The sequence below is a fragment of the Ochotona princeps genome, unplaced genomic scaffold (genome assembly GCF_030435755.1).
Source record: "Ochotona princeps isolate mOchPri1 unplaced genomic scaffold, mOchPri1.hap1 HAP1_SCAFFOLD_971, whole genome shotgun sequence".
NCBI classification, from domain to species: Eukaryota; Metazoa; Chordata; class Mammalia; order Lagomorpha; family Ochotonidae; genus Ochotona; species Ochotona princeps.
This window is the reverse complement of record NW_026700765.1, coordinates 8,927-72,410: the sequence shown is the minus strand read 5'-3', so window position 1 is coordinate 72,410 and position 63,484 is coordinate 8,927. Positions and strand designations below refer to the sequence as shown.

Genomic DNA, 63,484 nt, shown 5'->3' with positions numbered 1-63,484 from the left:
GTAGAGGATGACCCAAGTCCAGTCCTTGGGTCCCTGCACCCATGTGGAAGACCAGGAAGAAGTTCCTGGCTTCAGATCAGCTCGTTTCTGGCATTGCAACCACTTAGGGAGTAAACCAGCGGATGGAAGATCTGCCTGCTTTGTGAATCTGCCCTCCCAATAAAAACGAATTTATCTTAAGCACACACATACACAGAGCTCATTGAAGTACATACATTAATTTTGAAGCATTTGTTTGAAAGGCAGAAAGAGATCTTCACTTGGCTTACTGCCCAAGTGCCCATAACAGCTGGGCTGGCTCAGTCCACAGTTCTCCCACAGCAGTGCCACTACCCAGCTACTGTACTGGGCACTCACATGAAGCAGGTTGGCGCCAAGTAGCCCTCGTGGATGTGATGGGCTGGCGGCTCAGCCTTCCCTAGGAAGTATACTTTTCGCTTGAGAATTACCACATGGCCGTGCATGCGTGTGGCCACACTGTAGGACACTCCTACATGACACAGGGTATCCTTACCACACCACATCCTACCAGCCCTCTGTTGCCATCAAAATGTCACCATGTGTAGTGTGGCGTTACTGGGTGCAGTGTGTGGAGTCACTGCAGTGTGTGGAGTCACTGTGTGTGGTGTGTGGGGTCACTGTGTGTGGAGTCACTGTGCAGTGTGTGGAGTCACTGTGCAGTGTGTGGGGTCACTGTGTGTGGTGTGTGGGGTCACTGTGTGTGGTGTGTGGAGTCACTGTGTGTGGTGTGTGGGGTCACTGTGTGTGGTGTGTGGAGTCACTGTGTGGAGTCACTGCAGTGTGTGGAGTCACTGTGTGGAGTCACTGCAGTGTGTGGGGTCACTGTGTGGAGTCACTGCAGTGTGTGGGGTCACTGTGTGGAGTCACTGCAGTGTGTGGAGTCACTGTGCAGTGTGTGGGGTCACTGTGTGTGGTGTGTGGAGTCACTGTGTGTGGTGTGTGGGGTCACTGTGTGTGGTGTGTGGAGTCACTGTGTGGAGTCACTGCAGTGTGTGGGGTCACTGTGCAGTGTGTGGGGTCACTGTGCAGTGTGTGGAGTCACTGCAGTGTGTGGGGTCACTGTGTGTGGTGTGTGGAGTCACTGTGTGGAGTCACTGCAGTGTGTGGGGTCACTGTGCAGTGTGTGGGGTCACTGTGTGCAGTGTGTGGAGTCACTGTGCAGTGTGTGGGGTCACTGTGTGTGGTGTGTGGAGTCACTGTGTGTGGTGTGTGGGGTCACTGTGTGTGGTGTGTGGAGTCACTGTGTGTGGTGTGTGGAGTCACTGCAGTGTGTGGAGTCACTGTGTGTGGTGTGTGGGGTCACTGTGTGCGGTGTGTGGAGTCCCTGTGTGGAGTTGCTGGATGCAGTGTGTGGCGTCACTGTGCAGTGTGTGGGGTCACTGCAGTGTGTGGAGTCACTGTGCAGTGTGTGGGGTCACTGCAGTGTGTGGAGTCACTGTGCGGTGTGTGGCGTCACTGTGCAGTGTGTGGGGTCATTGCAGTGTGTGGAGTTGCTGGGTGCGGTGTGTGGAGTCACTGTGTGTGGTGTGTGGCGTCACTGTGCAGTGTGCAGTGTCACTGTGTGCGGTGTGTGGAGTCACTTGGGCAGGTGCAGGTGCTGCCCAGGTGCTCTTTCCTTGGACCTGCTGTTGTTCTACATCTCACATGGCACACCCGTTCCCTTCTCCGTTCTTGATGAGCTGCATGGCATCTTAGCCATTAGGAGTTCGTTCTGAGTTTGAAATGTAAAACTCCAAATGTATATGACCATTCTTTCCTTTCAGTATTTGGTTTGCATTTTCATTTTTTAAGTTTTATTTTTTGGGTCTGGTGCCATGGCCTAGCAGCCAAAGACCTCACCTTGTACGCGCCAGGATCCCATATGGGCGCTGGTTCTAATCCTGGCAGCACTGCTTCCCATCCAGCTCCCTGCTTGTGGCCTGGGAAAGCAGTCGAGGATGGCCCGAAGCCTTGGGACCCTGCACCCATGTGGGAGACCTGGAGGAAGTTCCTGGTTCCTGGCTTCGGATCGGTGCAGCACTGGCCATTGCACTCACTTGGGGAGTGAATCATTGGATGGAAGATCTTTCTTTCTGCCTCTCCTCCTCTCTGTGTATCTGACTTTCTAATAAAATAAATAAATATATTTTTTTACATTTTTATTGGAAAGTCACATACACAGAGAGGAGGAGAGACAGAGAAGATCTTCCGTCTGATGATTCACTCCCCACATGGTTCCAACAGCCTGAGATGAGCCAATCCAAAGCCAGGAGCCAGGAGCTTCTTGTGGGTTCTCCCACGTGGAGGCAGGGTCCCAAGGTTTGGGGGCCTCTAGGCTGGATTCTGTTACCTCCTTACCCTTGGGTCCCGGGTTCAAGTCCACGATGGAAGGGTCTTGTGCTCAGCCCCTGTTCTGGCCTTCACACACCATCCTGCCGGCTGCCTTTTCCCCATGTCCTCAGCTCTCCCGTCGGTGAAACCAACTTTGTAGGTCAGCCTGTGGGAATATCTGCTGATTCAGGAGGGCAACTGGCACCCACTCTGACCTGCATTGCTGGCGCCCACACAGCTCAGGTGGCCGCCTGAAGACTAAGTGAACAGGTGAACATGGGCCATCCCTAGCACGGGCTAGCAGTCGGCTTGTAAAAGGGATCAAATCCTGCCTGCATCGAGGACCTGTGCTGGGTGAAGCAAGGCCAACTCCTGGGGCAAATTCCATGTGGCTACATGTCCAGACACTCCAGCTGGGGAAGGCCCTGGGCGGCTCCTGGTACGATGGGAGAGGATGCAGCCTGGGCAGGTCGAGGAGGAGATGAGGGATGCCAGGTGGTGAGAGGGGCCCCGAGACCCGACCTGGGTGGAGGACAGGCGCCCACCGGCATCTGTGGCTCCCAGAGTCCAACATGACCTGCCGCCCGGAGACCTGCTTCTACTCGCTGGGTCACTCTGGGGACAGCGGGGCAGTGCCCCTTCCCACCCGCCGGTGGCAGGGACACACTGTGGTCCCCTCATGCCCTTTCAAGTCCCCCTTCCCACCGTCTCCAATGGTCGTGTTTTGGGCTTCTCCCCAAGGGGAGCCCCACACCCTGCCGCACTCCCCACCAGGTGGCTCCAGTCCTGCACTGTCTCCGGGGTACACCATGGGCAGGTGCCCTGGAGTGCAGCAGACACTGCTGGTGCTGCCCTGCTCTCTGCTGGCCAAGTCCCCACACAGGATGGCACACAGCCACAGTAGCTGCCTTTGGGGACATGGGACAGCAAGCATGGCCCGTGAGGAGTGAACACTGTCTCCACACAGAGCTCCCAGGTGGGGCTGTCCTCAGACTGGGGGCCCCTCTGCCTTTGGGGTCCCTTCTTTCTACCAGCAGGACCCCAACACTGCAGCAGCTGTGCGGTGCTGCCCGTGCTCTGGGACAGGTGAGTGGAGTCTTGAGGGGACTAAGGGACAGCTGGGCCCCACCACGTGGCTCTGCTTACATAGCCAAAGTTTGGCTCACCTTAAAGCGTTCGTGCAGGGCCTGGTGGCCTAGTGGCTAAAGTCCTCACCTTGTACGCGCCAAGATCCCATATGGGCGCTGGTTCTAATCCCGGCAGCTCCACTTTCCATCCAGCTCCCTGCTTGTGGCCTGGGAAAGCAGTCGAGGACGGCCCAAAGCCTTGGGACCCTGCACCCGCGTGGGAGACCTGGAGGAAGTTCCTGGTTCCTGGCTTCGGATCGGCACAGCACCTGCTGTTGCACTCCCTTGGGGAGTGAATCATTGGATGGAAGATCTTCCTCTCTGTCTCTCCTCCTCTCTGTGTATCTGACTTTGCAATAAAAATAAATAAATCTTTAAAAAAAAAAAAGCTTTAGGGCCCGGCGGCGTGGCCTAGCGGCTAAAGTCCTCGCCTTGAACGCGCCAGGATCCCATATGGGTGCTGGTTCTAATCCCAGCAGCCAGACTTCCCATCCAGCTCCCTGCTTGTGGCCTGGGAAAGCAGTCGAGGACGGCCCAAGGCTTTGGGACCCTGCACCCACGTGGGAGACCTGGAAGAGGTTCCTGGTTCCCAGCTTCGGATTGGCGTGCACCGGCCTATTGCAGCTCACTTGGGGAGTGAATCATCGGACGGAAGATCTTCCTCTCTGTCTCTCCTCCTCTCTGTATATCTGGCTTTCCAATAATAATAAAATCTTAAAAAAAAAAAAAAAAAGCTTTAGTGCAAAGGAGAAGGACCCAGCACTGACAGAGGGGCTACGGTGGCAGAGCCACAGTTACGGCTGCCGCCTGCCCTGGTTCGTCTTAGCTCGTGGGTTGTTGTGAAGTCGGTGAGTGTGGACTGAGGGCCGCAAGATGACCATCAAACTCTACAGGCACGAGGCCTCCTGAGGCTGCCCGTGGTAGCCAACAATACAAACAGTATGCGTGTGACACGTGTCATGGTGACCTGAAACCTGAGCCAGGACCCAGCACACTCTAGCCCAGAGGGCTTTGTGGCTCTGGGGGGTGGGAAGCCCACCACGGGGCCCTCCCCTGGTGATGGTATTCAAACCCAGTCCCCCCGGAAGGCCCACTCGTGCGCAGTCTCAGTGCCCTGTACTGGCAGCTCCATGTGTGACTTGACTGTCACATGGTCCAGATGCTGGGCTGGGAGGGGGTGCCAAGGACAACCTGGGGAGCCGGAGGACTGGAGAGTGAACCCACCTGCTGGGCCCCTTCCCACGTGTCCCTGACAATGGAGGCTGGCCAGGCAGAAGCTTGGCTCTCCCACACCAGGATGGGGAGCCAAGTCCAGGGGTCACCTCCCAGGGTGCATGGCAGTGGGAGCCAAAGTTAGGAGCCAGAGCTAGCTCCCAGGCACCCAGGGGTCCTGCAGGGTCCTGCTGGCAGGTCACCAGCGCTTGGATCTGACACCTCCGAGTGCTTGTTGCAGTGTGGTTACTATGAAACATGCTGGCCCCTCCCTGTAAAGCCTGGCCAGGGTGGCCTGCCTTCCAGGCACCTGCTTAGTGCACAAGGAAGATGGGAAAGATGAAACCAACCAACAAAGTCATCTCCCTGTTCATAGTGGGGCTTGGGAATTAACGGGGAGGGGAGTGGTAAACGGAGCTTCCACTGGTGACCGCGAGTGACAGAATGAGATGGCCCAGGAGGTCAGCATGGTCCTTGCCAGCAGCTGACAAGCAAGGATGGTGGCAGAGAGCTCCGTGGAGGAAGGGAGCGTGGCCTGGCAAGCATGCTGCCCCAGCCTGTGTCACCCCCAAGGGCCCCGTGTCCTGGCTGCCCTGCACTGGGCTGAGGTCTGGCTCCTCACTCCCAGGACCTCATGTACCCTTAGTATAGGCTGATCCTGATCTTCCTGGGGCCAGGGCACGCACAGCCCCCTCCCCGTGGCCCTGCTTCCACAGCTCCGCACTCATTGTTGGGTTCTCTCTAGGTTTATATGTAAATATATATATATAAATATAAAAATATATATTATAAATAAATATATAAATATATTTATATATATATATAAAACATTTGTTTGTGGTGATGCTTTTATAATTAAGGACGCATGCCCATGTGGACCACCAGTTAGGGTGAGGAGGGTCAGAAATGCCTCCAATCTCCTTTTTCTTTCTGTGTCTGGGGGAAATGGGGAGAGGGGAGAGGGCTGTGCCCAGCAGCCTAGCTGCCTCAGTACGTGGGGGTGGAGGACGGACACTTGATGTCATCCCAGGGTCCCTGATGTGGAGCATGTTCCGAGGGGACTGCTTAAGTAGCTTCAGTGGTTCTGACATGTTGATTTCGTTGCTCCAAGGTTGAGGAAATCCTCCCAACATCCATTGGTTGACAGTCCACCCTAGAGTCTCGCCCGTGTCCTTGCTGTCAGAGCTCGGCTGGGAGGGTTGTCGGATTCTCTCTGCCCCCCTTCCTCTGCCATGGTACTGGACGTCCTCTGCAGCCGTGTCCTGCAGGTGCAACTGGGCGTGTCGTCCACTGCCCAGGCTTCAGCACCCGAGGAGGCACTCCACGGTGAGACCACAGATCCTGTGATTTTCCCCCGTGGTTGTTCTTCTGAAACCAGTAGTCCAGTCAAGGGGTCCCCAAAGAACCTCATCAGAGGTGGCCCCAGAACTGACACCTGAGTGTGGCCACCAGTGCGGGGTCCGGCTCAGTCTGTCCCCCACATCAGCCTACACGCACACTGGTGGTTGCAGTTGCTGGGCCAGTTCCATCTGCAGCCCCATCTTTTATGCAAACTAATGGATGCTGCGGCCCAGCCCAGCTCTGCCCACCACACCCCAGGAACGGCAGCCCAGTCAGAATGACTCGAGTAACACCCACCAGGCCCGCCCCCATGCCTGGTTCCTGCGCATGCCGGTGTGTGTGGCAGACTGGTCCAGTCTGTGCCACTTCCCATTCGGCTTCCGAACACATCAGTGGGTGTTGGAACCTAGCTCAGCCTGACCAACCCCCACTGTCCAGCCCACACTCACGCCAGCACTCTCTGGGGTTTTAAAATTATTTACTTGAAGTGACAGGGATGGGATGGGGAGAGAATCTTCCATCTTGTGTTTCACCTTCCAAAGGCCCGAGACAGCCGTCTTCCGCGGTAGTGGCCGGAGTCCCTGGCCTTCACTTGCTCCCAGGCACCTGAGCAGGAGCCCAGGACCCTCCAATGTGGTAGGCCTGCCTCCCAGCGTCCAGTCAAGAGCAAGGACCCTGCATTCCTGCGTGGCCCCTGTTGGCTGCTGCACTCCATGGCCCGTGTGGCTCTCATCTCTGCCTCTGTGGTTGTACTGTCAAGCAGTTCGAGTCCTGGCCTCTCTGCTTTCCATCTGGCTCCCTGCTAACGCGCCAATGAGCCACGTGGGAGACCGGGAGGAAGTGTTTGGCCTCACCTTGGCTGTGCAGCCATCTGCTAAGCAAACCAGATGTCCTCTCTGCCTGCGGAACCGGTCAGTGCACAGCCCCAGCCACTTGTCAACCACAGCAACGCGGGGTCCCCACACAGTGTCCAGCCCAGGGGTCACTGCGGGGTTCACAGCTGCTGCGCTACCATGCCAGTGACCCTGCGCCCTGACTTTTCCTACATCCCGCTCTCTGCCTAACCCTGTCTGCAGGGCCACTTCATGGAGCAGCTGCTCTCACCAAACGTGGCACATATCAGACCCCGTGCTGTGGTCTGCGAGAGGCATCAATTCATCTGAAAGTCAGAGGCTGGCCTAGGCCTGCTCACTCCCCCACGGCCCCCTTCTGCCCCAGTGCCTCAGCTGACTGCTCACTGGCTGTGCGCGGAGGGTCATACCCACAACTCTACGCTCTCCTGACCCACCTAGCGAGGGCACGGCCCCAAGGAGGCCGGGTCAGGCGGCAGTGTGGGCGTGGGAGGCAGCACCCCACTTGGGCATGGCCTGTCCAGCACGGCCTGGTGAGCCCAAGGGCCACCTCAGGTGGCTGCAGGGACCCGAGGGGCTGGGGTCAGGAGGGAGGTGCCCTGTACCGTTCTCAAAACTTCTCCAAGTCAAAAAATAATACCGGAATTTAAAATGATCAGGGCTGCCCTGTGAAGCAGCACCCGCCATGAACCTCGGTTGGAGTCCTGCCGCTCCGCCCCCATTCCAGCACCGTGCCGGTACACCTGGGAGGGCAGCGGAGGATGGCCCAGTCACTGGGTCCCTGCGCCTACAGGGGAGACCCAGTGGTACTCCTGGCTACCAGCTTCAGTTGGCCCGGCCCTGTCCACACCCCGCCCCCTCTGCGCACCGGCGCCTGTGGAACCGACTCCACGCCAAGGCCCGGGTTGGGCGGAGCGACACAGCCGTAGGGAATGCTACACAGTGGCCAGACCCGTGCAGGAGCGCGTGGAGACCTTGGCTTTATTGAGGGCCGCAGCGTGCAGACCAGTTTCTGCCGGCTCCCTGCTTGCCGGGCCCTCTGGCACCTCAGCCTTCCCCAGAGGCGGGGGCTTCGGCCGTGCCTTCAGAGGCCAGGGTGTCCACTGAGTGTGCGCTGTGAAGCTCCGGCTCGCCGGACAGGCCTAGGGACAGCTTGAGACTGGACTTGACGGCAGGGAACACGTCCGGCAGGACTACCCGCAGTGAGGAGGAGCCAGAAGACAAGTTCAAGTCGTCCTGCGGCCGCATCAGGGACGGGGTCCGGGAGCTGATGTGCGACGGAGTCGTGGACGGGACCCGGGGCACCGCGAGCGACGGAGTCATGGACGGGGCTCTGGAGGCTGAGTGGGACAGTGTCCGTGGGTGCGACAACGTCAGGGACTGGTCCCGGGAGGCCGAGTGGGACAGGGTCCGTGGGCGCAATGGGGCCACAGATGGGTCTCGGGAGGCCTGGCGTGACGGCGCCGGGGACCGGGCCTGGGACACCGCGCGTGACTGAGTCCCAGCTTGGTCCTCAGGGTGCGATGCGACCACAGACGGGGCCCGGGAGGCCGCGCACGACGGGCCTTTGCGGGTCGTGAGGGCGCCAGGGCGCGAGACCTGGGGGGTTGGCTGCCAGAGTGGGGGCCCCTCGGGCCCCCTGCGCAGCCAGCCGTGCATGTCCACCAGGTTGCACGTGTCCTTGTGCTCGCGCCGCAGCTGTGCACGCTGCTCGAGCAGCTGGCGCCGCATGTCGTGCAGCAGCTGGGCCCGTTGCAGCAGCCGCAGCAGCTCCTGCCGCAGGCGCCCGTTGTCCGCCTTGAGCAACTGCGTGTGCCCCACGAGCGCGCGCGCCGCCTCCCGCTCGGCGCGCCGGGTCAGGGACTGCACGCGCTGCCGCGCCTCGCGCTCCAGCCCCGCCTTGTCCTCCAGGAAGCGCCGTTTGACCCGGTGCAGCACCTGCGTGTGCTCCACCCGCATGTGCAGCAGTTCGCGCTCCAGGGCCCGGATCCGCGCCAGCTGCTCTAGCTGCAGCTCCTGTCACGGGGCACAGGTCAGCGCCCCGCATGCCCGGCCTCTACCCTGCCCGCCCCGCCTGCGGGCGCGCCTTCACTGGCCTTGTAGGGCTGCAGCTCCTGCACCTGCTGCGCCATCTGCGCCGCGCGCTCCTGCATGTCCAGCAGCTGTGTGCGCACCCCGTCCTCGCGCCCCTGGTACAGCGATGCCAGCTCGGCGCGCTGCCAGTGCACCTGTGCCAGGTCGACGCGGTTCTGCTCCTCCAGGCGCACGATGGCATTGGCGCAGCGCTGCGCACGTGCACTGACATAACTGGCATACAGTCGATTTTCTTCGCGCAGGCGCAGCGCTTCACGGTCCAGGAGGGCGTTCTCCTGCAGCACGTGGTCCACGCGCTGTTCGCAGGCCTCCAGCTGCTCCGAGAGCAGCGAGTATTCACGTTGCAGATACTGCGCGCGCTCTGACAGCTGTGGCTCGCCGCCTTCGCCCACCGGGCCCAGCCGACGCCCCGTGCTCGGCCCGCGCTTCTTCTTGGGAGCCATGGGACCGGGGCAGGGGCCCTAGGCTGCGTGACAAGGCCACTCCTGCGCCTCCCCGGCCGGGATAGCTCAGGTCAAGGGACGCTGGATGCGATTCAGAATTATAGGGTCTCCGGGGTCAGGGGCCGTGTCGCCAACATTCACTCACAGGATCCCTTGGGGCCTTGTCCGCCCCACCTGTTTGTTCCTCTGCAAGTCTCCGTGGAGACGGAACTCGGCACCCTCGGCACCCCACCCCCACCCCGTCGTTCGGCAACTCCTTAGTGCCCCGAACACGCGGGACACCCACATGCCCGGCAGTGTCTCCCCGCAGCTTCTGCTCGCCCAGGATTCCTAGCTTTCCTGTAGACGGCTAGGTTCTTGTGAGTGGTGGGGCCAGGTCATCCAGGGGTCCCTGGCCCAGCCCTGACACTCATCCCAACATCCCGAGTGGCTGTACAGTGAGGGGCTGCTCGGGGGTCCGGCTACTGTCAGTTTACTGTAACCTTCAGGACCAGAAGCTGAGAGGGACAGGGGGGTGCACAGGTGGGGTGAGCCTGGAACCCCCAGTCTCTGCGACCCTCCTCGGTAGCTGTTCCCCCCGCAGGCTGTGCCTGGCTGCCAGAGCATGGGCAGATGGGAAGATTGGTCCTGGTGGGAAGGTTTGCGTTGGAAGCAGCCTGCTGGACAGCGCGGTTGAGGCATCCCTGCCCCGCTCGTTGCACAAGTTCAGCTTGTGAACAAAAATAAAAGGTCGCAAACTTTAGCCTTGAAAGGCCTTCCCCAAGCAGCCTCTGCCTGTCCGTGTCTACACGACGACTTCCGGGGGTGGGCGGCGGGCGCCCAGGCTGGGCTGCAGCTGGGGGGCACCTGGGAGGCAGCAGAGATGGCTCAAGGTGCTGGTCCCTGATGCCCACACGGGGGCCCCAGGGACGTGCAGCCTGGGCTGCTGTGGGCTGTGACCCCATTGCTGCGCTGCACACTCACTCCCTGTCTGGCTTTCAAATAAACTGACACCAAGTAACACGCTTGAGGAAAGGCAAACACAGATGTGCCGTGAGTGGAGGAGTGGCCCCCAGCTCCTTGCAGGCTCTGGGGAGCCACTGGGGAAAGGCCACTGTGTCTCTCCCTCAGCCCCTCCAAGGCCTACTGCCCATCCCTGCACACCAGGGCCAAGGTCACCACGTGGCCCGTGCCACAGCCCTTCCTCTGCCGAGGCAACTCCTGGACTGGGATGCCAGATTCACACACAGCTCCAGCCCCACGCTCTGTGCACCTTGGAGGGCCCGCCCCAGCCAGGACAAAGCCCAGCACCTGACAGCGGGCAGTGTCCAGGGTCACCCCTGCTCCCTGCGGCTGCCCCAGCGTGGGTCTAGCTGCAGTGTGTGGCTCTCCTGGTCTGCTCAGGCCCAGCCCTCCATACATGTCCAACACAGGTGCGCTCAGCCTGGCACCCTCACTGCCCGTCCCAGTGGGCGCCCATCCCCGTGTCGGGTGCGTGGGGAGGAGTGGCTGCCTGGGACCATAGTTACCGCTGTGTCAAGGGGACACTGCTGTCCTTGGTGCCAGCCACATGCCCGGGTCTCATTCGCTTTACTCAGAGCGCCAGCCGCCCCTTTGCTGGCCATTTGGCTCTTCACGTCTGCCTTCTTCTGACCTCTGCACTCCTTCCTGCCCTTCTGGGGCCTCCCCGTTTCCAGCTTCCAAGGTGGAGGCTGACAGCAAGCAGATGAAGGAGCAGGGCTCCCGCTGCCCACACTGCCGCCTCCTCGCCCCAGGCCGCCCCAGGGCCGGCTTACTTGAGGATTTTCCAAGTCCTTCTGCTCCGCCTTACCCTCAAAGACGTGGCTTTAGAGAGCCGGGTTTGTCCCAGGCCTCTTGCTCCAAGCAGCTGCAAGGGCTCTAAGGCCGCTCCCCGGGCTGGCCCGCCCTGAGCCGCCGGGCGCCTGCGTCTCCAGCCCCAGTCCCCTTCCCCGATCGGGCAGCCCCCGCGCGCAGCACCTCGGGGTGCCGCGCCCCGCTCCAAGGAGCGACCGCAGACACGGCCGGGAGGGGCTGGGCCACCGGGGCGCAGGCGCACCACAGGCTGTGCTCTCGGGTCGCCGGGCAACGCGATGCAACAGTCGAGCCGCCATGTGCGCCGCCGAGGTGGACTCTCTCGTAGCTCAGCGATTCCGCATCAAGCGACGACTAGGAAAAGGGGTGAGCGCCAGGGAGGGCCCAGCGGACCTGCTGCTGCGGACTGCGGGCGGCGCCGGACCCTGAGCCCCGCAGCCTGTGCCCTGAGCCCCATGGCCTGTGCCCTGAGCCCCGCGGACTGTGCCCTGAGCTCCGCGGCCTGTGTCCTGAGCCCCACAGCCTGTGCCCTGAGCCCCATGGCCTGTGCCCTGAGCCCCGCGGACTGTGCCCTGAGCCCCGCGGACTGTGCCCTGAGTCTCGGGGCCTGTGTCCTGAGCCCCGCAGCCTGTGTCCCGAATCCTGCGGCCTGGGCCCTGAGCCCCACAGCCTGTGCCCCGAGCCCCTTGGGCCTCAGTTCCCTCGTGGGGGTGATGGCTCCTGGTCCCCACGCCCGCCACCCTGCTTCCAGGGGCCAGCCTAAGCGCCCGGCCCACCTGCCTCTGACGCGGAGCGGGGAAGGGTGTGAAGGGCCTCCCCAGCACAGGCTTGCTGGGGCCTCCCTAGGATGCAGGGAGCAGGGTGGGTGGACAGGGTGCGTGGGCAGCAGCAGGCCCATGCCCTAGCCCCATGCGCTCCCCAGGCCTATGGCATCGTGTGGAGAGCAGTGGACCGCAGGACAGGCGAGGTGGTGGCCATCAAGAAGATCTTCGATGCCTTCAGGGATAAGATGGACGCGCAGGTAGGTGGTGGGTAGGGGTGGGGCAGGAGTGCTGAGTGCCTTGAGCCAAGGGAGGCGGTCAGACCACGGACCCGGGGCTGCAGCTGTCCTGGGGCCTCCACCTCTCACACCTCCCCTCCTCTCACACCTCCCCTCCTCCTCTCACATCTCCCCTCTCACACCTCCCCTCCTCTCACACCTGCCCATGTACTGTCGCACACATGTCTTCCTATTGTACCTGTCCCCTTTACTCACTCTTGCTTCTGCTTCTTCCAGAGGACGTTCCGGGAGATCATGCTTCTTCAGGTCTGTGACCCGGGCCCCCTGGGGGCAGAGGGGGAAGTTGGAGCCCGAGTGCCCGTCCAGCAGGAGCTGACTCTTCCCAGGAGTTTGAAGGCCATCCCAACATTATCCGCCTCCTGGACGTGATCCGAGCACAGAATGACCGGGACATCTACCTGGTGTTCGAATCCATGGGTGAGAGGCCATGCATCCGTTGTCATCATTGTCCTGTGGGCCTGCAAACAGTGATCACCTTGGCTGCCCAAACCCAGCCTGCTCCACCAGGACACACCTGCCCACTCCCCCCCATTGAGACACACCTCCCACTCCCCCCAGGACACACCTGCCCACACTCCCATAGGGACACAAATGCCCACTCCCCCCCATTGAGACACATCTGCCCACCCTCCCCCCAGGACACACCTGCCCACTCCCCCATAGGAACACACCTGCCCACTCCCCCCCATTGAGACACACCTGCCCACTCCCCCCCACTGAGACACATCTGCCCACTCCCCCCATTGAGACACACCTCCCACTCCCCCCAGGACACACCTGCCCACTCCCCCCCATTGAGACACACCTGCCCACTCCCCCATAGGGACACACCTGCCTACCCTCCCATAGGGACACACATGCCCACTCCCCCCAGGACACACCTGCCCACTCCCCCTAGGACACACCTGCCCACTCCCCCCAGGACACACCTGCCCACTCCCCCTAGGACACACCTGCCCATTTCCCCCAGGATACACCTGCCCACTCCCCCATAGGGACACACCTGCCCACTTCCTCTAGGACACACCTGCCCACTCCCCCCAGGACACACCTGCCCACTCCCCCTAGGACACACCTGCCCATTTCCCCCAGGATACACCTGCCCACTCCCCCATAGGGACACACCTGCCCACTTCCTCTAGGACACACCTGCCCACTCCCCCATAGGGACACACCTGCCCACTCCCCCATAGGGACACACCTGCCCATTCTCTGAGTCCCCTGCCCACAGTCTCTGGCTCCCAACACTGCTGACCGGTGCTGGGGCCTCCTCAGACATAGACCTGGGCACCGTGATCGCCAAGGGCTCATTGCTGCAGGATGCCCACAAACGCTACATCTTCTACCAGCTGCTGCGGGCCACCCAGTCCATCCACGCCAGCCACGTCATCCATCGTGACCAGAAGGTTGGAGCCTATGCAACTGCCCCAGCCCGCCCTCTCTGTGCCCAGCACACCCAGTAGCCGCCTCCTCCTTGCAGCCGTCCAATGTCCTGCTGGACGCCAACTGTCTAGTGAAGCTCTGTGACTTCGGCCTGGCCCGGCCCCTTGGTGGTGAGGCCGAGGGGTCTGGAGGCCAGGCCCTGACAGAGTACGTGGCCACACGCTGGTACCGTGCCCCGGAGGTGCTGCTCTCCTCGCCCTGGTAACCCCCGCCTTCCCCCAGTCCCTTGGGCCCCTGTGCAGGCATGCGCATGTGCACTGGCCTGACCTTGCCAGGGCCCCTGCCCATGCCCTCCTGTCCAGGTACACCCCGGGGGTGGATATGTGGAGCCTGGGCTGCATCCTGGGCGAGATGCTGCGGGGGAGGCCCCTGTTCCCGGGCACGTCCACGCTGCACCAGCTGGAACTCATCCTGCAGGCTATTCCACTGCCCAGTGAGGCTGGTGAGCCTGTGCTGGGGCCGGGGCCCCTGGGTTGCGGAGGGAGGGCCACCCTGGCCTCTACCACCCAGTGAGGCTGGTGAGCCTGTGCTGGGGCCGGGGCCCCTGGGTTGCGGAGGGAGGGCCACCCTGGCCTCTACCACCCAGTGAGGCTGGTGAGCCTGTGCTGGGGCCGGGGCCCTTAGGATGGGGGTGGGGAGGGCCACCCTGGCCCGCTGTGCCTGCTTTCTGTTGCCCCCATAGGCTCAGCAGGTGGGGGTGCTGGTGGCCAGGGTGAGGGTCTCCAGACTTCCCTGGGGTCCTAAGCATCTGAGGGGCTGCCAGTCCCTTCTCCCCCTTCTCCCCCTTCTCCCCCTTCTCCCCCTCAGACCTGCTGGCTCTAGGCTCCAGCTACAGCTCATTGGTTCTACATCACCTGGGCGCCCGGTGAGTGGGGCACTGAGGGTGGCTGGTGTTGGCCTGTGCCAGCCGAGGGCCGCCCTGCTCTTCTGGCCTCAGCCCCCAGCCCGGAGTGTGTGCCAGGAAAATCGGAGCCCCCCTGCCCGGCCCGGGTTCTCGGGATCCACCCAGCCTGGGAAGTGGGGCGGGCCCAACTTGGGCGCCCTGAGAGAACACGCAGGTGGCCGCCCCAGACCTCGGCAGGAGCTGCACGCCCTCCTACCGCCGGACACTCCCGCGCAAGCGCTGGATCTCCTGCAGCGGCTGTTGGTGTTCGCTCCGGACAAGCGACTGAGCGCTGCGCAGGCCCTGCGGCACCCCTACGTGCAGAGGTGCGGTGCAGAGCGGCGGGCTGATGGCCACAGGCCCCCGCACCCCTGGCCTGCCTTTCCCGTCCCGTGCAGGTTCCACTGCCCCGGCCAGGAGTGGACGCGAGAGGCGGCCGTCCGGCTGCCAGCACCCGGACAGCTCCAGCTCTCAGCGGCGGAGTACCGCGACCGTCTCTACCAGGTGCCCCCGTGCGGAGCACCTCGCGGGCGTGACCGCCTCCCGCACCCCCACCCGCACTGAGCGTCCCTCCTCCCGCAGATGCTACTGCAGCGCAGACACCGCGGAAGCGGCCGGACACCCGAGGGCTCGGGCTGCACGCCGCCGGGGACAGAGCGCAGGGCCTCGCGGGCCCGGCCTGCGCAGGAGCCCGCACCCCGGCTTCAGGGAGGCTGCCGCCATGACGGCGAGCGCGGTGCGTGCTGCCGCCCCAGGTTCCCGCGGTGCGGGGCCGCGGGACGGCGAGGCACCAGATTGACGCACGGCTCTACCCGCTCCCCCAGAAGTCCCCGGGCGGCGCCCGGCCCCCCGACTGCAACTCCCAGCCCCAGCGAGGGCGCATCGGCCACCGGAGGTGCCTTCTGCCCCGGCAGGGGTAAGTGGCGGGGCGGAGAACTCGGGCGGCGCCTCCCAGCCGCGCCTTCGGTGACGCCGCGGTTGCGCCTTCCAGGTGAGGCCAGGCGCGGGGGCACCGGCGCCCTCCCTGACCTCGGAGGCCACAGCCCAGGCGGCTAACCGCGTTCTGCTCCGTGACTACCGGACGCGGGCCAGCAGCCGGGGCCCTCGGCGCTCTCCCCCGGCCCGCCCACAGCCACCTCTGTGCGCCCAGGTGCCTCTCCGCGAGGCTGCCGAGCCTCGGCCGGGACGGAAACAGTTTGGCTCGGCCGCCTCGCAGGGGGTGCAGGGCGCCGCCCGGGCCGCGCTCGGAGGCTACTCCCAGGCCTACGGGACCGTCTGCGGCTCGGCACTGGCCCGCCTGCCCCTGCTCCCGGGGCCGCGCGCCTAGCCGCCTCCGCGGCCTCTCTGTGGGAAGAGGGGCCCAGCCCAACCCCACTCCGCCCTCCAATAAAGTGCTACCCACCCGTGCCCTGTACCGCCTTGCCCTCCGTGCGTGTATTCTGGGGCTCCCCTCAGAGCCCATGGTGCCCAGGCTTGTGAGCCCAGCGTCCCCTGGGACCTCCATGCACAGCCTGGAGCCTCTGCAGGGTCCTGGCCCCGTGTGTGATCTGAGCTCGAGAGGAGAAGGGATGGGTCCGGGAGCACACAGCACCACTCTGCTGTTCCGTTGGTCTCCAGACGCCATCGACCCAGGTGGAGACTGGCATGCGGGCCCTGCCATTGAGGGCAGAGGGGGCAGGGTACCCTGCCAGCAGGTGCCAAGGTAGGCTGGCTCAGTGCTTCTCTTCCTGCGGATCCTGGAATGGTCACAGGTCAAAGGTTGCTGCGTCAGCAGCAGATGGGCAGCGTCTTGGAGGCTGGGTGGGGCGGCCCTGGGCCTCACCCTGGGCCACAGGGCTGACCCTGGCTGCTCCGGATGCCAACCTGCACTGAGTCAGCAAGGCGGATGGGAGCCATCCAGCTTGCCCAGTGTCAGGGCACCTGCTGAGGCCATCTGTGACCACCACTGGAGGAAGGCCCAGAGTGGGCACCTGTGCCCCGGCTCGGAGCCCAGCCCGAGTCCACATGGCCAGGGACTGTCCAGGCTCTGGTGCGGCTCGAAGCATCATGGCCAGCAGATGGCCAACCTCTCTTACATACATGGGGGCAGGGCGAGGATGGGTCTGATGGCCAGGCCAGGGCCGCATCACGAGGCCAGGCTGCAGTCAGCTGTCCAGGTCACCTTTATTGCGCCCCCAACATCCACCACAGCCAAGCAGGCACCGCCAGCTCCAACTCTGCTGTCCCTATGAGGGGCATCTGAGGGGAGTGAGCTGCCTACAGACACTGGCAGCTGGGGGGGGGGGAGGAGGAGCCCCCAGCGCTGGGGCGATGAGGAGGAATCCTGAGCAGGTCAGCCCGGTGGGATGGGGAGGGGGTCCCTGAGGCAGCCCCGGGGTGGGGGAAGGCACTGGCTATGAGGAGTCCTCTCCCACACGCAGCCCTGGCTGGGACGCCATGCCCGGGCACGTCACTTCTTGCCTTTCAGCGTACCCAGGATCTTGGGCATAAACTTGCCCACCTTGCTGTCCCTGGCGTCGTCCACCGGGCCGTCCCCCGCCGCCGGGCCGCCCGCCTCCTCCTTCCTGCAGAACACTTCGAAGCGGCTGTAGACGCGTTTCTCCTTGCGCATGCTCTCCATGCGGCGCAGCAGGCGGTCGCGTTCCTCGGCGCTGGCGGGCAGCGTGCGGCTCAGCCGGCCCTGCGCCCCCAGGCTGTCTGAGCGGAAGATGGCCGAGCATTTGTCCTTGTCGGACATGTCTGGGGCCAGGCCACTGGCGGTGGCCACCGCGACCGTGGCGGTAGGCCGGCTGAGCTCAGGGCTGCTGCGGGACACGCCAGGGCCCGGCAGGGCAGGTGTGCGGTGCTTCTGCCCGTGGGAGCTGATCTGCTCCAGGATGGCCTTGGTGTCATCACGCAGGTTGCTGCTATACAAGGCGTTGGCCGTGGCCGAGGCCGAAGCCATGCGTGTGCGCGAGCCCTTCTCCTCGCTGGCCGTGGCCTCAGTGCTGTCACCCCTGCCCAGGGAGGGCCGCTGCGGGCTCTCAGGCTGCCCATTCTCCTGCGGCACAGGGAAGCCTCCACCCTCGTCCTCTGCGCGTCGCGGGTCACCGCCCTTGGGGCTCAGCAGCTGCCTGAGGCGCAGGGAACTCTTGCGCAGAGCTTCGATGGGGCCGCCTGCTGCCTCCTCTGCGGGCGCGGGCTTTAGGGTCTCCCCGGGGAAGGTAAAGGTGAGGCTACCCCTGCGTTCAGGCACGGGTGGCACAGGGCTGCCCCGGCGCTCGGGCACAGGTGGCACGGGGCTACGCTCCGGACAGGGGGAGGTGGGGCTCGCCTTGGGCTCATTGAGCCCGGCGGTCGGGCTGCCTCTCCGGGTGGGGCTGCCCTTCCGCTCGGGGTAGGCCACCGTGGGGCTCGCTCTGGGCTCCGTGGGGGGCAGCTGCTGCTGCCGTGTGGGCCCCTCCAGCGGCGGGGAGGTGGAACGGCCCTGGGCAGGCAGGAAGCGGGAGGGGAGGCGGTCCGCACCCCCGCGACCCAGTGTGTCCAGCAGCTGCGTGGCCGTGGCCGCCGCAGCACCCGGCTGCCGCTCCGCCTCCTGGTGCAGCCGCTGTGCAAAAGAGTCGCGCAGGTCGAGCAAGCAGCTCTCCAGGCTGCGCCGCTCGCCCCCTGCGCCCCCGGGGGCGGCCGCCTCTTCCCGCCACGCCTGGGACACCACCGCCTTGCTGTGGCTGGAGATGGCGACAGTGGCCCCTGCCCCGCCCACGTCACGGGCAGGGCCCTTGTACTTCTCCAGAAGCTCGGCCACTTTGGCCGAGGCGGCCGAGCGCACGGCCTCGCCGCCGGGCCCCAGGCTCTCGCTGACCGTCTGCTCCTTGTGCTGCACCTGCACCTTCTCGGCGGCCCCGCCGGCGCCCTCGGCCTGCGTGGCGAAGATGAGCGAGGAGCGCAGCCTGGAGCTGCGCTGGATGAGCGGGTTCAGGCGCGAGCGGAAGGAGTCCTGCTTGGCCAGCGCCTCTTCAGGGCCTTCGCGCTCCGCCTGCTCGCCAGGGGCGCTGCCACCGCCGGGCGCCAGGCCCTTGGGCACCAAGGCTGTGGGCAAGCGGAAAGAGGGCGGGAGCGCGTCTCGGGCGCCGGGCGCCAGCACGTCGTCGTCGTAGTCCTCCACGTCCATGGGCGCAGGGAGGCCCTCCTCCCCGGCGCCGTCGCTGTGGCAGCCGCTGAGGTACGAGGCCAGACGCCAGCGCCGCAGGCCAGCGCGCCCCTCGGGCCCGGCCCTGCGCTCCGGGTCGTCCTCGGCGGCAGGGGTCTCCGGGCCCTGCTTGGCTGAGGCCTGACACTGGAACCGCTGGCTCAGATTGGGGCGTGGGGCCCCGCCGGGGTCCAGGCCACGCGGGCCCTGCCCCAAGGCTGGGTCAGAGCCATGGCGGACTTCCCGGGAGGCGCTGGACGGCACGTACTCCAGCCGCTGGTGCGTGTCCAGGCCGAGCTCTGGGAAGCGCGGTCCTGCACCCAGCGCCGGGTCCTCGTGGTCGGCGAAGCCTGGGCGGCCTGCGCGAAGCTTCTCGAAGAGGCCCTGCGGGCGCGTGGGCGCCAGCTGCGGGTCCCACTGGTAGTGCTGCTGGTAGAGCTGGTCTCGCTGGAAGTGGCTGGTCTGGAAGCGGAAGTCGTCTCCATGGCTCAGGTAGGTCTGCCGCGACACCTGCCTCGCTGCCGCGAAGCTCTCCAGGGCCGCACCGTCGGCAAAGCTGTGCCGCTTGAAGGCGTCCACCTCCAGCTGCCGCGCCTGGAAGAAGCCCCGCGGGCCGCCCAGCTCGGCGCCCGGCCGCAGCCCCGCGTGTGGCTCCAGGACTCCCCCGGGCATCCTGGGCTCCTCCCGCCGGAACGGCGACAGGAAATGCCGGTCAGGGTCCAGGAAGGAGGGGAAGCCCAGGCCCTCGTCGCGGGGCGGCGGGAACAGGAGGTGCGCGCGCTTAGGGAAAGAGAAGGGGGTGGGGGCTCCGAGCCCGGGGACGCCCACCAGGGGCCCGGCCCCGGCGTAGGGGGCCAGGGCGTAGGCGTCCATACGGGCCAGCGCCCCGGCTGACGGCACCAGCGGCTCGGACTGCGCAAAGAGGATGCGGAACTCCTCGTCGAAGCTGGACACTAGCTCGCCCTGGAAAACGTGTGCCAGGCTGCGGTGGAGCTTCTCGAAGGACCACATGAAGCTGCGGGAGAAGGGGCGGACTGTTGGAGGGGGCGGGCGAGGGGAGGGCGGGGCTGGGGCTGCCCGGCCACGCCCCGTGCACCTGTAGCTGCCACTCATCACCACGGCGCAGTCCACCAGCAGGAACTTCTCCTTCACGTGTCCCTGGAAGGACTTCCCCGTGCGGCAGTAGTAGGTAGGGCCGGCCACGGTGCGCACACGCAGGAACTGGGGCGAGAGCAGAGGTCAAGGCGCGGGCCGGGTCTTCCCTACTGGCCACCTGCTCAGCTCCCTGTCCCCAACTCACGTCCACGTGGTGCAGGTTGACGCGACACTTCTCCGCCATGTCCAGAAAGTGCTGTGCGTTCATCTCGTCCAGCAGGATGTAGACGGGCACGCGGCGGGCTGCGGCTTCCAGCACCTCGCTCAGCAGGTCCACGTCCGTGAACATGTCCATCACCACAGCCACCACCTGAGGGCGGTCAGGACCCACAGCCAATTCCCGGGCTGTGTCAGCCCACGTGCCCTCCCGGCCCAACCACCCACAGCCCTGGGGCCAGGAGTGGTTGCCGGCAGATGTCAGCCTGGCCAGCGGGCGCCCTCCGTGCCCCAGCCCCTGCTGCCAGGGCTGCCCCCGCTGGCCCCGTCCCCCCGGCCACACACCTGCTGGGCCGAGCGGATCATCCTGCGGACCTCGTCCTTGATGCTGGGATTGTCCGGTGGTGGCGGCTGCACGAGCGTGGTCACCTCAGTGCCCTGGTAGCCGAAGGTCAGGGGCCAGCCCAGGTCCAGCTCGGGCACGGCCTGGTCTGAGTTCACAGGCCAGTAGGTGCCCGAGGAGCCGTCCATGTCCATGTCGGGAGGGCTGCCCTCAGGGGGGTCTCGGGCCACGTGCTGTGGGGGGCGCAGGTGGCGGCTCACGTGGTCCAGTTCTTCAGGGCACAGGAAGTCGGGGGCCCCCTCTGCAGCCAAGAAGCGGTTGTAGGCTTCCGGCCCGCCCTCGGCCAGCGCATCCACTGCCAGGCGGTAGTATTCTTTGTAGTGTGGCGGCAGGTACCCCGGGGCCAGCGGGTTGTCCCCCTGGGAGGAACTCTGGGAGCGACGCGCCATGTTAGGGCCGGGGGCCTGCGGAGGCAGGGACACAAGTTAGGCGCCCACCAGCACGCTCAGGCCTCCTCGCTGGCGAGCCAGGGGCCAGCACCTGCGCAGTACAGAGGCTGGGAGGGCCGGCTGGGCAGCATGCAGCCCCAAGCCCCTCCCACAGCACCCCCCAGCCTTGTCCCTCTTCCTAGGGTCTTCACCCTGCCCCTAGCCGCCCTGCCCTCCTGCAGTTGGGCCCGGCCTCCACCCCTGCCGGGCCCTGGGGCAGTGTGTGCTTTCACCCAAGTCGTCGTCATCCGGCTCCACCCAGGATGAAGCTGTGTTTGCCCGTAGCCTTGGCGCTCACGGTGAGCCCTACCCCCTCCCCAAGGTGGGCCCTGGCAACTCTCACCAGGGCACTGACCACTGTGCTACCACATGCCCGCTGGCCTCTGCCCACTCCTGCCACACAGCTCCTCTAGGCCTGGAGGACCCCCCTGCCCGCAGGGCTGAGGTGTGCCAGAGGTGAGCTGGCCTGGGACACCAGGTGGGGACTGGCTGCTGGCACTGCCAGCAGAGGCTTACCCCACATCTGCCTGTTAGCCTGGACAGCCGCAGGCACCGCAATCACAGGGCAGCATGGAGATGGGGGGACTGGGGGCTGCCCCCAGGGAACCCTTGGGTCCAATCCAATAGTCCCGGAAGCTGTTGGGGCACTTCCTTGTGAGCAGGCCATGCTGGACATGGGTGCAGCAGGAGCCGCTTGGGGTGGGACCCCAGGGTCAGACCCCAGGGGGTCCGGCGAGCCCTGCCCAGCACCTCCAGGGCTGACACCCTGCCTGTCCTGACTCAGGGAAGGGGGCAACAGGTCACGCCCAAGGCTGCACGTGGCAGAGCTGTACCTCCCACCCCAGCCTGCTCCCCTCCAAGGGCCCCATGCGGACCCCAAGTGCGGGAGGGGCCACATCGCACCCCGACCCTGACTCGGAGACCCCTGACTCCTGACTCGGCACGGCTGCTGACCCCTGCCTCGAGGCGGCCTCGCCCCGGCGTCTCAGGCCCTAGGACTGCCCGCCGGTGGCAACAGGGCTGAGAATCTTGCGAGAAAACTCCCCAGCTCTTGACACAAAGTAAAAAGGGGGAGCTGAGGGTGCGGCCCTGCCGGCGCAGGGAGGTGGGGTGGGGTTCGAGGGCCGGAAGTGGACGAGTTCACCTCGCGGGACGCGCACCGCAAGACTCCATGGGTCGGCGTGCCCAGGAAGCCGTGTCGGCGCGGCCAGGTGCCCTGCCTGCCCACTCCTACCCAGGGGTGAGAGCGCGAGCAGCAGGGGGCCTCAATGGGGGCCTCAATGGGGGCCAGGGCGGGGCATTCCCGGCCCCCTACCCAGGCCCCAGCGGGGGGCCCCTCTCCACCAGGTGGGGGGGCGCGCGTCCGCCCCACGGCCCGCACCTCGCCGGCCCCGCGCTCCCCCGCGCTCCCCGGTCCCCACCGGGCCCTTGTCCCTCGAGGCCGCCGCCCGGTCCCCCGCTGGCCCCTGGTCCCCCCAGGCCCGGCCTCGGCGGGGGACTCCGGGCCCGAAGGCCGCCCCCCGCCGGCACACCCCGCGCGAGCCGAGGGAGGGGCCCCTACCTGGCCAGGTGTGCGGGGTCTCGGCGCAGGGGCAGCAGCAGCCGACCGCCGCCCAGCGGCCTCGCGGTCCGGTCGGTCCGGCAGCCACTCCCTGCGCGGCCCGCCCGGCCTGATTCACGCGCCCGCCCCCGCCCCGCCCGCCGCTCCTGCCTCCTGCCTGCCCGGGCAGCACCTGGGGGCGGGGCGGCCCCACCCGCGACGCGCCCGCATTCCTGCGCCAGCCGCGCGGCCGCCCGCGCCCCCGGCCCCAGGCGACCCCCGGCCCCGGCGCCCCCCGGGCCCGCGCCCCCCGGCCCCCAGCCCCCCGGTCCCCTGCCCCGGGCGACTCCCGGCCCCCGGCGCCACGCGCCCAGGGACCCCGGCCCGGCGCTGCGCGCGCCCGCCAAGACGCGCCCCCAGCCCCGCTTCGAGGGGCCCACGCCCCCCGGCGGCCATCGCTCCAGCGAGGGCTCAAAGTCCCTATCGCTGACCCCTGACCCTCGCCCCGGAAGTTCCGGCTCAGTCGCTAGGAAACGCTCCGCCCGCGTGGGAGGCGGGGCCTGTGGCGTGGGGCGCTTTGTGGGAGGCAGGTGAGGCCGTGGGGCCGGGTCCCCTCGGCGTCCCCGTCCGCTGCGCCCCCGGGACCTCTTGCGTGGGGAGGCGCACCCCGCCCGTGTGGTCCCTCCCACCACACACTTTCATCTCCGAGTGGACGCTGTCACGCACCCCCGTGCCCATGGGGATCCCGAGGGCGCACATGGAGGTGACCTAGACAGACTCCGTGGACACACCAAGCCCCTCGGAGGCTTCCTGGTCACTCTCCGCCCCCACTAGCTGGCTGCACACGGGCCGGCTCGACCCCTCTGCCTGTCTTGACCACCACTGACCTGATGTCCCCATGGCCGCCCCCCAGAATCACGACTTTTGCCCCCCACCTGCTCACGTCACCCTAGGTAGGGGCATGGCAGGACTGTGGGGCACAGGGGTGAGGGAGGGGCCGGCTGGGCTGGGGGAGGGGGAACCCCCAGAGGCCAGTGGACTGGGTCAGCCGCAGGCAAGATGATGTTCCTGTCCGGACAAGGGCATCTGGGGGGTGGGGTCGGTGCCAGGGAGGGGGTGAGGAGGGGTGGGGGTGGAGCTGTATCCAAGAGCTGGCTTGAGTCTGGTCTGGACAGGGGACCTGGCCACCAGACTGTGAGAGCCCAGAGGGAGGGGCCAGCTTGCAGGGCAGGGGGACATGGCTGGCACCCCGTGGGGAGCTTGGGGGTGTCTGCTCCCTGCCCTGCTCAGCACCCCCTTCCTGGGTTTCCCAGCCTAGGAGATGACCAGTGAGAGGGCAGGGGCCATGGCCGCATCCCGGAAATGGCCACGACCCCTGCCAGAGCCTGGGCCAAGCACCACCCTAGGTGAGTGTGTCCTCCACTGCGGGGGCTCCGGCTGGCGAGACCCTGGACCCCGCCCAGGACCCTGTCCCCGTAGAGCCCCTTCCCCAGAAGCCTCAGAGTGTGTCAAGGAAGGTGGATGTGTCGATCATCTGGACCTCTGTCCTGGCTCTTGGCGCTGAGGCCTGGCCCCCAGTGGCCAGGGTAAGGCCTGGGGTGGCTGGGGTCAAGGAGCAAGTCTTCAAGCCAGAGCTGCCAGATGCCCTGAGCAGGGCTGCCTGGAGGCGGCCTTCCTCAAGCTGGTTCCAGCCTTGCAAGGCCGGCCAGAGCCTCCTGCTGTGTTCCAAGACACTGGTGGGTGGCTTGGGCCTGCTGCCCCTTTTCCCAGCCCCTCAGGGGCTCAGCGTCCCCTGCACCTCACCTCAAGCAGGGCTGGGTCCCAGCTCCCCAAAATAACCCCAGCAGCGTCTGAGGCACCTGCTGGAATGAGGATAATGGGTGCAGGCGCCGCGGCCGCTTCCTCCTGCCAGCCCGGAGTACCAATCAACAGGGCCCAGGCAGACAGCCAGGGAGCCAGTGGGGGCGCGTAGACCCCTGTGCACCACAGTCTCGCACCAACCTGTAGCTCAGGAACGCCTGTGTCCACCAGTGGGTCCCCCCCACACTGGCATCATCCACCCATCATGCCCTGGGCTTGGCATGGGCAGAGACTGGGTTGTGCGGTGGACACCAGCCACCCCCTAGGGGCTGATGGTGCGATTGGGTCCAGGGTGCCCCTAGCCAGTCCAGCCCCCATCTCCCCACTCTGCCCCCTCCCCGCCCGCAGGCCTTACCTGGCCCTGGGCGTACAGCACCTCCAAGCCCTCGTTCCGCAGCTGCTCCAGGGCCAGCGCCAGCTGTAGCCCCTCCACCTGCACCCAGGCCTGCTCCTCCTGCAGCTGCTGCAGCCACAGCTGCTCCTCGGACCAGGGCTGTCCCTCCGGCCACAGCGGTCCCCGCCACTGCAGGTCCTCCAGCAACCGCTGCTCCTGGGCTAGGCACAGCTGGACCTCGTGCAGGCTCAGCAGCTCGGGGCCCAGGGGCGGCATGAGGCCCCGTGCTCCACAGCCCGCCATGTGTTCAGGGATGACCAGCGCCTGCTCAGAGCCCAGGGCAGTGGCCTGCTCTGGCCTTGAGGCTGCCTTGGCCGGCTCTGGCCTTGCTGCCCTGGGGTACGGCTGGGGAGCCGACTGGATGCTGGTCACGTGCCCCGCGGGGGCCACCCCTGGCCCGTCCTGAGGGCCCAGGGCGGCAGGGGGCGGGCGCTGGGCCACCCGCTGGGCCCTGCCCGCCCTCCTAGCTCGGGCTCGGCGAGCCCGGCCACGTTTCCCGGACATGGCCCCTGCGCAGACGCCTGCTGCCGCCGGGCCCCGGCTCAAACTGGGCCCCAACTGCCTTGGTGGGGCTGGCTCAGTGGCAGGCTCCTGTGGGAGGCCCCAGGGTAGACCTCCTGCTGCTGCGGTCCCCTGCTGCAGCTGGTGCCCCGCTGCCGCCCGCTGGCTCTGGGCCCTGGCTCAGCCGGTGGGCCTCTCGGCGGCGGCGCCTGGGAGTTTATGGGACCTCGGCGGCGCGGTGGCTGACTAAGGTGCTGACAAAGGCGTGGAGGTTTGGGCCACAGGCCTTGCTGGCCAGACGGGGAGGGAGACGCTGGGACTGGAGGCCGCCCTCGCCCCAGACCGTGCTGTGCAGCCACACCGCTGTGCCTGGGCCTGCCCTGGGCGGCGCCACCTGGCTCCCTCCCCCGCCCCACCCCTGGCCGCGGGAAACTCAAACTGGGTTCTAGTCCCATGGATCATGGGCCCCCAGCCTGGGCCCAGCACAGCCTGTAACCCCCCCCCCAGGCCTAGGCAGACCCTGGATGGAGCTTGAGGGGGACGCCCCAGGGCCCTGGTGAGGACCAGGCTGGCTGGGCCAGGGGCTGGCATCCGGCAGAGGCCCCCATGGTGGATGGGAAGTGAGCTATAGGGAAAGTTCGTTCCCAACTTGGGTGGAGGTCCTGCAAGGCCAGTCCCCGGGCCTCCTGCGGTGCCGGGCTCCCAGGGGCACCTGGGCACATTTCCCCAGCCTGGGGCTGGAGTGCGATTCCCATAAACGCCGGCTCCGCGCACTGGCTGGACTGGTTTGCCTGGCCCAGTCCTGCCCAGGGCACCCCCACCATGCCACTCAGGCTCAGCTCTTGTTCCCCAGGAGCAGGTGGGCAGAGCCTGGGCTGAGGATCCTGTGCCTGGAGCTTGGCAGTTTCCGGCCGGGCCACGTGATTCCCAGTGCTCCTTGGGGCCTGCACAGGCCGGCTGAGGGGGCGAGGTTCTCACAGACCCACCCACTCAATTGCCCCTTCCCCAGGGCCGCCCAGCGAGAGGCACAAGCCACGGCAGAAGGCTGGTCAGCCAGCCAGGGCGCCCATGCCAAGGGAGGGCTCCCCGGCCCCTGCAGGTTAGAACAGCAGGAGTCCACTGTGCTGCACACATGCGTGTCCATGCACTGTGTGTGTGGTGTCGTGTAGGAGGGTCCCCTGCAGCTCTGACTGCATCCACAGAGGAGCAGCACTTTGGTTCCTGGGTCTGCGGAACTGTAAGGTGCTATGACCTGCTGGAGCCCGGGAGTCAGTGTTTGCTTTAGGATCCGAGTGTGCAGGCGCAGGCTGCAGAAGGTGCTGCGGCCCCTCCTAGAGGCCAGCCGACCGCATCCTTATGCTCGAATCCCGTGGATGGGAGGTCTGGAGACCTAAGGGCTCCCAGGGACCCTGCCCAGGTCCCAGGTGGGACTGCCACCCCTAGTGTCCAGGAAGGGACCCAGCCGAGGGCAGGAGAGGAGGACTTCCCTGTCCCTGCTGAGAGTCTAGGCCACTTCCCGGAGTGCTCAGGGAGTGCTCTCCTCTGGCCCCTGCCCTGATTCTAGGGGCGCCTGGACAACCCGTGACTGAGCCAGGGTGCAGAGAGCAGGGGGTGATGGGAGCAGAGAGCAGGGGGTGATGGGAGTGGAAGGCAGGGGGTGATGGGGGCGACGGGGCTGCGTGAGACCGTCCAGGGTGTTTTGATTATGACCACTAGGGCTTCCCTGCTTCTGCCACCTTCAGTCACTCACTGTCTGCTGTTACAGGGAGATGTGGGTTGGGGAGGGCTGGGGGACCTGGCCTTGCCTCCCTGCCCCTGCACAGCTCCTGGAAGCACCTGGTGTCATGTGGGAGGGTTTCCTGCAGCCCCTGACTGCACTGGCCCAAACCCACTGGACACCCCACAGGTGGCCTGCCCCTGGCCTGCCCCTGTCGCAGCTGCGCACTGCCCCAGGGGACCTTGGTCTACAGCATTGCTGGCTGTGTTTCTCTGTCATAGCAGGTTTTTTTTTTTTTTTTTAAAGATTTATTCTTATTGGAAAGTCAGATATACAGAGGGAAAGAGAGACAGAGAAGATCTTCCATCTGATGATTCACTCCCCAAGTGACCGCTATGGCCGGTGCTGCGCCAATCCAAAGCCAGGAGCCAGGAACCTCTGTCCAGGTCTCCCACGCGGGTGCAGGGTCCCAAGGCTTTGGGCCGTCCTCCACTGCTTTCCCAGGGCACAAGCAGGGAGCTGGATGGGAAGTGGAGCTGCCAAGATTAGAACTGGCGCCCATATGGGATCCCAGCACATTCAAAGTGAGGACTTTAGCCACTAGACCACGGCGCTGGGCCCTAAGTATTGTTTTTAACAGAGTCACAGAGAAAGAGATTTTCCACCCCTTGGTTTATCACCCAAACACCGCAGTGGCCAGGAGCCTGAATCCTGTGCTGGCCTCCTTCATGGGTGCAGGGGCCCAGAAACGTGGGCCCTCTGCTGCTTTCCCAGGCCCCTTAGCAGGGAGCCGGGCTGCGAGTGGGGCAGCTGGGCTCTAACCAGCACCCGTGTAGGATGCCAGCACTGCAGGTGGAAACTTGAGCTGCAACGCATAGACGGGAGCCTCCGTTCACTCACTTGCTACAACAGGTCGTGTTTATGGACGCATTAGGGCTTCTGCATATAAAATCACACAATGTGGGGCAGGCATTGGCACAATGGTTAGGATGTCACAGAGGATGCCTGGGAGTGCCAGGCTGGAGTCTCGACTCCCTGGAGACCAACCTGGCTCTCTAGCGATGGGCGACCCTGCTGCAGCGCCTGGCTCCTGGCTTTTGCCAGGCCCAGCAGCTGGGAAGAGAACCAGCAGGCAAGACTTCTCTCTCGGCCTCTTTGCCTTCAAAGAGCTCAAACTCTCATCTGTTAGTTCACTCCCCGAATATCTGTACCATCCGGGGTGGGCCAGGCTGAAGGCAGGGGCTTCCTCCAGGTCTCCCACGTGGGTGCAGGGTCCCAGGCTTTGGGCCGTCCCACTGCCTTCCCAGGCCACAGGCAGGGAGCTGGACGGGACGTGGAGCAGCCAGTGCTGTCGGTGCGGCTTAACCAGCTACCCTTCAATGCTGGCCCCAGCCCTGGAGTGTAAAAGTTTTGTTTTGTTTTCTGACTTTAGCTAAAACTTGATGCTTTTAACCGCCAGGCTGTGCTGGGGCTCTGACCCTATCTGGCCAGGGCGGCCCTGCAGCCGCCCCACAGGTGTGGTGGCCTCTCTCCTGGTGGGGGCAGAGGGTTTTCAGCTAGCTGGCCCCTGTGCTGTGGCCCCACTGGCTAGTCCTTTACCTCACTCTTATCACATCCACTCTCCTTTCTTGGGTTCTGCCCAGGCACTGGCTGAGGCACTCCCCTCACCTTGTACTCAGAGCCCTGTGGCTTGCTGGTTATAGCATTCCTCTGCTATTTGGCCAAAGTTTTTAAACTGGGGGTGTTCTGAAGTCAGCTTTCAGATGCCCCTGGCCCACGTCCCCGGGTCTGAGATGGGCTCTGGTTTCTGGCCCTTGCAGACCTGGGAGACAGCAGGTCCCAGCTCGGGTACTGTGTCCTGCCCCAGCAGGCAGACTGAGGGGCTCCGGGCTCTGGCTTCTGGCTCCAGCCACAGCAGGAATTTGGGGCTTGAGTCGGTGGAGGCGGGATACACACTTCCCAGTCCTCTGCCCCGCCACTGCTGCCCTTTCTGCCTCTCAATAAATGTTTAAAAATATATTTATCTTTTATTTGAAAGGCAGTTAGAGAGGGAGCTTCCATCCAATGGTTCCCTCTGCAGATGGCTGCAACTGGCAGACTAGACCTGGCAGAGGCCCCTCTCCAGCTGGGTGTCCCACGCAGGTGCTCCCACCCTCGGGGGCTCAGCGGCAGGCAGCATGGGGGTCCCTTGCTCGCTTCCTCCCCACGCTTCAGGGCCCAGGAGGGTCCGGCAAGCGGACCTAAGGGATGACGCGCGCGCACACAGCCGGCGGTTGGAGAGGAGGAAGAGTCCACGAGCCTTCTCCCCACCGCCAGAGCCTGCGGCTGAAGAGCGCGCGGCCGTGGTCATCCAGGGTGCCCTGCGGCAGCACCTGGCCAGGAGGGAGCTGGCCCGGCGCAGGCAGCGGCACCGACAGTACCAGGAGCAGATGGAGAAACTGCAGCGGGAGGTAAGGGGAGAGGGGGAGGCGGGGGCAGCCGGTGCAGTCCAGCTGGGAGGCTGGGCGGAGGAGGGCCTCAGGGCTGGGGGACTCGGTCACCCCGCGATCCACCGCAGGCCTTCCTGGCCGTGGTGCGGCGGGAACAGGAGGCGGCCCGGCGGCGGCGCGAGCAGGAGGAGGCGGCGCAGCGCGAGCGGCAGGAGGAGCTGCAGCGCCGCCGTCGCCTGCTGGACGCGGCCTTCGACGGGGACGTGGCGGAGATCCGCGCGGTGCTGGAGGAGGTGAGGGCGGGGCGGGCCGGGCAGGTGAGCGGGGCAGGTGAGCCGGGCAGGTGAGCGGGGCAGGTGAGCCGGGCAGGTGAGCCGGGCAGGTGAGCGGGCGGCCGGGCAGGTGAGCGGGGCAGGTGAGCCGGGCAGGTGAGCGGGGCAGGTGAGCGGGCGGCCGGGCAGGTGAGCGGGGCCGGTGAGCCGGGCAGGTGAGCGGGGCAGGTGAGCCGGGCAGGTGAGCCGGGCAGGTGAGCCGGGCAGGTGAGCGGGGCAGGTGAGCCGGGCAGGTGAGCGGGCGGCCGGGCAGGTGAGCAGCCCCGGCCGGCGCAGGCGGAGCAGCTGCTGAGCCGCCAGGGCGTGGGCCGCGACGCCGAGGGCCAGGCGCAGCGGCTGCAGCGGCGCGTCGCCCTGGTGGAGTGCGAGGACCGCCACGGGAACACGCCGCTGTCCGAGGCGGCCGCGGGCGGGCAGCCCCGCGCCATCCAGCTGCTGGCCGAGCTGGGCGCCAGTCCCAACAGCAAGGTGCGTGTGGGAGCGCGGGCCGGGGTGGGCGCCCGGGTGGGGGTCTGGCTCAGCCAGCCGTTCCCCGCAGGGCGCCTTCGGCCGCACGCCCCTGTACCGAGCGGCCTTCGCGGGGCACCTGGAGGCCGTGGAGCTGCTCCTGAAGCTCGGAGCCGACCCCCGGGTCTACGCCGATGACGGCAGCACCCCGGAACAGGTGTGGCCTCCACTGCCAGGTGGTCTCTTCCCGCCCGTCTAGGGGGTCGTGAAGACTAACCGGAGCCAGCTGGCAGAGCGCCCCAGGCTCTCGCAGCAAGACTACCTTGGTTTGCCTGAAATCCACTGGATCTGCTGCCCATTTGGGTGGGGGCCTGGCCAGTGGGGGTGGGAGCTGGGGGTGCTGGGGGCTCTGGCTTGACAGGCCGCGGGAAGCATCTGTAGGTGGCGTCACAGCCAGTGGCAGCAGGTGGACGGCAGGGGGCTGCCTGCCCAGTGTCTCCTGCCTTGCAGGTTGACAAGGCACGTGTATTCCCACCCCTGGACACAAGTCCACACAGGTGTGCCTGTGGTGGAGGGCAGGGGCCACCTCCACCACGAGCGGGGGCACTTGTACCCTGCTAACCGGACACACACACACTGTGCCCAGGAGCCGGGGATGCAGTGTCCTAGCGGACTGTGGGGCTCTGGCCACCCCTGCCCCAGGCTGCGGCCCCTGTGTGTTTGACCTGGTGTGACTGCTGGCGGCCACAGAAGGGGGGGGAGGGTCTGTCCCTGCCTCTCTGGATACTCCCCCAGGTACCTTGGATTCGGGGCAGCTGTGTTCTATCAAGGTTCTCCCTGTGGCTGGACCCCTATCCTCAGAGCCCCTGTCCTGTCAGGTGACCTCCCTGGAGGCGGTGGCCAGCGTGCTGCAGTCGTGGGACCTGAGTCTGACCGAGGCCATGCTCCGGAACATGGACGCGGAACACCAGCGCAGGGCCCAGGAGGCGCGGGGGCAACAGCAGGCGGAGGCCAGGCGGTGCGGCCTGCGGAGCGGGGAGGGCAGAGGGTGAGGAGGCAGCGGGCTCACACTGACCCACGGCTCCTTCCACCCAGCATGAGCCTCAGGGTGCAGCAGCTGGCCAAGGCGCAGCAGCGCTGCCAGCAGGAGGTGAGCAGGGCGCTGTGGCAGGGTGGGGGGCCGCTGGGCATGACTGATGAGTCCCCCCACCAGCTGCAGCAAGCCTACTGTGAGCTGAACTGCAGAATTGCTGAGAGCGAGGCAGGCTGCGGCAGGTGCGTGAGCAGGACAGAGCTCATGGCACAGGTGTGTGTGCACCCCTGCCCACTGTGTCCGCAGCTCCCATACCTGGGGGAGGTGGGAGGACCTTGGGTCTGGCCGCCCGGAGCTGGAGCCGGCCTGGTGCCTCTTCCAGGCCGTCAGGGACGCGGAGGCCCGCGTGGACAGGCTGAGGCAGGAGGCACAGAAGGCGGAGGACACGCTGGCCATGGCCAGGCTGGAGCTGCGGGAGGAGCCCCAGGAGGGTGGGTGGGACTCAGCCTTGGGGGCGGGCAGGTACGGGCGAGGACAGCTGTGCAAATGGCCGGTGGCTGTCCCCAGGGGAGGACACCGCTCCCGGACTGAGGTGCAGCGTGGCCGAGCTCCACGACGTGCTCCTGAAGGACATGGGCGACCGAATCCGAGCTGACGGCCGGTCAGTGCATGGGGACACCGGGGCTCGTGGTCTGCAGGAGTGACATGGTGACCGCCCCCAGGTGGCCTCTTGTCATCGACCCCTCGGGCCAGGCGGCCACCTTCCTGCGCTACCAGGACACCAACTATGTGGATGCCGTGAACCCAGAGCACATGAGGCCCGAGAGGGTCCGGCTGGCACTGCTGGGGGCGCTCAGGTGAGGGGGGGCCCGGGCAGAGGGAGCCCCCTGCGGTGCCCCACTCATGCCCGCTCCCTCCCCGCAGGTACGGGAAGCCGCTGGTCTTCGGCCTGCGCGAGGTGGACCTGTTTATGGCCGTGCAGCAGCAGCTGGAGGTGGTGCAGCCGGGGCTGGCGGGGGCACTGCTAAGCCGGGCACTGCTGCAGCACGAGCGCTACTTGGGGCTGCTGCGGCCTGACGACGGCCCGGAGTACAGCCCCGTGCAGTTCCAGGAGGCGCGCTTGCAGCGCTTCCGCCTCTTGTTTGTCACCCAGGCCCGGTGGCCACCGGCTGAGCAGCTGCGGGCGCTGCTGCCCGTGCGCGTGCAGCTGCCTGGTGGGGGTCTTTAGTGCCCGTCTCAATCGCCGGCGCCCAAGCGGGCAGGCCCCAAGATGGACAGGCGGCAGCTAAAACGTAGGCAATTTTATTCTCCTTAAACCACAAAATAGAGTCTTTGGTTGTACAAACGTCGCTAGTTACAGTCTTGCCAAGGAGGCCCGGCCAGGGCAGGGTGGGGCTGGTAGGACCCCTGCCCGAGTCGGGAAGGCAGGGGGCGGCTCTAGGAGGGCACGGGGCCCAAGCCGTGGCGCCCCGGGCGCACGGGCCGCCGGCCGCTGCACAGCGTCACATCGTCGGGGCCCGCGGCGCTGGCTGTCCTGCCCAGCAGCACTAGGGCCACCTCTCTGTCCTCATCCTGTGTGCTGGGGCTGGGGGACGGCTCCAGGGCCCTCAGCTCCTCCGTGAAGCTGGGAGACTGCGAGGGGAGACAGCAGGCAGTCAGGGGGCGCAGGGGGCTGCGGCTGGGGCGTGGGTGGCAGAGGCAGAGAGGGCACAGGGCTGCGGGGCTGCAGGCAGAGCAGCTGCGTGGTACCTGGATGTCACAGAGAGGTCTGGAAGAAGGAAGGGCGGCGAAGGCCCGGTAGTCAAACTTCTTCCCAGACAAGGACTGGACAGGACAGCGTGAGGGGGAGAGGCAGAGAGAGCGCGGGACAGCGGTGAGGGCTGCGGGGGGAGACAGGCTCCCTCCCACAGGCCGCGAGGGGTCCTCACCAGCCGTCTAGGAGAGGTGCCGCTCGGGGGGCCGAGGTCTGTGGGGACAGAAAAGGAAGTTAGGAGGGGTCAGCATCGTTGGCCGCAACCCTGACTCCAGCCTCTCCTGAGACACGCACCTTCCGGCGGGGTGGGTGAAGGGGTGGGCGCCGGGGAGGGCGCCTCGGCCAGCCGCTCCAGGGGCCCGCGCTTGCTGCGGCCGTCCTGGGACCTGCTGAGGACCATCTGTGCGCGGAGGGCATCCTGCTCCAGGGACTTCATCCTGGCTGCCCGCCACAGCGCCCGCTTCTCGGCTTCCAGGGCACGGCGCTCGGCCGGGGACAGTGCGCGCTCCGCCGGCAGCTCAGGGCTCTGCATGCGCAGTCGCTCCTGGTGGCGCCGCTCGGCCTTGGCCGTCCGCACGGGGACACTGCCACCCAGGGGGACGGCAGGGGAAGGCAGGCTGGGCCTGGGTGGGGACAGGGCACCGTGTGGTTGTGGAGGCAGCGTGCGTGGGGGAGGGGGATGGTGGCAGGCAACCCCGGGACCGCGGGGGACCCTCACCCTCCGGACAGCTCAGGGCCAGCCCAGGGTGGCTCCTCCTCCTGCTCCTCCTGCTCCTCCTCCTCCTGCGGGGCCTCCCCGTCCAGGGCCAGCCCAGAAGCTCCTGCAGCCTCCTCCTGCAGCAGCTGGGCTCTCTTGTGCTGCAGCTTCCGGGCTGGGCAGGGGACAAGTCTGGTCAGGCTGGGCCCACCCTGGCTCCACCTGGGCCCTGTCCCCAGGAGCCCACCTGGACCCTGTCCCCAGGCGCCCACCAGGCCCTGACACCAGGGCCCTGTCCCCTGGCGCCCACCCGGACCCTGTCCCCAGGCGCCCACCCGGGCCCTGTCCCCAGGGCCCTGTCCCCTGGCACCCACCTGGACCCTGTCCCAGGCGCCCACCCGGGCCCTGCCCCCTGGCACCCACCCGGGCCCTGCCCCCTGGCGCCCACCAGGCCCTGTCCCCAGGGCCCTGCCCCCTGGCGCCCACTCACCTTCCTCCTCCTGCATCTTGCGCAGGTCGTCAGCACCCACTAGGGACACACGCTTTGGAGGGCCTTCAGCCTGGGGCATGCGCACCTCAAGCTCGAAGTACTTCTGTCGCTCACGGAAGGACAGCTGCTCTGGGGAGGCCAGAGGCCCCTGCGTGGGGGACTGGGGAGCAAGCGCTGAGCCTCGGCATCCCCTCACCGGTGGGTCCCCCAGGGAGGTGCCCACCCCCTAGCTAAGCCCCACAGGAAGGGCCAGTACCTGGGCAGGACTGTCTGCAGGAGGGTGTGGGCTGGGCACAGCTGCGAAGGCTCTGTATGCTTGCTTGATGTTGGCAGGCAGCTCGTCGGGGGAGGGGGGCTGGGGAGTGAGCATTCGGGGCAGCTGTCCCGACTGGAGCTGCCCCCTGGCAGCCAGCTGCCCCTGACCCCCACCACTCTAGCCCTCAAGTAGCCCGGGCACTCATAGGGCCAGAGCTGCTGCCCCTCTGCGATGGGGACCCCCGGGACCAGGCCGGAGCCAGAGGATTCATCACCCCAGGCCTGGTCTGCAGAGGGGTGCGGGTGGCAGCGATGAGAGGGAGAGAGAGACAGAGAGAGATGGAGCGAGCCAGGTGGGGTGGCAACTGTGAGTCTTTGTGGCGAGGGTCAGGCTGGGAGTTGGTGCCGGCCCAGCAGGCAGAGGGCTGCCACAGGGTCACGACGCCCCAGTCAGGCAGGGCCAGTGGCCCTGGAACGCAGGCTGTGGCCCCACCCCGAGTGCCCCTGCCATGGGTGCCTGTGATGGGGGTTCCTACCTGTGGGCTGGTAGGAGAGCAGGGGACCTCGGCCATCTTCCCACCAGTTGTCCCGGACAGAGCCTGGAGGGCAAGGTGTGACGTGAGGGCCAGGTAGGCAGCTGACCATAGCCCAAGGGATGCCCCCAAGCCAAAGGCCAGGGCCTGGCAGAGCAGCAGGGCCACAAGGATGGGGACCCTCAGGACAGAGCTGAGCCGGCCAGGTGTGGGCGCCTGAGCTGTGTGTCATCCCAGGCCTGCCCTTCCTTGGTCTCCAGATGCTGGTCCCCACCCTCGCTGCATGTCCCTCTAGGAGCTGCTCACACAGCTGCTCTCGAGTGGGTCTGGGTGGCCAGGTGGGAAGGGGTGTTGTCAGGCCCGCGTGGGGCCCGGGAAAGGGGGCGAGAAGGCATGGACACTCACGGTGGCCTCTGTGGCCTCCGGTGCCCACGGTGGGGTGGCCATGGGCAGTTCCTTCTCCTGTGAGCAGAGGGCAAAGTCGGGCACTGCCAGCCTGGGGGTGTCCCACCTGGCTCCCTGCTGTCCTCTGCCCAGCCTCCTCCCTGCCCAAGAGGCTGCAGGGCCTGACCTCGCCCTCTGGGCTCAGCTCCCGGTCGATGGATGAGACACTGTCCAGGCTGTTCCGGTGGCCGAGGCTGGCTGCGAAGGGGTTGGCAATGACCCCTGGGGACACCTGAGAGAGGGAGCGTGCAGAGAGCTGTGGCCGCAGCCCTGGGGGTGCAGAGACGTGGGCCCTGGCCCCACACCCCCAGCAGGTGAGGTGCAAAACGGTGTGGCATCGCTCAGAGCTGAGGGAGTGCCAGCACCTTGATGCGCCTTACACCCCAGCAGCAGAAATAAGGTGGCTGCATCCTATGTGACTCAGCCACCATGCACCAGAAGGTCCAAGAGGAGCAGACATGAGGCCTTGCTGCACCTAGGGACCTGACTCCACAGCACAGGCCCCCGGGGAAAGGCCACCTTACAGTCAGGCAGGTGGAGGAAGGGGAGGAGGGCCTGTCCTGAAGCCTCTGCTGGCAGGCCGTGAGGTCAGAGGGGAGGCCGTGAGGTCAGGAGAGGAGGCTGTGAGGTCAGGAGAGAGGCTGTGAGGTCAGAGGAGAGGCCGTGAGGTCAGAGGGGAGGCCGTGAGGTCAGAGGGGAGGCCGTGAGGTCAAGAGAGGAGGCCGTGAGGTCAGGAGAGGAGGCTGTGAGGTCAGGAGAGGAGGCTGTGAGGTCAGGAGAGAGGCCGTGAGGTCAGGAGAGGAGGCCGTGAGGTCAGAGAGGAGGCCATGAGGTCAGAGAGGAGGCCATGAGGTCAGGAAAGAGGCCGTGAGGTCAGAGGGGAGGCTGTGAGATCACCTACTCCTGCTGCCTGCATCCCAGCCCCGCTGCAGCCACTTGTGGGTTGATGCAGCCAATTGAAGGACCTACCCTCCTCTCTGTAATTCTGTCTTTTAAGTAACAAGTAACCCTTTTACAACTTGGTCTCATATCTGCTCCTACTCGGAGGACAGATGCCCGCCAGCCTGGGTCTGAGGGCAAGCCACAATGCCCACAGTTCAGAAACAGCTGTTTCATTTTGTTTCAAAGACCTTTAAAACTTATTTGAAAGATCTTCCATTGCTGGTTGACAGCCCAAATGGCCACAGTGGCCAGAGCTGGGCCAGCCGAGGTCAGGAACTTCCTGCAGGCCTCCCATGCAAATGCAGGGTCCCAAGACCTTGGGCCGTCCTCACTGCCTTCCTAGGCCACAGGCAGGGAGTGACTTTTGAACCAGTGCCCATGTGGGAGGGGAGGGCAGGCAGCGCTCTACCTGCTGCCCAGAGCACCTGCCAGAAGTGTCCCTGAAAGCTGAGACGGGCATGGATGCCAGCCTGCCCCATGCCTCCAGGTCTTCAAGGGACCCAAGAGGCAGAAAGACACAAAGATGCGGTCCGGAGTCCAAGAGGACACTCAGAGAGTGAGCTGTGGAGGAGTGACCTCAGCCCGGCAGGGTGGAGTGGCAAGCCCGCTGCGGCTCTGCCGTGCTGAGGCTCTCAGCCCACACATCAGGCACGGGGCAAGGGCCTGCTGTGGCCATGCATACGCCAGGACAGTAACGGGGGCTCCCTCGAGCAGGCAAAGGAAAAAACTGAATGGTGAGACCAAGATGAGTGTATGCTGATCCCAGAGATGGATCCCACGCACACACAAGTGGGGCATGTCCAGCCTGCACCTGCTGCCCCCCAGAGCCCCGCCTCCACATCAGCACCTGAGGCCTACCACCGAGCCCCGCCCACCGCCAGCACCCTCCCGGAGCCCCGCCCCCCAGCACCCTCCCGGAGCCCCGCCCCCGCCAGCACCCTCCCGGAGCCCCGCCCACCGCCAGCACCCTCCCGGAGCCTCGCCCCCCCAGCACCCTCCCGCAGCCCCGCCCACCGCCAGCACCCTCCCGGAGCCCCGCCCTCCCAGCACCCTCCCGGAGCCCCGCCCACCGCCAGCACCCTCCCGCAGCCCCGCCCACCGCCAGCACCCTCCCGCAGCCCCGCCCTCCCAGCACCCTCCCGGAGCCCCGCCCCCGCCAGCACCCTCCCGGAGCCCCGCCCCCGCCAGCACCCTCCCGGAGCCCCGCCCACCGCCAGCACCCTCCCGCAGCCCCGCCCTCCCAGCACCCTCCCGCAGCCCCGCCCACCGCCAGCACCCTCCCGGAGCCCCGCCCACCGCCAGCACCCTCCCGGAGCCCCGCCCTCCCAGCACCCTCCCGGAGCCCCGCCCACCGCCAGCACCCTCCCGCAGCCCCGCCCTCCCAGCACCCTCCCGGAGCCCCGCCCACCGCCAGCACCCTCCCGGAGCCCCGCCCCCCAGCACCCTCCCGGAGCCCCGCCCCCGCCAGCACCCTCCCGCAGCCCCGCCCACCGCCAGCACCCTCCCGGAGCCCCGCCCTCCCAGCACCCTCCCGCAGCCCCGCCCTCCCAGCACCCTCCCGGAGCCCCGCCCTCCCAGCACCCTCCCGGAGCCCCGCCCCTCAGCTGGTGCTCACCTCTAGGGCAGTGGCAGAGCCCACCTGGAAGCCATCACACACCAGCACGGTGAGCGTGTCCCCCACACCTCGCAGCAGCTGCACAGCCTCGGCGTGCGTCAGGCCCAGCAGGCTCTGCTGGTTCACCTCCAGCAGCCTCAGCCCCACACACAGCCGCCCGTCACGGCCAGCAGCACCCGTGGGGCTCACCTGTGGCGAGATCAGGGCGGGAGAGTTGCTGGTGGCGGCGGCGGCCTCAGGCTGGCCAGTGCTGGCCCGGGCAGGTCCTCACCTTGGATATGAAGATGCCCTCGTCTGTGGGGTCGCAGGGGTTGCCCGCGTGGCCCTTGGCGCCCCCGCGGATGCTGATGCCCAGCTTCTCGCCAGGGGCCTTGTAGATGCGCAGCTCCCGCATGCCCGGGGGCGGCGGGTCCCTCCGCACCAGCAGGGTCAGCTCTAGGCACGGCCGCAGCAGCGCGCTCACCGCCTCCTGGTGCGTGGCTTCCCGCACGTCCTGGCCATTCACTGCCAGGATGCGGTCCCCGACACGCAGGCCGCTGCGGGCGGCCAGGCCCCGCGGCTGCACCTGCAGAAATGGGTTGCAGCTGCCGGTGGGGCTGTGATGAACACGCCCAGCAGCCACAGTGCGGCCGGCTCACCCGCAACCCACCTTGGAGATAAACACGCCAGGCTCCTGGACACCAAATGGGTGGCTCGAGTGGTCGGAGCCCCCGACGATGCTGAGCCCCAGCAGGCCCCCAGCTCGTGGCAGGCGGACCTCCTGCTGACACGGGACAGCCTGGTCAGGCAGGGACCCGAGGGCAAGCGGAGGTTCCTCAGGGCCACTGCATCTCACCTCCACGGGGTACGGGCCCTCCAGGGCCGAGGCCAGCAGGCTGGGGGCCAGCCTTGGCAGTGGCGCTGGCTCCGCAGGGGTGGTGACGGGCGGTGGGGAGGGTGGCAGGGGGCCCCCAGCCTCCCGCTCCAGAAGCAGGGCGATGGTGGGAGAAGCGGCGGTCAGCAGGGAGACAGCATGGTCGTGCCTGGCTTCTGTCATGTCCACACCATTGATCTGAGGGAGACAGGGCACTGGGGTCACACGGGGGACCTTGCGAGGAACGGAGCAGAGGCGTGCTGAGCAGCGAGACCCCACTCACCGAGAGCACGCGGTCACCGACCTGCAGGGTGCCGGCCCGCTGGGCGGCCCCACCCTCGGCGATGCGTGAGATGAAGATGCCCTGTGCGGGAGGGGCGGCCTGTGAGGCCCACAGGACACCTGCTGACCCCTGGCCACCCAATCCCCGCCCTGCCCAGCCTTACCCCGTCCCCGGCACGGTACGGCGTGGAGCCCTTGCCCCCAGCAATGCTGAAACCCAGCCCCTTGTCGCTGCGGACCAGGCAGGCGGCGTGGCGCTGGCGCAGGGGCGAGGCTGGGGACAGGCGTGCGCTGCCCCGCCGCTCTCGGGGGCTGTAGTCGGCCTCGGGCCGCAGGGGCGTGACGGTGACCGCATTCTCTGGCTCCACCATGCGCTCCCGCCACACGCGCATCCGCACCGCTGCCCCTGCGCCACGCAGGGCCTCCACGGCTTCATGGTGCTCCGCGTCCTGGAGCGCCACGCCGTTCACCTGTGGGGGGTGGCCGGCCAAGCGTGCAGCTGGTGTGGCCGCTGGACCCCCCCGGGGTTCCCCCCGCCGGCCCTACCTGTCCACTCCACCTGTGCTCACCTCGAGGAGCTTGTCGCCCACTCGTACGCCGGCCCGGGCCGCGGGACCCTCCTCCGACACCCGTGAAATGAAGACGCCCTGAAGGACAGGACCAACAGCGGCTCCAAGTCCCTGGCCTCCCGCGCTGCTCCCTGGGGGGCTGGGCCAGCTCCCACCGTGGAGGGCCCTGTCTGGGGGGGCGGGGGCACAGGGCGAGCCAAGAAACTGCCGAAGGCCCCACGTGAGCCTGGTGGTTCCCCGAGGTTCTGCCAGCCTGATGTCCCAGCTGAGAGCCCGCAGGCGCCCCCAGGCCTGGCTCACCTCGTCGTCGCCCTTGTAGGGGGTGGAACCCTTGCCCCCTGCGATGCTGATGCCCAGGCCCCCGGTCTGCCGCACGATGGTGAGCGTGAGCTGCAAACAGAGGCACAGCGTCCGGGAGGGCCAGGCTGCCCGCAGGCCCACTCTCCTGCCGAAGCCTCGCCCAGCAGCCAGGCTGGCAGCGCTCAGTGGGACACACCTCCTCCTCCTCAATGCGTGCAGGCTCGATCAGCAGGTTATTGGCCTGGTCGAAGGACACGCCCTGTCAGACAGGACCAGCGAGGGGGGGTCAGCTGCCACCAGCCACCGCCGGGACCGCCGCCACCTCAAGCACCGAGCGGAAACGCCCTCAGACAGCTCCGAGGGCAGGCAGGACGTCTCCTCCACCAGCCAGCAGTCGGGCATGCGTGGCTGAGGCCGTGGAAGTAACCAGGGTGCAGGTGCAGCTGCTGCCTCCCTGGCAGCTCATGCACCAGGGCTGTGGCCGCCACTCACCTTGACGGAGGGCACGGGAGGCGTGGTCTCCTCCTTGTCCTCTTCCTCAGTGCTGGGCTCCCCCTCCTCCTCCTCCTCCTCCTCCTCGGCCCGGGCCCTTGGGGCCCAAGCCGTGAGGGGGCCGTTGTGCCAGTCGCTAGGCAGGCCGGGGCCCTCAGGCGGCGCCCCCTGCAGCAGTGCCACCACGGCCTGGGGCTGGGGCAGCGCGCAGACCCTGAAGTGCTTCTTGTAGTGTGGGGTGTCCTTGCGGATCAACCGCTGCCTGCCACCCGGTAGTGGCCAGGGCGCCTCCGGCTGCCCCTCGGGACCCTCGTCCTCTGGGCCGGACAGCAGTGTATCCTCGGCAAAGCGCACTGTGGGCTGTGCGGGTGGCGGGGTGAGACGGTGCCCCCACCCCTGCGCCTAGGCACGGCCGGCGTCCGACAGGGGCTCCGGCACAGCCCTGCCCCCACAGGGCAGAGCCCCTCCTCCTGCCCCCTCACCTCCTCATACTCCTCTGTGCCTTCCTGTGCCCCGGGCGCTGCGGCACTGGGCTCACTGGCCGTGCTGCTGGCAGCCCCAGACTCCTGGCTCAAGGCGGACTCGGTGCTCAGGCGCTTCTCCTGCGAGGCGGCAGGGCCAGGCTGTGGCACTCTCCCAGGCCGTTCCCACCCCTGCAGACCCTTGGCCGTCTGACACAGGCCGCCATGTGCAGGGCCGTGGCAGCCTGTCCTAGCTCTGGCACCGTGGCTTGTGGGGTCCCGGCCCCAGTGCCCACCTGCCCAGCTGGCTCAGGCCGGTCGGGGACCTCGGCCCGACGTTCCTCTATACCCCTCTTCATCACCTTCAGCTCGCTGGGGTGAGGCGTGGCCCGCCGCTGTAGGCCCTGCAATGGGGGCAGGGGTAAAGGGTGGGGGCCAGGATAGGGGTGAGGGGTCGTGAAGGAGCCAGGGGTACCCCCGTACCCGCTTCTCAGCGGCAGCCTCCTCGGCGTCCTCGCTCCCCGCAGGTGCGTCCAGGAACTGGATGACACTAGTACGGCTCAGGGGGATGTCGCCGCTGCTCTCGGAGGGGCTGCACTGCCCGGGGGCCTCTAGGAGAGGCAGGGGTCGGGGTCCAACCTGCTGCCTTTCACTCCCTGGCCCATGCCGCTGCCCGCCCCCAAGCGGCCCGGGACCTACCGCGGCCTGACAGGGGCTGCTGGGGCAGCAGGTAGCAGGTGAGCACCTTCTCACCGGTCTGGCCGTCCTCCTCTGTCTGAAAGTGCAGCATGGGCTGCGCCTGGTTCTCGGCCAGCCACAGCGCCTTGAGGTGCAGCTGGGTGAGTGCCAGCGGCAGACTCCGCAGCCTGTGGGCGGGCACGGTCAGCGGTCAGCCGGCGGCTGGCAGGGCACCGCAAGGTGGGGCGGGCTGGCACTCACTGGTTCCCGGCCACGTCCAGCACGTGCAGCTCGGCTGAGTGTGCCAGCTCCGGTGGCAGGGCGGCCAAGCGGTTGTCTCTGAGAGAGAGTACGCTGAGGGCCACGCAGCCCCCGATCTCGGGGGGCAGGGATTCCAGGTGGTTCCGGTCCACATTGAGGTTGGTCAGCTTCGTCAGCCTCCCCAGAGAGCGGGGCAGCGCCTGGGCGGCAGTGGGTCAATGAGGCACGGGCCCAACAGCGCTCCGAGCTCCGTCCCACCTGCTCCCCAGCCTCTGCCCAAGCCCCAGCAGGGCCGGCCGCGTGGGGCTCAGGGTTAGCAAACGCCACCCACATGCCAGCTGCTTCCACTGGCCCATGGCCTGGGAGAGTAGTAGATGCCAGTCCCGTGCTTGGGCCCCTGTACCAGTTTAGACATCTGGGCAGAACTGCTGCCTTCTGCCTCGCACAGCCTTTGCTACAGCAGTCAGTTACGGCCTGCTGCTACTCTCCCTTCCATGTAAGCCGGGAAGCCTTCAAACACAGCAGGACCGCCTACCACCAAGGACCCTCCCATGTGGGTGCAGTCCATCCACAGGCCACAGGACCCCACCGCCCCCTGGGCCTCGCCCTCAGCCAGCTGCCCACCGCCCCCTGGGCCTCGCCCTCAGCCAGCCGCCCACCAGCTGGGCTCCCCACCGTCAGCAGGTTCTCCGTGAGGATCAGCTCCGACAGGTTCTCGCAGTCTCCGATCGCCTCGGTCACTTCACACAGGCGGTTCTGGTCCACCTTCAGGATGGACAGCTGCTTCAGCTGGCCTGGCGGGTGGGAGACACGGAAACAGGGTTGGGGGGTCGGATGTAGGCCTGGGCCAAGCCCAGCTGCCCCGGAAGCAGGCACACTGACCGATGCCGTCGGGCAGCCGCTGCAGCAGGTTCTGTGAGAGCAGCAGGTCCGTGAGCAGTGCCAGCCCGCCCAGCTCCACGGGCAACTGCTGCAGCCGGTTCTCCGACACATCCAGACACACCAGGCGGCGCAGGTTGCCCAGCTCCTGCCGACGGGCGGGCACTCAGAACAGGCAGGATCTGGAGAGCAGCGGCCAGCAGGTGCAGGGCCTCACTTACCGGGGGCAGCGCAGACAGCTGGTTCCGGTCCAGCCACAGCTCCCGCAGGTTGGGCAGTGCCCCCAGGGTGTCTGGCTGCAGGTGAGAGAAGGCAGGTGAGGCCATGGGTGGGGCTGCGGGCGGGGAGAGCACACTGAGGCTGTGGATAGGGTTAGGATAGGGCGTGGCCACAGTTGTGGGCTGGGTGGGCGCTCAGCCTGTCCGTCCCAGGACCTGCCCTCCCACCACACCCTTGGCAGCACCCCGCACCAGCACTTCCAGGTCGTTGCCTCCCAGGTCCAGCTGCTCCAGCTTGACCAGGAAAGACAGGGACCTGTGGAGAAAACATGGCTGCCAGTGCTGCTCAGGCTGCGGCTCCAACACCCGGCACACTCACGCAGGCAGAGAGCGCCCATCACACTCACGCAGGCAGAGACTTGAGCAGGTTCTCCCGCAGCTCCAGGGTCACCAGGTTGGCGAGGCTGCGGGAGAAACCAGGGTGGACATGAGAGCAAGGTGGGGAGGCGGGGGGCGGGCCAGGGCCGTAGTATGGCACGGGCCGGCGGGGGCCACTCACTTGCCCACGTCCCCAGGCAGTGCCTGCAGGGACACGTCGTTGAGGGCCAGGTGAGCCAGGCTGCGCAGCTGTGTGAAGCCATCGGGGAGCCTGCAGAGAAGGCCAGGCCGTTGGACTTGGCCCGGGGATGCAGCCCACGCGTGGGCAGCCCACCACACCCCCCGGTGCCCACCTGGAGAGAGGGTTCCCACTGAAGTCGGCGATCTCCAGGGCCTTGCAAAACTTGATGCTCTCAGGGATCTCGGGAATGTCTGAGGAGGCCCCAGGCACAGTCAGCCCGGGAACCCTGCTTGCCAGCCCTCCAGCCCTGCCCGGCTCCCCAAACCCCCGTCCAGCCCCCCGACCCTGCTCGGCTCCCCGGGCCTGTCCATCCTGCCCGGCTCCCCAGCTCCCCAGCTCCCCGTCCTGCCCCCCGACCCTGCCCGGCCCCCCAGGCCCCGTCTAGCCCTCCAGCCCTGCTCAGCTCTCCCTTCCCTGCCCAGCTCCCCAGGACCCGTCCAGCACCCCAACCCTGCCCATCCTGCCGAGCTCCCACTGGACTGTCCAGCTTCCACGGGCCTGCCCAGCCCCCTCTTCAGTCCTGCCCAGCTCTCCCGGCCCTGTCCATCCTGCCTAACCCCGTCCCGGGCCCCGTCCACTGCCCCAGCCCTCCCCAGCTCCCCCAGGGGCCCGCCTAAACTGCCCCGCCCCTCGCCCCTACCGTTGCGGGACACGTCCAGCTCCACCAGCTGCATGAAGTTGGCCACCTCAGGGGGCAGCCGCTGGATCTCGTTGTCGCTCAGGCCCAGCTTGCGCAGGTTCAGCAGCCGGAAGAAGGGCTGTGGGCAGGGGTGTGGTGGTGGGGGGCGGGCTCTGCAGTGGACGCCCTGGGGCCGGCCACACCGCGTCCACCCGCCCCTCGGCCTGGACTCGGGCCACCTGGCGCCGACAGGTGCCGGTCCCAGCGGCCACGCGGGCGCGCCCACGCGCGGGCCGGCCACGCCCTCCGCGGCCCGCAGGGAGTCCCTGGCCCTGCCCGGGCGCGGAAGCCCACCTTGGGCAGCTCGCGCAGCTGGTTGGCGTCCAGCAGCAGCTCCTCCAGACTGCGGCTGTAGCGGTAGATCTCCTCGGGCACGGCCTGCAGCGAGCAGTGCCGCTTATCCACCGACTCCACGTGCCGGTTGCAGCGCCACAGAGGGATGCACTTGAGCATGGTGCGGGCTGGGCCGGGGTCCGGCGGGCTCCGGGCGCGGGCGGGGGCGGGGCCCGGGGCGCATGGGCGCCGGGCAGGGGGCGGCGGGCCGGACGCTCGGCGCGGGGCGCGGCCGGGGCTCCCGGGAGGCCGGGGCTCTCAGCAGGCCGGGGCGCGGCGGCCCCGCATGGCGCAGCCCGCCGCTCGCTCAGCTTGGCCCGGCGCTCGCTGCTCCGCCGCTCCGGAACCGCCGCCGCTGCCCGCCGCCTGCCCCGCCGCGCGGCCCGCCGGGAAGCGGAGTCCCGCCCTCGCCGCCGCAACTACAAACCCCAGAAGGCACCGCGGCCCGTGCGCGCAGCCTGCCGGGAAGCCGGCACCGGCCCCACCCCCGACCTGCCGCAGATCCGGCGAACCCCGACCCTCCCAGGGCGCCTAGCTGCTGTCCCTGCACACACACACACACACCCCTGGGACGTGCTGTCCCTGCACACACACACACCCCTGGCACGTGCTGTCTCTGCACACACACACACTCACCCCTGGCACGTGCTGTCGCTGCACACACCCCTGGGACGTGCTGTCCCTGCACACACACACACACACACCCCTGGGACGTGCTGTCCCTGCACACACACACACACACACACCCCTGGGACGTGCTGTCCCTGCACACACACACACTCACCCCTGGCACGTGCTGTCCCTGCACACACACACACACACACCCCTGGGATGTGCTGTCCCTGCACACACACACACTCACCCCTGGCACGTGCTGTCCCTACACACACACACACCCCTGGCACGTGCTGTCCCTACACACACACTCACCCCTGGCACGTGCTGTCCCTGCACACACACACACACACCCCTGGCACGTGCTGTCCCTGCACACACACACACACACCCCTGGCACGTGCTGTCCCTGCACACACACACACACACCCCTGGGACGTGCTGTCTCTGCACACACACACACACACCCCTGGGACGTGCTGTCTCTGCACACACACACACACACCCCTGGCACGTGCTGTCTCTGCACACACACACACCCCTGGGACGTGCTGTCTCTGCACACACACACACACACACCCCTGGCACGTGCTGTCCCTGCACACACACACACACACCCCTGGCACGTGCTGTCCCTGCACACACACACACACACCCCTGGCACGTGCTGTCTCTGCACACACACACACACACACACAGTGCTGGCTGCTGATGTCCCCAGGTTTGACACGGAGGCTGGGTCGGTGGCACCTGCACCTTTATCCACGCTACAGACAGGCTGGGCAGTGCGCCGTGCAGACGCGACTGTCCTCACTATGTAAAAGCAGACAGGACAAACATGAGTCCAGGGAAGGGGCCGAGGTCACGCAGAGAGGTCGCTGTTGTCAAAGCGCTCCTGGTCGTAGACCTCGGCCACCACCTTGCGGCCGGCGAACCAGCGGCCGTTGAGGGCCTGGATGGCCTTGTGAGTCTCTGAGGCCACCGAGAACTCCACGAAGATCTTGACGATGATCTCGGCGTCCTCCTCCTCGCCCTGCTTCTCCTGGTAGATGATGACCCGGTTCACGGCGCCGAACTTGCCGCACTCCTCTGTCACCTCCCCCTCCAGGTCGTCGTCTATGTCCTTGGGGTCCACCATGTTGCGCAGCACCATCACTGTGGACTGCGGGGGAGCGCCGCGAGGGGCTGAGTGCTGGGCACCTCTGGGGGCCCGCTGCCGCCCCCACGCCCACCTCCTGCCCGCCCCCACGCCCACCTCCTGCTTGCGCAGCAGCTTCTGCATGACCATGTGGCGCGCACTGCTGCCCGAGATGCTCATGTGCTCCTGCTCGCTCAGCATCTCGGGCCGCTCCGACTCAGGGAACAGCTCCTCCTCCTCCTTCTCCTTCTTGGGCTCCAGTAGCCCCAGCGTGGGTGGGCTGGCCAGGATGGGGTTCACCACCCCTACCGAGGGGATGGTGACAGGAATGGGGGGACGGGCTGGGGTCACACCTGCAGTAAAAACCAGCAGGCCCGGCGGTCACCGACAGGGCCTGAGGCAGCACAGGGCCAGCCAGTGCCTCCCCCCAGGCACTCACCTGTGATGACCCCAGGGGCCTGGGCAGCCATGACCGCCTGGGGCAAGGCTCCCAGGGGCTGTGCCAGGGTGAGGGCTGGGGACACCAGTCCAGGTGTAGCCAAGGTGCCCAGGACGGCTGCTCCCGCCACGGCTTCCTGCAACCCAAGACCACCGACACTCGGTCCTGTTCTTCCCCGCCAAGATTAGCCTAACGTCCCCGGGGCGGCTCCGCTGGGCACCAAGCCACCGCTCACCCACCTGAGCTGTGATCTTGGCAGTGGCTGCAGCTGCGGCCACAGCAGCCGCTGGCGGGAGGCCTCCTGGCGTGGCAGGTGTCAGCAGGGGCATGGGGGGTGTGACGGCCTTGCCCACACGCAGGTACTGGCCCCCCAGGTCGAAGAGGTTCATGGAGGACACGGCGTCCTGGGACGACTGTGCCTTCTCGTACTCTGCAGGACGGAGCAGTGTGAGCAGCAGCCTCGCCAGGGCACCCCCCCACCGCCTCGCCACGCCCGGCTCACCAATGAAGCCGTAACCCTTGTGCTTCCCGGTCGTGGGGTCCCGGGCCAGGGTGCAAGATTTGATCTTGCCGAAGGCCTCAAACACACTCTTGATGTCGTCGTCTGACAGGTCCTGGTGCACGGAGGCCACGTAGATGCGGTTGAAGGCCCGAGCCTCCTCAGCCAGCTGGTCTATGATGGGCTGGGCCTGCCCAATGTTGCTGGGTCTGCCCACCTGGAACGGAGGGGCAGTGGGCCCAGGAGCCCATCAGTCTGGCTGTCTACAAGCTCACGCATTAAGCGCTCTGGGCTCCAGGCTCCGGCCACAGCCTGCCCTCACCTTGATGTTCCTGCCACCTAGCATCACCGAGTTCATCTGCTCCAAGGCCAGCTGCGCAGCTTCCGGGACCTCGTATTCCACAAAGGCAAAGCCCTGGACGCAGGGAAGCAGGGGTGAGCTTGGGGCCCGCGGGGCGGGGCAGGGTGGGGACAGGGTGGGTGAGCTTGGGGCCCACAGGGCGGGGTGGCCCCATCACCTTATGCTTCATGGTGACTGAGTCCCAGGACATGTCGATGCTCTTGATGGGGCCAAACGGGGCGAAGGCCTGGCGAATCGTGTCCTCCCCCAGCTCATAGTAGATGGAGCCCACGTAGACCCGGCACATGATGGCCAGTGCCCGCTGTCGCTGAGCTGCCATCTGGAGCAGGACAGGGGAGAGACCAACCGGCTGGTCAGGGGCGCAACAGGCTTGGCAGCCCACTCCCTTCCTGGCCCACCCACCAAGCACCACCGTGGGGAGGGCTCCCCACGGATGGCAAGGTGCAGGTTCGGCCCACAGCCCCAGGAGAGGGGCAGCCCAGTGGGAGGCCAGACAGACCCAGCTCGCCCACCCTGGCAGACAGCAGCAGTAAGGCTGGCTAGCAGGTGCCCCCTCCAGACTGGGGGCAAGGGGCCCCCGCCAAGCCCACGACAGCAGAGGGGAGAAGAGGCATCTGAGGCGGAGGGACCCGCTGCTCTGGAGGGCAGAGGAGAGGAGGGCAGAGACAGGGCGGTGCTGCCCGCAGGAGGCCCAACAGGGGCTCCCTAGAGAGGCAGGTGGAGGGGCAGCTGGAGCAGGGCTGACTGGCGGGGTGGGGGACCCCAATGCTCAACACATACACCCCTCCCCATCTCCCCTCCAACAGAGCTGCTTAGAGCCACGCCAAGGCTGCTGGCAGGGTTCCCGGGTGGCAGACTCCAACAGGGAAGGGCCTGGGGCCTGGCAAGCCCAGGGCTGCAGCTGTGAACCCCAGGGCCAGCAGAGCCAAGAGGGGTGCGGCAGAGCCCAGCCCATCCTCACCCGCACAAGTCCAGGGGCGAGGGCCACTGGCCGGCCTGCGGGGGCCTCCCTTCCCTCCCTCAGAGCTCCTCCTTCAACTAGGAAAGTCTTGGCAAGGGCTACTCCCCTCCAGGGACTCTCGGGCAAGCTCCTACTCAAAGGACCCCCCCTCTCGCAGACTCCCCAGACAGGGGGCACATCTGTCCCCCAAGATGGGGTCTCTCTATGTGGGGCTTCCAGGGCCACTGGCTCCCTCACGGGGACCGTGGGGTCTGCCTCCCATTAAAGCAGCCCCTGCAGACACAGCCCAGCATAGGGGCCTGCTGCACCCCTCCGCTCCTCCCATGGGCTGGCCACCGCCTCGGCCTCCAGGAAGGGAGGGGGCATCTCCCTCCCCCATCCCCCGCAGGCCAGGGCCAGGCGGCCTCTACCCCTGCTGAGAGCCTGACGCTAGGCCAAGTCCCAAGCCTCTGCCCAGCCCTCACTCACTCACTGGAGTCCCCCCACCGAGCCCCCCTCCATCCAGCCACCCTTGGGGTCTGCTGGGGCCGTGGGCGAGGACCCGCCTGGAGCCCGGCGGGGCTGGCGGCCCGGCGGACGGGCTGGGCGCAGCAGCTACCCTCCGCTCCGCAGTTACCTGGCCGGTTAGTTTTAAGGCGGGCCCTCAGAGCAGACGGAGGCCTCCCCAGGGCGGGCCCGGGGTGGGCGCCCACACACCGGCCGCACTGCCCCCCCTAGCCTGACTAAGGACAGAGCCCCGGCAGGAGTGAGCAAGTCTATTGACCGACTGCAAAGGTGAGAGAGGATCTCCAAAGCCCATTGTCACTGCTGCCATCTGAAAGACAGTAAAGACAGAGTTCAGTCTGTTGGAGCCGGGCAGGCCCGCTCGTCAGCACCTCACGCAGGCGGCCCACGCTGCCCGGCCGCCGGCACCTGCCCACGGGGGCTGCAGAGCCCAGGAGCCCTGCCCGCGGCCTCGGCCGGAGGAGGAGGGATGACCCGGTGACCGCGAGCAGCCGGGCTCCCGGCAGCATGCCCTCTAACGAGGGGCGGGCGGGGTTGGGAGGCACGAGGCCCAGGAACCCGTGGGCCTCGTCCACGCCCAGTGGCCTCACGCCACCACGTGCTTAGGGAAGGTCTGGGAGGCACCCCAGGCTGTCCCTCGGTCCAGACCATCGAAGGCCTAACTGGTGGGCCTCACGGCAGGGGTGGGCTGGGACCCTGACCGCCTGGCCCCAGGCCACGTTTGCGCTCCTTCTGGGGGCAGGGGCTGGGGAGACCCGCAGGAACAGTGAGGCCGTGAGGGGAACAGGGCAGGAAGGGGCGGGCTGCTCGAGCCCCGGGGAGGACCCTAAGGGCTCCGAGTAGCAGTCCTTGCGAATCTGAGAAGGGGCCGGCTGCAGCACAGCAGAAAGAGAGCCAGAGTGAAGAGGAGCAGAGGGCGCAGGGGAGGGGTGGCGAACGCTGCCGGGCCAGGTGGGCGCCTCCGGCGGTGCAGCCCACCACTCACCTGCAGGTTGGTGAGCTGCTGCTGCTGGTGGGCGATGGTCTGTTTCACCAGCACGCTCTTGATGCTCTGCTCCATGGCGTACTTCTTGGCCTGCAGGACACGGTGGTCAGCCCGGGCCCCGGCAGCCGGCCCGCAGCCCTCAGCCCTGCAGCACTCACCTTCTGGAGGGCCTCCTGCTGCTCGGGCGTCAGGGGAGGCAGCCCCAGCTTGGCGGCTGTATTCTGCCCGTTCTCCATCTTGACAGTCTCTGGGCCCTGGAGGGGCAGGGGGCGGTTCAGCAGCGGGTTGGGGGGGCAGTGGAGGGCATCGCAACCACACCTGCCACCTCAGAGCCAGGCCAGGCTCCAGGGCTGCCCCGCCCCAACCCAGCACCCACAGCCAGCCTCGGGGGCTCTGAGGGAGGGCAGACTTGGGCCATTCTGGAACTCTAGTGTGAGGACACGGCCTGAGGGGCTCAGGGCGGCCCGGGGCATGTCTGCCGGCTGCCGGGGCAGAGCAAGGCCCTCACACAGGAGCCAACATCAGGACCAAGGCCACCCAGCCCAGCCCTGGGAATCCCTGAGCCGGGTGCCCCCCCGCCGCAGGATCGCCGAGGCTGGCTGCGGCTCACACCAGCCTGGCCCTGCCACTCTCCCAGCTGGCCCCAAGCCCGGGCCTCCCCAGTGGGAGAGGGCAAAGCAGGCGTCACCATGGTAATCAATGCCAGCCCCCTAGAAATTTCTCAATCTCCTCTTTGTCTTGGTAAACAAAAGGCCCTTCTCCCACCAACCAATGGCGAGCCAGCATGGGGGCCCGCGCTCCCACACCTTCCCGGGATGAAGGCTGCATACCACAGCCCCCCCCAGTGCCTGGGGAGCAGGAGGAGGGCCCAGCTCCAAGGGGCCCCAGGCTACCTCCTGGAGGCTACTAGAACCTTCTGAATGTGGGTGCTGTCCAGCAGAAGCACCAAGACCTGGCTTCTTGGCTCTAACAGGGCTGAGTGCCCTTCCACGGCTGGGGCCAGAGCAGTCTGGCCTGGGGCGCACAGGCTGCTCAGGGGAGTACCTGTGGAGGCTTCCATTTGTCTCCCGCTGCCACCACTGTCGCTGCCGCCGCCGCCGCTGTGGCCGCTGGCTCAGACCCCCCTCCTTGCTGGCCATTCACCTGCTGCAGGAGGACATGTCGTCATGGGTGGTCCCACAGCCACACCCCAACACCCTCCTCTTCCCAAGCTAATGGTTGAACAAGGGAGGCCAGGCAGGGCCACAGGACCCTCTGAGGTCCACACTGCCTGTGCCCCGGCCCATCCAGACAGCTACAGCAACCCTATCCCTGGGACCAGGCGAGGAGGCAGGCAGCACAGAATCAAGCAGGTGACCCGATGTCTCCCACGCCCTGCTAGGCGGTCATGCCTGCCTAGCGCCCACACAAACCATGCTGGCCCAGCCTCGGCCAAGCCCAGGCCCGTGCGGAACATGCCTCCCTGGGCAGCGGGCAGTGTCTGTCTGCAGCCCCACAGTGCACAGCTGAGGGGCCGGCACTGGGGCAGGATAATCGTGCAGCACGGCCTCAGACGGTGCCGCCCCAGGCCGGCAGCTCCTTGCTCATGCACCTGAGACGGCCCGAGTACTGGGGGTCCCGCACCACAGGGAGACCCGAAGAAACGCCTGGCCTCAAACCGGCCTTTGCATGGGCTCTGTCTCTCCCCCTTTGTAATTCTGCCTTTCAAATAAATAACTGTGTGGTTTTTTTAAGATTTATTTATTTTTATTACAAAGTCAAATACACAGAGAGGAGAGACAGGAAGATCTTTCGTCTGATGATTCACTCCTCAAGTGAGTGCAACGGCCGGTGCTGTGCTGATCCGATGCCGGGAACCTGGAACCTCTTCCTGGTCTCCCACGCGGGTGCAGGGTCCCAAAGCTTTGGGGTGTCCTCCACTGTTTTCCCAGGCCACAAGCAGGGAGCTGGATGGGAAGTGGAGCTGACGGGATTAGAACCGGTGCCCATAAGGGATCCCGGTGTGTTCAAGGTGAGGACTTTTGCTGCTAGGCCACGCCGCTGGGCCCCTAAATAACTGTTTTTTAAAAGCACAGCTGGGCTCCACCTGCGGCTTGGGAAAGCAGTCGAGGATGGCCCAAAGCTTTGGGACCCTGCACCCGTGTGGGAGACCCAGAAGAGGCTCTGGGCTCCTGGCTTTGGGTCGGCACAGCACCGGCCGTTGCAGCCACTTGGGGAGTGAATCATTGGATGGAAGATCTTGCTCTCTGTCTCTCCTCTCTGTATGTCTGACTTTCCAATAAAAATAAATACATCTTAAAAAAGAAACAAAACACAGCTGAAGAGTCTGCTCCCTGCACAGACATCACCCAGGGCAGGGGTTGGGCAGAGGTCAAGGCAGCGCGAGTTCAAGGCAGCTCAGGGGAGGCCCAGACACCCAAGGACACAGAGCAACCACTCCCCGCCTTGCAGCTGCTGCAGCTGAGTGTGCCGCAGGCTGCGTGGCCTGGTAGAGCTCTCCCTGCCACTGGTATGGGGTGCTCCAGGTGCCCCCATCCCTGGAAGCCCAGAAACCACGGCACGGTGAACTAAGCTTCTGCCTGCTGTGCCAACAGAATGCCAACTCCTGCCCCAGCTGCTCGGCTTCCCATCCAGCTCCCTGCCTGTGGCCTGGGAGAGCAAGGGAGGACGGCCCGAGTGCTGGGGGTCCTGCACCCACATGGGAGGCCTGGAACAAGCTCCTGGCCTCAGAACAGCCCTCGTGGCCACTTAGGGAGCGACCCAGCAGATGGAAGGTCTTCCTGCCTTTCCAGTAAAGTCAATCAGGCTAGAAAACAAGGCACGCACGTCTGTGAGCATGCGGAGGAGAGGTACCGGAGCAGGCCCTGGGCGCAGGCAGCTGTGGACACGCCACCCAGGCACCTCCGCGAGGCACCTGGGAGGGCCCTGGCTACTGCGGGCATCTGGGAATGACCCATGGCAAGAGCTCTTCCTCTCAGACAAAAAAATTAAGACTTACTTTGATGGAAAAAAGTGGAAATCTGTGCACAGTTTTCATAATACATATATTCGTGAGCATCTTAATAAATCCCCCTTCTGCTGGACTTGTACCCCCACCCCTCAGGCAGTCTGTCCCGCACCAGGCAGCAAGGAAAAGGCAGGGCAGGACTGGCCCTCACGGACAAACACCACAGCAGGTCCCTCCTGTGAAGGCCCGGGGCAGCAAAGGCTGCAGGGCAGGAGGGCACCGTGACTCCTGCCCCCGGAAACGGCCCAGTCAGTCCTAGCATCCCCCTGGGAAGGGGCTGGGGGAGGATCGGGGCCAGACCAGGTCCCCAGGGAAGGGGCTGACGCTGACCCTGACCCTGACCCTGACCCTATGAGCGCGGCCGTGTTGCAGGCAGTGCTGGTGCGGCCAGGCCAGCTGCCCCCTGCCCTGCCCGGAGCTCCAGCAGCCAGGCGGCAGGAGGGCCTGGGCCGAGCCCCTCGCAGGTCAGTACCCTTGCAGGTCAGCCCTGGCCACTCCCGGGCCGAGCCCCCTTGCAGGTCAGCCCTCGCCGTTCCGGGCCGAGCCCCCTTGCAGGTCAGCCCCTTTGCAGGTCAGCCCTCCCCGCGGCGGGGCGAGAGCCTCCCAGGCCGCTGCGGGGCCGACCGGGGGCCGGGCAGGAGGCCCTGGGCACGCGGCCCTCCGCCGCCGCCTCCCCGGGCCCGAGCCCCGAGCCGCGCCTCGGCACGCAGCCCGCCGCGGGCGCTCCCGGAGGGCCGGCCTGCCTCGCCCGCCGCCCGTCCGGCCCGGCTCACTTACGAGCGCGATGGTCGCGGTCGCCATCTTGCGTCCGTCGCGGCCCCCGCGCGCCGCACGCTCCTGCCGCCTCCGCAGTCTCGCGAGATCTGGGCGCCGCAGCACCGCACTCTCGCGATACCAGAGCTCCGGCCCAGGACGTGGAAGCGGAGGGAGCTCGCTTCCGGGACGGGACTTGCCTGAGCGTAGGGGCCAGACGGGGGCTTGCCGGAAATGGGCGGGGCTATGGCAGCGGGGAGGGGCGGAGCTATGGCAGCAGGGCGGAGCTTGCAGGGGCGGGGGCGGAGCTTGCAGGGGCGGGAGCGCTCCTGGCCAGGCAGGGTCGGCCCTGGAGGACGCCTGCCTGACCCTGGAGGACGGGCGGCCAGGCAGGGCCGGCCCTGGAGGACGCGGGGATGTCAGGGACACGAGGCACCGGCGACGGAGGACGCTCCCGGCCCAGCTCAGCTGTGGAGGCACTTGACCACGGCCATTGCGGCTCCTGCCCCGGCTGCCCACGGGCCTTCACTGGCCCCGCGACCCCAGCCACGTCATCTGTGGGCAGGGCTCTTCCCTGCGGGGCCGCACACAGCCCCTCGAGCCCTCCTAGGACCATAGGAAAGGAGCTGCGAGCAGCCCCTGGACGGGCCAGCGCGTGCAAGGGTCTGCCCAGCGTCTGAAGGCGGAAAGGTGCTACCGCACAGGAGGCTCCCCGGAACACCGAGCCCACCTGCTGCGGCTGTGGGCACCGCGCCTGCCCACGAGCAGTGGGGCCACTTCCCTCTGGCGCCTGCCAGGCCTTGTATGCAGTATTCTGGGTTCAGAAGAAAGGATGGAGGCTGGGGGCTCCCACAAGGACTCCAAAGCTGGCCGGGCACTAAGCTCCAGCAGGGCGAGAGGACTGGGGCCGTGGAGGAGGCAGCGACAGGAGGCCGGAATGTTCTGGTTCCTGGCATGGCTGGTCCCAGGCCAGAGCCCCAAAGCTGTCGTCTGGTGGCAGCTCCTGCTTCCCCGTCCTCCTGGGATTTCCTGGTGGAGGTCGGAGCCTGGGGCCTGCTCAGGGACCCCCACGAAACCCACTGCCGTGGGCTCCCTATCCCCTTCGGTGGCCGAGCACCAGACAGGAAGCCGGGGGCGGGGCCGGTGGGTTCAGGCTCCGGCATGCTGCCAGTGCACACCTGGGGAGGCAGGTCTGTGGATGGGCAGCTGGCTCCCTGTCATCTGCGTGACCCGGATGGCGGGCGTCCCTGGCCCTGGCTCTAAGCCTGCAGGCATCTGGGAGTAACCCAGTGGCAGAGAGTGCACTTTCTAACCTAAATATACATGCATGTATTTAAGGATATGCTGAATGTATAGAAGAAGGTGCTGGGAAGGCCCAGCTCCAAGCCCAGGCCTGCCTGCTGGGTCAGGCCCACCTCATGGCTCACGTGGCACATTGGTGTCAGACACACAGAGAGATAAGGCGGTGGGGGGGATGTGTGATCATTAACTGCAGAGAGAACAGCAGGTGCAGTGGAGAACACAGCCCAGGCACCATGTCCCTGACGCCCCTGACCAGATGCGTGGGGGGGGCAGCTGTGATAACGGGGACAGGGTTCCCTGGACTGTGCTCAGGGATCGAGGCGCCTTGCCCCACTCCTCCCGCAGGTGCCAACTGGGGACAGCGGGCACAGAAGCCGTGGGACCAGCCGCCCACTTCCCGCCCAGGTCCCTGCGGGTGTGCCGGAGAAAGCAGCAGAGGACGGTCCAAGGCCTTGGGTCCCTGCACACACGTGGGAGACCTGGAGTGGGCTCCTGCCTTCAGCCTGGCCTGGCCCTTGTGGCCATTTTGGGCAGTGAGTCGGAAAATGACAGCTCTCCTCTCACCCTGTAACTCTGCCTTTCAAACAGATAAGTAGTAACACCTCGTTTTATTTAGAAGAGAAACAGCCATAAACACGCGTGTGCTTTGCAGGAGTATTCGAGTGGGCAGGATGGGGCGGGAGGTGGCCTTCAGCTGACTCCATTTTTAAGACCGTGTGTGTGTGTGTGTGTGTGTGTGTGTGTGAAGGAAGCGGCAAGCACACAGCTGGTGTAAGGACAGTGAGGTGGCCGTGGCACCTGCAGAGATGTGCTGGCCGCAGGGACCCCGAACTTGGCAACTCTGAGCACAAGCTGGGAGGAGCCGGCTGCGGAACATTCTAGAGACTGCCAGATCCTCTGCAGGGGGCATTCCCTTGCAGCCCGCGGCTCAGTGGATGTACCCTTGTCAGCCCAGATGGACACCCCTAACCTGGGCTCCTAGGGTGGGGCTCCCCAGAGGCCTGGGCCCCACACGGCTCCCCAGCTGAGCCTGGGCCTGGGAGGGCCTGGGCAGTGCCTGCTGTCCGAGGCACACAGCAGGCCAGGGCCAGGGGCTCAGCCCAGCCACCCCGGCCCTGCCTACCTGCCTTGTTATGGTAGCGTGCTACGGCAGCTAAGTCAGTGGTCAGCCCTAAAGAAGCCCCTGGGCGCGATGCCCACCCACAGTGTCACTGTTGGGTGGCAGGAGGACCCTTGCATGGCACTTTGTCACACAGGGAGCCCACGTTCTGTGCCTCCTGGGGGCCAGGTGGACCCACCCCAGAGCCGGAGCTGCTGGGCCGTAGCCTCCCTCCGGATCTGGCCAGACACCTGCAGGCCACCGGTGGGGTCTCCCCGGGGTTCAGACCGAGGCCTGGGCTGCCGAGGTCACCCGGGCAGCCCTAGGCCCCGCGGTACTTGAGCAAGGTGCTTTCCAGGAAGGCGGCCAGCTTGGCGCGGTCGTCCTACAGGCAGGAAGGCGGCTTGGGGGCACCCAGTGGGACCGGCCCGGCCCACACCGCCCGCCCACTGCCCACCCCGCGCACCTCGCGGACGAAGCCGTAGTGCACCAGCTCGGTGGCCAGGTCCTGGGCTCTGTCAGCTGCGGGCCGGAGGGCGAGCAGCAATGAGACCGCGCGGGGTGCCGCCCAGTGCCCACCCAGCCTGCCCAGTGCCCCCCCCAGCCCCCCGGCCACCCAGTGTCCGCCCAGTGCCCACCCAGCCCCCCGGCAGCCGGGCCTACTCGGGAGCAGCTCGTAGGTCAGCTGCCGGTGCAGCCGGTCCTCCAGCACCAGGAGCAGGGTAAGCTGTGGATAGGAGGGACGTGGGCAGGGCGCAGGGGCCACGCCCCCGCCGATGGCCACGCCCTACAAGAGGACCACGCCCAGCTTGATGGTCCCGCCCCTTTCCAGTGGCCGCGCCCTACTCGATGGTCCCGCCCACCAGCCACCACCTCCCCAGTGGCTCCGCCCCACGCGCTGGTTCCGCCCCTCCCCACCCCTCCGCCTGCTCACCTGCCAGCGCCCCTTGTCTTCGCTTCTTTCCAGGTTACACTGCATCTGGATCACCTGCAGGCGGAGAGGCCTTGTCACCCTAAAAAGCCGAGACGCAGCAACCAGGGGGAGATGCTGCCCTCAAGGCCATGCAGGCAGGCTGCCACTGGAGATGGGTGCCATTTCCCAGGGAAGCTGGGGAGCGCCTCTCGCTGCTACCAGCTGGCCAGGGGACCCCTGCACAGCAAGGGTGGACGCAGGAGACAGGGTGTGACTGTGCAGAATGGGGCTAGCCTCTGTGACAGCAGTGCCCACAGCAAGATGCAGCTGCTCAGGGACCGAGGGACGGGGCAGGGAGGGGCATGGCAGGCTCCCAGCAGGAGCCTCTTCCAGGGGTCTCAGGCGCCCCCACAAAGGGGGCAGCCTGGGGGAGGCACAGGCGGGGACCCTCATGACATGGCCCGAAGGCGGGGCACTCACCTTTCTGGTCTCCGAGTCGAAGGGCTCCGGCGTTGGGGTCTTGGTCTTCTGGGCCTCCTCTGGCTGTGGGGCCAGCACCCGGGGCAGGCCCAGGGGCCGGGCAGCAGCGAAGTTCATCAGTGGGTAGATGCCGTTCCTGAAACACCGCAGGGTAGGGGTAGCGAGCCCCACTGTCTCTGCTCCCCGCCCTCGGGCCACCTCTCACCTGACATCTTCTAGGAACTTGTCCAGCTCCAAGAAAGACACCTCCGAATACCTGCCCAGGGTGGAGGTACGTGAGCGGGCGGCCAGCCCGGGCTCCTGGGGAGTGGGCTCCAGGGCCGGCCTGCTGCTCACCGCCACTGCACCGGGGGCTGGGCGGGCCGCAGCACCTCCGCCAAGACGGCCTGCAGGTCCAGGGCTTTGGTCCTCTCCTCCACCACATTGTCCGGCATGAGGTCTGTCAGTCACAGAGAGCGGGGTGGGCAGGGCCTGCGGGCTGCAAGGGACCACGCGCCAGGCCCGCCTGCCACTCACACTGGTGTTGGATGAAGCAGTGTGCCGCCAGGAGCTTCAGCGAGTGCACCTCGAACAGCACGCGGTGGAAGAGCAGGTTGTGGGCAGAGGGCCGGCACGCGGGGTCTCGGGCCAGGCAGGAGAGGATGAACTCCTGGGGGCAGGAAGAGCCGCTGGGACTCTCCTCTCTCCCCCTCCTGGACAGGAGCCAGGCTAGCCGCTGGCCGCTGGGGGAGCAGCCCTGCTCATAGCCTGGCCTCCACTCAGGGGTTTTGCCACCACCCCTCACGGGCACCCCACGAGCTGCAGAGCTAAACCTTGGACCCTGACCCCAAACGCTCGTACCGTGGACCCCCTCTGGCTGTCCCGCTGGAGCCGTGGTCCCTGGCCGCAGAGGGGCAGGCACCCGAGGGGCAGACACGGCTGCCCGTGCGTGTGTCCCTGGTGACATGTGTGCAGCACACTCTGATACCCCTGGCTTGCGAGAGCCTGGAACCCCAGAGAGGCGGCCCAGCACCTTGGCACAGGCCACGCTGCTCACCCGCGTGTCGGGATCAGTCAGGGAATGTCTGGCCCGGGCCACGGCCTCGTCGGTGACTCGGGCGTCCCCGTTGGCTTGGATCTCCAGCACGGCCATCTGGGTGGGGACAGTGGCAGGTGAGCACGCCGGAAGCCTCGGGCGTGGCCGGGGTGGGAGCTCAGGGGCCGGGCTCCTACCTCCAGCGCGCACATCCCGAAGGAGAAGATGTCCAAGGCCGTTCCGTCGGCCACCTCTGCAAAGAGGAGCAGGCTGGGCAGGCTGGCGGGGCACCCCGTGGGTTGGGCGGGCTGGGCAGGCTGGCGGGGCACCCAGCGGCGCGCGCCCGGAGGGTCCTCACCTCCATACTCGGGCGGGAAGAAGTGCAGGTTTCGTAGCTCCTCGCGTTCCGCCAGCACCGGACTCCGCAGGTCGTCAGGCAGGGCTGGGGGTGCAGCGTGGGGACTGAGCGCACCCAGCCCCGGCAGGGCCTCACCCCCCACCCGCTCACCCCAGAGACCCCCCCGCACCGTTGGAGAAGATGCGGTACCACACTGAGCCGGCGCGGGCGGAGAGAGAGCGACGTCAGCGCGCTGCGGCCCCGGCCCCTCCGCCCCCGCCCTCGCCCCGGGCCGCCCGCCAGCACCGGAGCCGATCTTGACCAGGCCATTGTGTTGGATGAAGATGGTGTCGCTGGTCAGGTTCCCGTGGATGATCGGGGGGCTGCAGGCGTGCAGGAAGCTGCGGGAAGAGGAGAGGCGGCTCCGAGTCAGGGGTGCTGGTGGAGGGCGCATGGCGCAGAGCCAGGGCGCAGGACCATGGCCAGGGTGCGGGCTCACCTGAGCGCTGACAGGATCTGTGTGCACCAGCGCTTCCAGGCCTGGCGACGCACGACGCCGTCGGGTGGGCGGGGGGCGGCCGGGCCTGAGAAGCCCGCCCCCGTCCTCCCCGCCGACCGCCCGTCCCGGGCCCGAAGCCTCCCCCGTCCCCCCGCCCCCTACCCGGGCGTTCATGGCCTTGTGGTTCTTCTTGGTCTTTTTCAGGAACTGCTTGAGGCTGCCCGACGACACGTACTCGGTGATGAAGACGACCTGCGGGCCGGGCGAGCGGGGTGGGCTCTCGGCGGCTCCCGCGCCCCACGCCCACGGCTCACCTCTGGCCTGGGGCTCACCCGCGCGCGGGTCTCCGAGGCGTCCAGCCAGTAGCGGTGCAGCTTCACGATGTTGGGATGGTCGACGAGCGCCAGCTGCTCAAACATGGTCAGGATCTTCTCCTTGGGAAGGGGGCGCGGTCAGCGGGAGGCGTGTGTTGGGGGGGCCCGGTGCCGCAGGCCAGGGCGCACGGGCTCACCTCGTGGGCGGCGAAGGCCTTCCTGTCGCCGAAGTGCAGCTCATTCCACACCACCTCCACGCCCTCCTCCGCGTCCATGGCCAGGAACGTGCTCTGAATGCCTGGCATGTTCCCCTGGTTTACCTGTGGAGGGAGGGCGCCGCTGGGACCTGGGCCAGTGCTCGCCGCTGCCCCCAGCCCGCGCAGGGCCCAGGGGCGCCACGCAAGGACCGGGCTGCGGGGGTTCCGGGCGCTCCGGGCGCTCCCGGGGAAGCCAGGCCCGCGGGACCCCAGCCTCAGGCGTCCAGCCCCCGCGCCCACCTGCTCCCGCCGCTTCTGCCAGCGGCCGCACGGGCTCTCCTCCAGGATATCGCTCTCGTCCTCGCTCTCGTCCTCCCGCTCGCGGCCCCTCCTCGGCGCCGGCTCCGGGGCCGCCATGGCTCGGACAGGCCGCGCTCCCCGCGCCCGCGCCCCGCGCCCGCCCCTGCTCCGCGTCCGCCGGCTCCGCCTTTGCCTCCGCCCAGGATCCCGGGCGCGCTCGGGAACCCGGAGGCGCGGGCGCGCGGAGGACAGGGGAGGAGCGCAGGGCAGCGTCCCCGCCCGGCCCAGCAGCGCCCTGCCCCTTCCCGCTCCAGGCCTCGCCCGCTCCCCTGGGCCAGCCTGGGCCTCCTGGGTCTGCGTGTCTGAGGCCTCGCGGCTCGGCGGGATCCGCCCCTGCCCCGCGTCCCGCCCCCTCCTCTGCCAGGCGCGTTTGGAAACCGGGCCTGGATGGGCGGGTGCGGAGCTTGGGCCTGAGTAGCGGGGTTTGCGGGGAAGGCTGGCCCGGAGAACACCGGGCTCGGGCAGAGCTGCTCTCAGGCTCCTGGCCGGAATGCTGCGTCCTTCACCCCAGGCCCGGCCTCCCCTGACGGAACACCTTCTCCCTTCAGAGCTGCCCTACCTGGATCTCTGGGTCTTCCGCTGATGCCAGCTGGGTGGGAGCCCCCCCTCCCCCCCCCCCCCCCCGCCGGGTCTGGGAGAGCAGCAGAGGGGAGGGAGCAGGAGTTCTGACTGCGCCCACACGGATGCTAGCAGGCGTGCCTGGCCAGCTCTCGCAGTCATTTGAGCCAGTGGGTGGGAGGTCCGTCAATCTGCCTCTCAAATGAACTAAAAAATATTAAAAGGGGCCCAGTGCGGTAGTCTGGTGGCTGAAATCTTAACCTTGCATGCGCCGGAATCCCATATGGGCACCGGTACTAATCTGGGCGGCTCCACTTCCCATCCAGCTCCCTGCCTGTGGCCTGGGAAAGCAGTCCAGGACGGCCCAAAGCCTTGGGACCCTGCACCCGTGTGGGAGACCCAGAGGAGACTCCTGGCTCCTGGCTTCGGATCAGCTCAGCTCCAGTCTTCGCAGCCATTTGCACAGTGTACCAGCAGCTGAAAGATTTTTCTGTCTCTTCCTCTCTGTAAATCTCACTTTCCAACAGAAATAAACTTTAAATTTTTTAATTTTTAATTATTTTATTTAGATATTCTTTACATTAATATATTTTTTTCTGTAGCTGGGGTCAGGGGAGATAAAGGGAGAAGCTCCACCCAGCCTCCCATCCATCCCAGTTCCCGGACATGGGGCACACTCCGAGGGCACTGCTCAAGCAGTTTTGATAGTCCAGCAGTTCTGAATTGCTGCCACTCTGGCCTCTCCAAGCACGAAAAGCGCTATTCAGAATCCACTGGCTGGCATAGTCCACCTTAGTGTCTCTGCTTGCCCAGATTGTCACTGCCAAGACATGGATGGGGTGGCTGAAGCTGGCAGGGGGCATGTGGGCTCCCCTGCTGGACAGCCACTCCCACTGGAGAGCGTGAGTTGGGATGCAGGCAGACCAACCAGGGGGCTACAACACCCGTGGGATCAGAGAAAAGTCAGGCTGGGCTGACTGTTCCTGCTGGCGCAAGGATAAGCCAGAGTGGGTGAGGGTTGGTTGGGCTTTGCCGCAGCATCAGCTGGCAGAGGCTGGCACGGGGAGCTAATTCTGTCAAGTTAAACTCCAGAACCACCTGGAGAGTGCAAGATCCGGGAGTGGGAGAGGCCTGGGGGTGCAAACAGTGGTCACCTCCCTCTTGGGTGATCACTCCAGCTGGAGAGCATGAGAACCGGGACGGGGGCAGATGTGGCTAGACAGCAAGGCACCCGCCAGCATGTGTGTGGGCTGGATAGTGGGGCTGGTTGGGTTGAACTAGGCTTCAATGCCCACAGACATGTACGAGAGCTAAATGGGATGTGGGACAGACTGGACAAGTCTGCGGTACATACTGGCAAGCATGGGAACCAGGGTAGAGGGCGGGCCTGGTGGGGGTTATGGGGAGTCGCCTCGACTAGGCTACAGCTCCCACTGGTTAGGGTGAGGACCGAGTATGTGGTGGGCAGGACTGGGCTGGACTGTGACATCCATTGGGCTTAAAATCATGTATTTGTCAGGTCTGGGATCCCCTCAGGAATAAAGCTTTTGTAAGAATTAAAACAGAAAGCTCTCATTCCAGACTACCCCTGCCCCTGGCACCGGCAGACTCTCTTGGGACTCTGCCCCAGCTTCCCAGCAGCCTGGCTGGTCCCTGAGGCCTCCTGTACTCACTGCTGGCACAGTTCTGACCAGCTGGCCAGGGCTCAGATGCAGCACCATCCCAAAAAACTAGGCCCCTGGGGGTGTGACCGTGACCATGCACTGCCAGGACAGAGGCTCAGGCCCCAGCAGCGCAGCTGGCACCGCCCCATGAAGTATCCTGTGGGGGTCAGTGCTGAGGCCCCAGCGTCCTGCTGCCCCATGGCATGCACTGTGGCCTTGGGGGCCTCCCCATGGGCCCCCCTTCTTCTTCTTCTTTTTAAAAATGGTTCTATTGGGCCCGGCGGCATGGCCTAGCGGCTAAAGTCCTCGCCTTGAACGCCCCGGGATCCCATATGGGCGCCGGTTCTAATCTCGGCAGCTCCACTTCCCATCCAGCTCCCTGCTTGTGGCCTGGGAAAGCAGTTGAGGACGGCCCAATGCATTGGGACCCTGCACCCGCATGGGAGACCTGGAAGAAGTTCCTGGTTCCTGGCTTTGGATCGGCGTGCACCGGCCCGTTGCGGCTCACTTGGGGAGTGAAACATCGGATGGAAGATCTTCCTCTCTGTCTCTCCTCCTCTCTGTATATCCGACTTTCCAATAATAATAAAATCTTAAAAAAAAAGGTTCTATTTATTAATTTGATCATCTTACTTTGTTGATTAGGATACAAAAGGTCACGGGCTCCAGGGAAGTGGGTAAAACCATTGTTTCCACACTAATTTCATCATTTCCACCCCCACCCATATCTGGGGTCAGGGGAGATAAAGGGAGAAGCCCCACCCAGCCTCCCACCCACCCCAGGTCCCTGATGTGAGGCACACTCCGAGGGTACTGCTCAAGCAGTTTTGATAGTCCAGCAGTTCTGAATTGCTGCCAGTCTCGCCATTCCAAGCTCGATGAAATCTCTTTAGAATCCACTGGCTGACATAGTCTCTTCATGGTTGGGGTTCTGAGATCAGCAGTTCAGTTGGAGGGATCCTCAGAGAAAC

At 66.5% G+C, this 63,484-nt stretch overlaps 7 protein-coding genes across 14 annotated transcripts; 2 read left to right on the top strand and 5 right to left on the bottom strand.

Moving 5' to 3' along the window:
* Positions 1-7,909: 7,909 nt before the first annotated feature.
* CCDC166 (coiled-coil domain containing 166) lies at positions 7,910-9,466 on the bottom strand. Its single transcript, XM_004580871.2, has 2 exons — positions 8,959-9,466; positions 7,910-8,878 (listed from the first exon to the last, which is right to left on the bottom strand). Exons 1-2 carry the CDS (start codon positions 9,397-9,399, stop codon positions 7,910-7,912), a joined length of 1,410 nt encoding a protein of 469 aa, XP_004580928.2. The 5' UTR covers positions 9,400-9,466.
* A 1,989-nt stretch (positions 9,467-11,455) lies between these two features.
* Positions 11,456-15,930, top strand: MAPK15 (mitogen-activated protein kinase 15). The gene is made up of 13 exons (XM_012925649.2): positions 11,456-11,577; positions 12,134-12,232; positions 12,488-12,517; positions 12,598-12,688; positions 13,547-13,677; positions 13,752-13,915; positions 14,017-14,156; positions 14,522-14,579; positions 14,786-14,923; positions 14,996-15,101; positions 15,180-15,333; positions 15,422-15,513; positions 15,589-15,930. Exons 1-13 carry the CDS (start codon positions 11,509-11,511, stop codon positions 15,922-15,924), a joined length of 1,608 nt encoding a protein of 535 aa, XP_012781103.2. The 5' UTR covers positions 11,456-11,508; the 3' UTR covers positions 15,925-15,930.
* Positions 15,931-17,021: 1,091 nt separating this feature from the next.
* FAM83H (family with sequence similarity 83 member H) lies at positions 17,022-22,616 on the bottom strand. Its single transcript, XM_058659871.1, has 5 exons — positions 22,469-22,616; positions 20,422-20,883; positions 20,066-20,230; positions 19,862-19,986; positions 17,022-19,780 (listed from the first exon to the last, which is right to left on the bottom strand). The coding sequence occupies exons 2-5, from the start codon at positions 20,866-20,868 to the stop codon at positions 17,047-17,049; spliced, it is 3,471 nt and encodes a 1,156-aa protein (XP_058515854.1). The 5' UTR covers positions 20,869-20,883; positions 22,469-22,616; the 3' UTR covers positions 17,022-17,046.
* A 1,152-nt stretch (positions 22,617-23,768) lies between these two features.
* IQANK1 (IQ motif and ankyrin repeat containing 1) lies at positions 23,769-32,506 on the top strand. The gene is made up of 13 exons (XM_058659870.1): positions 23,769-23,853; positions 26,212-26,301; positions 29,236-29,369; positions 29,477-29,641; positions 29,957-30,148; positions 30,219-30,344; positions 31,006-31,145; positions 31,223-31,277; positions 31,341-31,433; positions 31,543-31,651; positions 31,728-31,821; positions 31,883-32,017; positions 32,085-32,506. The coding sequence occupies exons 1-13, from the start codon at positions 23,769-23,771 to the stop codon at positions 32,386-32,388; spliced, it is 1,722 nt and encodes a 573-aa protein (XP_058515853.1). The 3' UTR covers positions 32,389-32,506.
* SCRIB (scribble planar cell polarity protein) lies at positions 32,447-44,873 on the bottom strand. Of its 5 annotated transcripts, none has more exons than XM_058659864.1 (33): positions 44,475-44,873; positions 44,142-44,259; positions 43,614-43,692; positions 43,442-43,531; positions 43,290-43,346; positions 43,135-43,198; positions 42,886-42,960; positions 42,668-42,812; positions 42,461-42,579; positions 41,786-41,985; positions 41,546-41,712; positions 41,330-41,457; positions 41,143-41,250; positions 40,868-40,987; positions 40,386-40,745; positions 40,090-40,152; positions 39,894-39,983; positions 39,594-39,671; positions 39,189-39,494; positions 39,026-39,106; positions 38,725-38,940; positions 38,539-38,652; positions 38,161-38,454; positions 37,890-38,078; positions 35,460-35,564; positions 34,892-34,954; positions 34,357-34,455; positions 34,101-34,260; positions 33,632-33,785; positions 33,208-33,536; positions 33,089-33,126; positions 32,910-32,984; positions 32,447-32,792 (listed from the first exon to the last, which is right to left on the bottom strand). In XM_058659864.1, the coding sequence occupies exons 1-33, from the start codon at positions 44,631-44,633 to the stop codon at positions 32,598-32,600; spliced, it is 4,638 nt and encodes a 1,545-aa protein (XP_058515847.1). In that variant the 5' UTR covers positions 44,634-44,873; the 3' UTR covers positions 32,447-32,597. The 5 variants fall into 5 exon arrangements, with proteins under 5 accessions (XP_058515847.1, XP_058515848.1, XP_058515849.1 ...); XM_058659865.1 differs by having other exon boundaries at positions 38,539-38,649; XM_058659866.1 differs by having other exon boundaries at positions 39,047-39,106.
* A 997-nt stretch (positions 44,874-45,870) lies between these two features.
* On the bottom strand, positions 45,871-53,927 carry PUF60 (poly(U) binding splicing factor 60). Of its 4 annotated transcripts, none has more exons than XM_004580764.3 (12): positions 53,800-53,927; positions 51,060-51,161; positions 50,174-50,269; positions 50,016-50,105; positions 49,290-49,340; positions 47,723-47,884; positions 47,527-47,619; positions 47,208-47,421; positions 46,945-47,135; positions 46,706-46,841; positions 46,384-46,619; positions 45,871-46,290 (listed from the first exon to the last, which is right to left on the bottom strand). In XM_004580764.3, the coding sequence occupies exons 1-12, from the start codon at positions 53,821-53,823 to the stop codon at positions 45,991-45,993; spliced, it is 1,695 nt and encodes a 564-aa protein (XP_004580821.2). In that variant the 5' UTR covers positions 53,824-53,927; the 3' UTR covers positions 45,871-45,990. The 4 variants fall into 4 exon arrangements, with proteins under 4 accessions (XP_004580821.2, XP_004580822.2, XP_004580823.2 ...); XM_004580765.4 differs by having other exon boundaries at positions 51,060-51,158; positions 53,800-53,856; XM_004580766.3 differs by lacking the exon at positions 49,290-49,340.
* A 2,217-nt stretch (positions 53,928-56,144) lies between these two features.
* On the bottom strand, positions 56,145-60,388 carry NRBP2 (nuclear receptor binding protein 2). The gene is made up of 18 exons (XM_004580875.2): positions 60,232-60,388; positions 59,932-60,054; positions 59,753-59,854; positions 59,583-59,672; positions 59,421-59,461; positions 59,228-59,322; positions 59,112-59,135; positions 58,943-59,026; positions 58,782-58,837; positions 58,606-58,701; positions 58,086-58,218; positions 57,906-58,008; positions 57,775-57,825; positions 57,570-57,705; positions 57,111-57,164; positions 56,840-56,903; positions 56,643-56,698; positions 56,145-56,561 (listed from the first exon to the last, which is right to left on the bottom strand). Exons 1-18 carry the CDS (start codon positions 60,346-60,348, stop codon positions 56,499-56,501), a joined length of 1,488 nt encoding a protein of 495 aa, XP_004580932.1. The 5' UTR covers positions 60,349-60,388; the 3' UTR covers positions 56,145-56,498.
* Positions 60,389-63,484: the final 3,096 nt, after the last annotated feature.

Bases quoted from the DNA above. Each gene is read 5' to 3' on its own strand.
- PUF60 (XM_004580764.3), bottom strand. From the start codon at position 53,823: ATGGCGACCGCGACCATCGCGCTC. The intron at 47,136-47,207 runs GTGAGCCGGGCG...TCCGTCCTGCAG, and splicing joins CAAGGGTTACGGCTTCATTG to AGTACGAGAAGGCACAGTCG. The intron at 46,291-46,383 runs GTGGGCGTGGGG...GCTCCCCCGCAG, and splicing joins AGCTGCTGCGCAAGCAGGAG to TCCACAGTGATGGTGCTGCG.
- NRBP2 (XM_004580875.2), bottom strand. From the start codon at position 60,348: ATGGCGGCCCCGGAGCCGGCGCCGAGGAGGGGCCGCGAGCGGGAGGAC. The intron at 60,055-60,231 runs GTGGGCGCGGGG...CTCCCTCCACAG, and splicing joins GGCAGAAGCGGCGGGAGCAG to GTAAACCAGGGGAACATGCC. The intron at 57,826-57,905 runs GTGAGCAGCAGG...CACCCTGGGCAG, and splicing joins CAGCCCCCGGTGCAGTGGCG to GTATTCGGAGGTGTCTTTCT.
- IQANK1 (XM_058659870.1), top strand. From the start codon at position 23,769: ATGACCAGTGAGAGGGCAGGGGCCATGGCCGCATCCCGGAAATGGCCA. The intron at 31,146-31,222 runs GTGCGGCCTGCG...CCTTCCACCCAG, and splicing joins CAGCAGGCGGAGGCCAGGCG to CATGAGCCTCAGGGTGCAGC. The intron at 31,652-31,727 runs GTGGGTGGGACT...GGCTGTCCCCAG, and splicing joins GCGGGAGGAGCCCCAGGAGG to GGGAGGACACCGCTCCCGGA.
- CCDC166 (XM_004580871.2), bottom strand. From the start codon at position 9,399: ATGGCTCCCAAGAAGAAGCGCGGGCCGAGCACGGGGCGTCGGCTGGGC. The intron at 8,879-8,958 runs GCCAGTGAAGGC...GCCCCGTGACAG, and splicing joins AGGAGCTGCAGCCCTACAAG to GAGCTGCAGCTAGAGCAGCT.
- FAM83H (XM_058659871.1), bottom strand. From the start codon at position 20,868: ATGGCGCGTCGCTCCCAGAGTTCCTCCCAGGGGGACAACCCGCTGGCC. The intron at 20,231-20,421 runs GTGTGTGGCCGG...GACCGCCCTCAG, and splicing joins TGATCCGCTCGGCCCAGCAG to GTGGTGGCTGTGGTGATGGA. The intron at 19,987-20,065 runs GTGAGTTGGGGA...CTCTCGCCCCAG, and splicing joins TCAACCTGCACCACGTGGAC to TTCCTGCGTGTGCGCACCGT.
- SCRIB (XM_058659864.1), bottom strand. From the start codon at position 44,633: ATGCTCAAGTGCATCCCTCTGTGGCGCTGCAACCGGCACGTGGAGTCG. The intron at 43,347-43,441 runs GTGAGTGGCCCC...TTTCTCCCGCAG, and splicing joins CTGCCTGGGGACGTGGGCAA to CCTCGCCAACCTGGTGACCC. The intron at 38,941-39,025 runs GTGAGTGGGGTC...TGTCTCCCTCAG, and splicing joins TCGGTGACCGCGTGCTCTCG to ATCAATGGTGTGGACATGAC.
- MAPK15 (XM_012925649.2), top strand. From the start codon at position 11,509: ATGTGCGCCGCCGAGGTGGACTCTCTCGTAGCTCAGCGATTCCGCATC. The intron at 12,518-12,597 runs GTCTGTGACCCG...GACTCTTCCCAG, and splicing joins GGGAGATCATGCTTCTTCAG to GAGTTTGAAGGCCATCCCAA. The intron at 13,916-14,016 runs GTAACCCCCGCC...CCTCCTGTCCAG, and splicing joins GTGCTGCTCTCCTCGCCCTG to GTACACCCCGGGGGTGGATA.